At 39.7% G+C, this 72,089-nt stretch overlaps 3 protein-coding genes and 1 long non-coding RNA gene across 4 annotated transcripts in view; 2 read left to right on the forward strand and 2 right to left on the reverse strand.

Annotated features, from left to right (window-relative positions):
- LOC133558011 (N-acetylaspartate synthetase-like) overlaps positions 1–1,549 on the forward strand; it is a 16,620-nt gene extending 15,071 nt beyond the window's left edge. Inside the window, exon 4 of the mRNA XM_061909067.1 lies at positions 1–1,549. This exon is cut by the window's left edge and continues 1,200 nt beyond it. The gene's annotated coding sequence lies outside the window, so the exon portion shown is untranslated.
- A 999-nt stretch (positions 1,550–2,548) lies between these two features.
- Positions 2,549–6,594, reverse strand: LOC133558029 (uncharacterized). The gene is made up of 3 exons (XR_009807885.1): positions 4,729–6,594; positions 4,596–4,652; positions 2,549–2,987 (listed from the first exon to the last, which is right to left on the reverse strand). It is a non-coding gene; the product is annotated as an uncharacterized LOC133558029 (long non-coding RNA).
- A 4,516-nt stretch (positions 6,595–11,110) lies between these two features.
- On the forward strand, positions 11,111–47,845 carry LOC133558004 (C-type lectin domain family 4 member G-like). Its single transcript, XM_061909056.1, has 7 exons — positions 11,111–11,310; positions 11,385–11,515; positions 22,267–22,365; positions 29,345–30,136; positions 32,056–32,201; positions 42,405–42,514; positions 42,619–47,845. Exons 2-7 carry the CDS (start codon positions 11,422–11,424, stop codon positions 42,752–42,754), a joined length of 1,377 nt encoding a protein of 458 aa, XP_061765040.1. The 5' UTR covers positions 11,111–11,310; positions 11,385–11,421; the 3' UTR covers positions 42,755–47,845.
- Positions 47,846–66,881: 19,036 nt separating this feature from the next.
- Positions 66,882–72,089, reverse strand: part of LOC133557997 (uncharacterized) — a 34,563-nt gene continuing 29,355 nt past the window's right edge. The window contains exon 7 of the mRNA XM_061909044.1: positions 66,882–68,804. Coding sequence (XP_061765028.1) covers positions 68,220–68,804 — 585 coding nt within the window. The 3' untranslated portion in view covers positions 66,882–68,219. The remainder of the gene's footprint in view (positions 68,805–72,089) is intronic.

Below are 72,089 nucleotides of genomic sequence, written 5' to 3' on the forward strand. Positions count from 1 at the left end.
AAGTGTTATTTTCGCATTAAATCAGGGTGGAAGTAAACGTAATATAGTTGCAAATGCATCTGCAGGTTATCCATACATCTCTGTGCCATGTCTGCTTTAGCACCGCCGGTAAATAGCATGTTAGCATCGATTAGCGTAGCATGTTAGCATCGATTAGCTGGCAATCAACATCAATAAAACTCACCTTTGTGAATTTGTTGACTTTATAGTTGCAAATGCATCTGCAGGTTATCAATACATCTCTATGCCAGGTCTGCTTTATCACCGCCGGTAAATAGCATGTTAGTGTCGATTAGCATAGCATGTTAGCATCGATTAGCTGGCAGTCACGCCGCAACCAAATATTTCTGATTAGCACATAAGTCAAAATCAACAAAACTCACCTTTGTGATTTCGTTGAATTTATCGTTGCAAATGCATCTGCAGGTTATCCATACATCTCTGTGCCTTGTCTGCTTTAGCACCGCCGGTAAATAGCATGTTAGCGTCGATTAAAGTAGCATGTTAGCATTGATTAGCTGGCAGTCACGCCGCAACCAAATATGTCTGATTAGCACATACGTCAACATCAACAAAACTCACCTTTGTGATTTCGTTGAATTTATTGTTGCAAATGCATCTGCAGGTTATCCATACATCTCTGTGCCATGTCTGTCACCACTGGTAAAATGTGGAGACACTTTGGCACATTCAATGGGGGTCTGGCGGAAGACACTTTCGAATCTTCGGGCCAGTGGTGCAACTCTAATCCCTCCCTGTTGTTACACCCTCCGACAACACACCGACGAGGCATGATGTCTCCAAAGTTCCAAAAAATAGTCGAAAAAACGGAAAATAACAGAGCTGAGACCCGGTGTTTTTAATGTGTCGGAAAAGAAAATGGCGGCTGTATACCTCGGAGAAGTCACGTTCTGACGTCATCGCAAAAAGAGCGATAAACAGAAAGGCGTTTAAATCGCCAAAATTCACCCATTTAGAGTTCGGAAATCGGTTAAAAAATATATATGGTCTTTTTTCTGCACCATCAAGGTATATATTGACGCTTACATAGGTCTGGTGATAATGTTCCCCTTTAAAGCTTTCAGGTTCAAGGTTTAAAGAGTGTATTGTCATATACAAAAATTATTTTATTTTATCATTTTATAAATTTTCAGGTATGGTACAGAAATCAGTGTGTATCTGAATTTTTGTAAAACTACAGTGTAGATCAGGTACTGTGTATTATGTTGGTATAGTGAGAATACATGACTGTGATTGCAACTCCTGTCAGCGGTTTAGGGGTCTGAAGGTTGACGGAAAGAAAGCGTTTTTTTAGTCTGGAGGTCACCAAATGATTCCCAAACGCAGCCCCCGCTGCTGCTCACTCCTCACCTCTCAGGGGGTGAACATGTGGATTGGTCAAATGCAGAGGATAATTTCACCACTCCTAGTGTGTGTGTGTGACTATTGTTGGGACTTTATCTTAACCTTAACTTTAACTTTAACAGTATATCACTTTTTGCTGGCGGTGGTAACGTACACGGACCAATAAACTTTGTTATAATGGTTATTTTCTTTGTCACATTGTTGTTTTTTGTCGTTATTTTTCACAATCGACACAATTATTCTATACTCATAACATGTCAAATAAAAAGTATCAGCCTGGTATCAATAATCAGTTCCTCCCTCCATCCGAACAGCTTTCAAACCAGTCTGACTTGTCACGGCTTCGCAAACGTTTGTACTAAATAGAATTCGTAATGTCATCATCGAATAGTGATATCAGATGTCAGTATCACATTATATCTTCTTGCATCTAAATGTCCCATACAAGCAGTCCAGCAGCGTGTTTACTTGTGCCCTACTGGACAACCAGTTGGCTAAGGATTCATTGCCAAATGTCCTCCAATCATCACACAATGTTGGTCTTTCCTTGTACTTTAGTCAAGTCGTTTAAAAACGATAAACATGGTAGGCCAATGGCTACTATGAGCTAGCAGCTAGATAACAGATAAGCACACAATAGCAGACAAGTTAAACATATGCAATAAGTGTCCAAATGTTGCAGTTTAAAGCAGCACATTCGTCAATATACACGATTATCACATAGTTTTAGTTGTCTATTAATTATGCAAAGACTCCAAGGCAGAAGCGTATTAGAAAGTATTTAGTTACAAACATGTCCGCATCATTCAACTTCATGAGCTTAACTTATAGAGGAACGATTATGCAAAACTTACGTTTCTTACCAATTAGTACCTGTTTCCGTGTTAAGGGCTCTGTATAATGCCAGTCACCCTCTGCATAGCGTTATCAGTAGTGAAGTGAACTATATTTATACAGCGCTTTTTTCTCTAGTGACTCAAAGCGCTTTACATAGTGAAACCCAATATCTAAGCTGCATTTAAACAAGCGTGGGTGGCACTGGGGGCAGGTGGGTAAAGTGTCTTGCCCAAGGACACAACGGCAGTGACTAGGACTGCAGAAGCGGGGATCGAACCTGCAGCCCTCAAGTTGCTGGCACGGCCGCTCTCCCAACCGAGCTATACCGCCCCAGTAGCCAGAGGAGCCTGTTCAGTGCTAGAGTGCTTCATCCCAAGTGCAGGACTAATAAACTCAAAAACTCCTTTGGCCCACACGCCGTTAGACTGTACAACTCCTCTCTGGGGCAGGGGGCGGGGGGTACTAGGATGACAGAGAATGCAAAACAATAACAGTGCAATACGTTTTCATAACATGGTCACTACTGCCTACTTTGTATTGTTATATTCTTATTTTACTGTTATATTTTTATTCCCATTGTTGCTTTTTATTTTTTATTCGTATGTAATATTTTGGGCTTCACGGTGGCAGAGGGGTTAGTGCGTCTACCTCAAAATACAGGTCCTGCAGTCCTGGGTTCAAATCCAGGCTCGGGATCTTTCTGTGTGGAGTTTGCATGTTCTGCCCGTGAATGCGTGGGTTCCCTCCAGGTACTCCGGCTTCCTTCCACTTCCAAAGACATGCACCTGGGGATAGGTTGATTGGCAACACTAAATTAGCCCTAGTGTGTGAATGTGAGTGTGAATGTTGTCTGTCTATCTGTGTTGGCCCTGCGATGAGGTGTCGACTTGTCCAGGGTGTACCCCGCTTTCCGCCCGATTGTAGCTGAGATAGGCGCCAGAAAATGGATGGATGGATGGATTGTAATATTTTTCTATTTTGTTTCCATTTAAAGCCCCATTATTTACTTTTTACTTTTTTTAAATTGATCTCAACTCTGTACCAGGGGCGTCACTAGACGTAATACTGTACTTGGGCACACCTGGGGCACAAATAATTCATGTGAGCGTGCAAAGCGCGCAAACAACAACATTCTTAGCACTTATTTATCATAAAAAATACATAAATAGTGCTTTAAACTATGAAATCATATCATATTATGTTGTATGGATCTTTGATTAACCACCTGAAATTAACTAATGCATTTGACCTACTTGTGCACTTTTTTATTTCAGACTTCTAAACTGCTACTGGTAAAAGCAAAAAGGAAGAGCAATGAATCTTTTTGATATATAAATTGCCATAATCATCTGCAAATTTAACTTCTACAAAGGTAAAACAAAAAACAAAGCCCTACATCTCTGGGTTCTTTTATATTATTTAATTTCCATTTATGGCAATGTGGCTAATCCTATTTCAGATACACAAAACTATAAAATATACACAAAACAATAAAGCCACAGTAGTAGAATAAATGAACAACTGTTGTGTTTCTGTTCAGGGAATCATTTTCTGAGAAGTAAACTGTAACGTCTCGTTTTCATTTTTGCAAAGTGGTCAATCACTCTGGACAAACATGGAAATATTACAGTAACTGTTATACAGTTGACCAGTGGTTCCCAACTGCTGGGTCGTGACATAAAAGTGGATTGTGTGTCATTTTCAGTGAGTCGCAGTCAGATGTGTGCATGAAAAAAAAAAAAAAGTTTAGGGAGAAAAAAATCAAATTGTTGCAACAAAACCAGATATTTTTTAGCCATTTTTCTAGTGACTATTAGTGAGTATTTTAGCAAAAGGCAAAACCGATTAACAAGTTGCAGGAGGACTCAGGACAGACATGGAAATATATTTTTTTTTAAATCTAAATGGAGCAACAAAACCCGATATTTTCAACCATCTTTCTGAAAACAAATACAGAAATGTTACTATTTCTTCTGGAAACAAAACAAGATGCTTTAGCTGTAGCCATTTTTCTGGTGACAAAACAAGATTATTTTAGTCAAAGACAAACCGATTAACAAGACAAGTCTACTGTGCTATTTTTCTGTGAAATAAACTTGAATGATTTAAAAATTTGGCTCACGACTTGATGATATGGAAAAATGTTTTTCTTCCTGAAGATAAACCATTTGAGAAGCACTCAACTCACACATGCTTACTCCAAATCATCATTGATGCAGAGGTCCTGAGCAGAACCAGCAGACAATAACCAACATTATGTTTCACGTTCATTGGAAATTGCCCCGACAGCTCGTACAGCAAATGAATATGTTTGTCTTGATACAACGAATAACGTTAGCTAACTTAGCACAGACTTAAGACAATGATGTTGCCTAGCTAGCTAGGACACTTACACCTCTCATTCCTGCTGCTTCTTCCCTGCTGCGGGCGATTAACTTTCCGATATCCGTCTAGGAGTTACAGTTTGAGTCAAATCAAAATCAAAATAATATAATTAACAAATTGTTGTTGGCTAACGTTACCTACCTCAGCAGTGATTCGTATCGCCTCTCTCTCTCTCTCCATCTCTCTGTCTCTCTCTCTCTCTCTCTCTCAACTGAAGTCTCGATCCACATGTAAATAAATTACCATATCAATTAGCCATGTGCTCATTTTTACGTGGAGTGAATACAGTAGCAATCAATTACCATACTAAGTAGTATGTGCGCTGTTGTCTATGTTATGTAGACTTAAAACTCTGAAGCGTTTTTTTTTTTTTATAGGTGAAATTTTTACCGGGGCACTGCAGATCAACACTGGGGCACGTGCCCCAGTGAAATCTGTCTGGCGACGCCCCTGCACTGTACACTGCTGCTGGAATTTTTATTTTCCTGAAGGAACTCTCCTGAAGGAATCAATATAGTACTATCTATCTATCTATCTATCTATCTATCTATCTATCTATCTATCCATCCATCCATCCATCCATCCATCCATCCATCCATCCATCCATCCGTCCATCCATCTATCTATCTAATTCCCTAAAATGTGAAATCAAACCATGGAGGCATAGTGAAGATATTTATAAAACAATCTTGCTTTCCTTCATTCTACCTCCAAACTAAATGTTTAGCCGTCGTCGTCCGATATTGTAGTCAGTACACTGCAAATACTAAAATCTAAGTAATATGAAATATCTCAAAAAAGGGTGATATTTGCTTATTTTCTGTCTGATAAGATAATTCTTCTCATTAAGCAGATTTTATGTTGGAGTGTTTTACTTGTTTTAAGGGTTTTGGTCCTAAATTATATCAGTAAGATATTACTGCTTGTTGCTGAGATTTTATGACCTGTATTGAGTAAAACATGCTTGAAACTAGAATATCAACTGATGCAAAGCTGTGTCATCAACACTCACAAGTATGAAACTACTTTTTGTATTAATAATTTCTTATGTCAAGCATTAAAACAAATTGTGTTGCCGTGCGCATATCATTATGTCAAGATAATGGCACTAGCATTTACTTATTAAAGAATATTTTTCAACATTGAGCGAAAAGGTCTATTTTTTTTTCTACCAAGAAAAGTGCACTTGTTTTTAGTGAGAATATACTTACTTTAAGGTATATTTTTGGTTCATTGAGGTTAGCTAATTTTATTCGTTTTGGAAAGTTTTGCCAAGCCAAAATGTTTTGTTCTATTGGCGGATAATTTTGCTTAGTTCAAATAAAATACCCCTAATATTTGTATATTTTTTTCTTGATTTTGAACACTGAATTTTTGCAGTGTAAATCTTCTTCTCAGTTCTTTCAATCCACAAAAAATGAAGAGGGTATGTAAAATATAATCTCTGCACATTTTTGACCACATAACCACAATTGCATGTTACATGTTATGCAGACCTCGAGAAAGTGTTATACATGTAGAAAAATAAATCATAATATGACCCCTTTATCAAATATTCTGACCAATAGGTGTTGCAAAGACTGATGAAGTGTCAAAAGGAAATGAGTTTGCTGACAAAACAGCAAAAACCGCAGCGGAAAAGACACCTCATCCCTTATACACACTAAACACAGAGCAAATTACTAACACCATTTTACAAGATTTGCAACAACAAAGTCTAAAGAATGAAATAAAATTTTGGAAAAACAAAGGGGCAGTAATAGAAAATTGCATCTTTAAATGACCAAAAGGAAAAACCTATCCTCCCAAAAAACCTATACAAATGGGCAGCAATATTGAGTCATGGGGTTTCCCATGTCTCAAAAGGGGGGATGGTGGGACAGGTTAACCAAAATTACACAACGTATGGTTTCAATTCTTATTCGTAAAATTTTTGTCAGGCATGTTTGACATGCGCCAAACACAATCCACAGGGTCACTTACGACTGAGACGAGGGACATTTCCCCGACCACAATATCAGTTTCAAGTAATACATATGGATTATATTGAATTAAACCAAAGAGAAGGAAATAAATATTGCCTGGTCATAATAGATGCATTTTCAAAATGGATCGAATTAACTCCAACTAAAAGACCAGATGCTTTAACAGTAGCAAAAGCATTTTGCAAAGACATAATACCAAGATACAGGATCCCAGAAAGAATTTACACTAATAATGGGGCACACTTTGTAAACCAAGTAATAAAAAAGAAGTACTATGCTCCCTTTTGAATTGAAAAATCACTGTGCATATCATGCCCAAAGTGCAGGGTTAGTAGAAAAAAATTAATGGAACAATTAAAAATAGGTTAAAAAAACTGTATAGAAGAGACAGGAAGACCATGGACACAATGTTTAGACCTGGTCAAACTGTACATAAACATTACAAGTACCATGGGCTTAACACCATATGAAAACTTGTTTGGACGACAATATAGACTACCTTATTTCAAAAATGAATGGGAAACTGATGATGATTCAAATTTGGCAGACTATATGAGAAATAATATTTGGAAGACCTTATCAGCTGCCAAAATTTTGAAAAATCAATGAAAGAAAACATTGGCATTCTCCGACGGGAGAGGTTGTATACAACTAAGACAACATTTGAAAGATAGTGGAAAGACCAAGCAGTGAGTACACTTAGCACAATGTAAAAAGGTCATATAATGGTTAAAAAGTATTTGGCATTGTAGTTGTGTTATCAATGGGACACGTTAACTAGCACACTACAAATTCCACTGTCACAGTTGTAAGCATACCATATGATGGTGTGTCAAAAAATTATAATAATTGGTTCCGGTTTTGGCAAATTAATTTGTTCCTTATGACGGAGCAAGTGGGAAAGGCTACAAAAATTGATTGTGTTGTATGTAAAAGCCCGGACAGTTACCCAAGATGAGTCAAAAAAGATATAATTGAAGTAATGAGCAAAACTAAATTTACTTTGTAGTTAAAGAGACAAAACAGAAACCAATATTTGATAAATATTAAAATAAAAAAAAAAGCTAATTATACCTGCATTAACATGCAAGGCTCTGTACAACAGTTATGAAACTTATCATCAGAGAACTGCTTACATATAGCAAATGTATCAATATTTGAACAACAATTGTTAACACGCCTGAACAGTTTGATATGTGAACATTGGAAAATAACTAGATGTGATGTAAACTGGCAAAGTGTTGTGGATCCAATTTTGATCGATGCAATGGGTGTCCAAAGAAGTGTATCTGACAACTATAAATTGGTAAATTAAATAGCAGCTGAATTTTAATCATCCGTCTGCTGGTGGTGTACGATTAACAAGAATGATGACAGAATAAATTACGTCCACTACAAAGTACAGAGATTAGAAAATTACACAGGCCGACTTGAAGTGAAGAGAAGTGAATGATATTTATATAGCGCTTTTTCTCTAGTGACTCAAAGCGCTTTACATAGTGAAACCCAATATCTAAGTTACATTTAAACCAGTGTGGGTGGCACTGGGAGCATGTGGGTAAAGTGTCTTGCCCAAGGACACAACGGCAGGGACTAGGATGGCGGAAGCGGGGATTGAACCTGCAACCCTCAAGTTGCTGGCACGGCCGCTCTACCAACCGAGCTATACCATCGCTGATCAACTCGCCGCCACCTTCCTTATGGCTTTTCTAAACCGTATAGCGCTAGACATGTTGTTAGCGGAAAATGGGGGCATGTGCGCAATATTTGGTGAACAGAGTTACATGTTCATACCAAACTACACTGATGCAGAAAGTAGCCTGACCAAGGCACTGGAAGGCCTGCACACCCATAACGGTAATATTAAAAAGCACTCTGGCATGGATACATCTAGGTGGTAGGGGGTGGTTGGACGTGTTTGGCAAATACAAGTCTTGGTATCTAGTATCTATGGCCGTGTTCAGCAAGACTGAGGTTGTGTTGATGTTGTTGTATTCCCTGTCTGATTACCACAGCGATTAGCCCAGCAGACGATAAAGCTGTTCAGATTCACTTCCTGGTGGACGACAAGGAACATGAATATGAAGATGAGAATACCTACCTGGATGGTGTTCCTGATTTATTTCCTGATTCATATGACTCCGAATAATGACATTGCAACATTTATATTCTGAGTGTAAGCATATTTTTCATGAATGTGATTCTGCAACTGAAAATCGAAAGAAGTGGTTGTTTCAAGGTGATGTGAGAATTTGAATAGAAATGCGATAAACAGGAAGGAAATGATGGAATAATTGTACATAAATTCCGTTGTGTCCTGAGCAAGACACTTCACCCTTGCTCCTGATGGGTGCTGGTTGGCGCCTTGCATGGCAGCTCCCTCCATCAGTGTGCGAATGTGTGTGTGAATGGGTAAATGTGGAAGTAGTGTCAAAGCGCTTTGAGTACCTTGAAGGTAGAAAAGCGCTATACAAGTACAACCCATTTATCATTTATTTATAAATTATCTCATTTTATTCAAATATGGTTGTTTGCTCATGCATTGTGTAGACAAGCTGAAGAGAAATTAAACTTGGCGTTAGATTGAAATTAGGTTGACCTGCCAACTTCAAAGAGGAATTGGCAGATGGCCCAGAGCAACGCAGGAAGTTGCTGTATCCTCTGTACTCTGTATTTGCATGTGTTAAGTTCTCACCACAGGTGTTACGTTTCCAACACAGCTGCAAATACCCCCTCCTCCTCTAGTGCAGCTGTGTGTGTGTTTGTAATGTAGGGATTTCCCAAATGAATTGAAAGGCGAGGAGAGTGGAGAAAGTTTTCAGAGTAAATTAGGAGCCTGTAACTGACAACTAGCTCCAGTTACTCTCATCGTACGAGAAAAGCAATCACTAGTTTGTCTTCTATTCACTGTTTCTGTGTCTTTATAATGTCTCATGGTATTTGACCCTGACAGTTTTTATGCTGTGAAGTTCATATTTTTTCTCATTATTTAGCTGTAGATGTCCTAATTGTTCAACAATGTTTGCTGGTGATATCAATAGTCAGTATAGGTTGTTGAGCCTACAAGGGATTTCTTCATAGTTTATTAATACTATTGAGGCTATTTTCTTGATGCTAACGAACAGCACTAAAGACACTATAATGTGGTTATCCGTGTCAAATAAAGCACATGGCTTTTCTGCACAACAGCAACTACGCTATTAGTTTCTGTTAAGAAAATAGACAATGAAAACACAGTGGATCGGACCAACAATCACAATATTTATTAATAGGACTTGACTTTGTGGTTATATTCAGGCATAGCAACCAAACAGGACACAAACTAATTTGATCTATTGTCTTTTCTTTACATTTTGTTCTGCTATCAAACAATACTAATAAACTCGATTGCATCACAGAAAGTTTATCAAACGAATCAAATGTTCAAACAAACATTTTCAAATCAATCACTGCAGACACAAGCGGTCCAATTGTATTCCACAAGATCAATCAATCAATCAATCAATGTTTACTTATATAGCCCTAAATCACTAGTGTCTCAAAGGGCTGCACAAACCACTATGACATCCTCGGTAGGCCCACATAAGGGCAAGGAAAACTCACACCCAGTGGGACGTCGGTGACAAAGATGATGAAAGTGATTTTTTTAAGAGCCATTTCCTTTGACACACTTTCTTTTCTTCCCTCACTTTATTACATTTATGAACCATTTTTTTCGGGAATATATGAAAGCTCTTTCCTATCTCTCTATTTGAATGACTGGAACGCCCAAGTACAAAACAGCAATACTCAAACTCTACACTCACTTTCTCTTGTTATAATAATAAATTCAAGCTGCTTGACCATTATGTGAATCAAGCCGCAAAGAAAAAAAACAAACTATGTGATGTCCTATGCAACCCTCCTATTCCGGGCGGTTAATAATAAATTGGTTTGTGTTTTTCACACCTACAATTGTTTTCTGTTTTGAATGATTTCACTTGATCAAACCTTTTCTAACTTTCCACACTACTAAATGATAAAAGTTTGAATCATTTGTGCCGGTATCATATCATATCGTCATCACTGATATCGTATCGGAAATAAAAACGTTGTATCAGTGTCTTTCCGAAATAAAACTAACATTACCATCAGACTTGATAAAAACAAACGCAACATGAAAAAGTTCAGGAAAGGGAGTTGGATTCTGCTTTATTATGATAAATCATAAATCATATACAATGCCAATTAAATGAATGTGGTTGATTTTGCATCATTTATATTTATATAATTTACATAATGCAGAGGTTCATGGTGTGTAAAATATAAAAAACTAAAGTCAAAAACTGGCGTTGAGGTTTCTGTCCGAAAATGTTTATTGTACATAAATGTGTGGAATCAGCAAATTTGAGATTCTTTGTGTAACAAATAAAAATGTTGGGAAAGTTAAACAACTGACTCAGACTTCTTTTTTTTTTTTTTTTTCAAAAGTTTGACGGTATAAAAACTGATCATTCAGCATCTTTGCGGTTTGTGAAATCGCTTCTTCCTGATATTGTTTCATGTTGTGAAATAGTGAGCTTCCGAAATCTAGCTGCTTCATTTCTCACGATGTCAAGTGCAGAATAGTTTGACTCTAACTCAGACTTTTACCAAGAACTGCTCTGCACAAAATTTATTAGATACACACTGTACTTCTACTGCTTTTGCTTTGGCTGTTAAGAAAACAACTTTTATATCATCATATCTACAAGGACTGGTAAGTTTTATTTCCTTAAAACTGACATTCAAATGGATTTGTTGCAAATCAAACACTACAACTTTTATTCATAGTACCACACTGGATCAACTATTGCCTTCAAAAGGAAACATGAGTGTTTCTACAGCGACAACCATGGACATTGAGGAAGACAATGCAGGATACAAGCGTCTTTTAATGAATGGCACCAAGCTACCATTTTCAGGTAACAGAACAGCTGTTAATAACCCTTTTTTGATAGGATTTTATATGTTGCAGTAAAAACTGTTACTGTTTTATATTATAATTAATTTTACAACTTTATCTTTGCGCGTTGTTTTGGAATACACATGGTTATGGTGTTTGTTTATTTCGAACATGCATACAATTACAATATGGTACGTCACATTTTTTCAGTTTCTCATGACTACATGTCCGAAAGATTTTAGGAAAAATCAGAGCGTATTTAATCCTACCCCTTTTCCTTTCATAGTCCTTTCTAACACATTTGTTTGTACTCAATGTGCAACACAACAGTTAATTTTAATAAAATAGTACGTAAATACATAAATCAATTAGTAATTAAATACATACCAATAACATAAATTGATAATAAATAACGCTCGTATAAATTAATGGTTAAGAAGTTTAGATTCACATGATGAGATGTATACTATTTTTAAATAAGGTTCAAAATGTTCATCAGGCTTATTCTTTCTTGTATTTTCTAAACACTCCGGACGTCACTACCTGTTTTCCGAGGATGACAAAAACTAGAAGAGCTCTACCAAAAATGTACTAAAAGCTTTAATCTCCCGACTACTAATTGTGATCATAGCTACAGGAAAGTTTGTTAACATATTCGACTTCAACTCGTAACTGCAGGCTAACTAGTTAAATGCTAGCTTATAGCTGTTGCCTCGTTACCCAAAGCTAGAAAAAAAAATGAAAAAGTTGGACATATTTTGAACGATTCTGACCACACAAGTGAGCTACGGTGAAAAAACACCTTAGAGCCGTCACTTTCCCTGGAAGCAAAACAAAACCAACTTCGCTGCCGACCAACCATGAGCACGACAAGACGTCGTCAACAGGGTAATACAGCCTTACCAGAGGTGGAACCGGACGTAAAAGCGCCAGTAGGAACTTTACAAAACGATGTAAATGAGGTACGAAGCGATATCAACAATCTCCATGAACATATTATCAATGGTGTCATAAATCTTCAAAAACAGATTATCAGAGACAGAAAATAATCTCGTAATGATATGATGGAATTAAGAAGGTTTAGAGAAGAACTGAAGGGTCTCAGTGAAGACAACTCAGCATTAAAACGGGAGGTGGAGAAGCTGGAAGAGGACAATGCAACATTGTGCTAACAGTCGAATGCCAAGCAGCAAGGCAACAACCATTGGGACAACAGCAGTGTTGTGGAGAACATTAAAGTGGTGATAGAAGCATTGTGCCAACAGTTGCTACTAGATAACACTGACTTCAAGAATTTACCATGACTTGATTATCGTGGACCCCGACTTAAACAAGTTGAAAAATGTATTCAGGTGTTACCATTTAGTGGTCAATTTTACGGAATATGTACTTTACTGTGCAATCTGCTGATAAAAGTTTCAATCAATCAATAAATCAATCAATCAAGGGAGGAGATGGCTGCATTTTAGACAACAGCTCAATGCCAGACAACAAAATATCACCAATCTGGGGAATAACAGTGTTTTGGAAAATATCATAGAGGAAATGGATCAGTTTACACGACAGAATGACATCATCATTGCAGGGCTATGAATCAATCTTTGATTCTATTCAAGAGTAGTTGACAATGGAGGAAAAACAGACGACATAGACACCGCTTCAAAGGAGCAACAATTGGTCAGCTTTTTGCAATAAAAGAGAATCTATGTCATTGTTAACACCATTAATGCGTGCATCCCACTGAATACAAGAGGCAACAACACCACGCCAGTCATCATTGTGAAGCTCGCCAACAAGAAATCCGAAATGGCATTGCTGACACAGGGAAAAAAGCTGACGGGTACGAATATATACATAAATGACTTGAATACTTGAAAAATGGTGGAAAATATAGGGAATCTGGATCGGCAACTGCAAAATCTACATCAAACTGAATGGGGGTCCAGAAGGAAGAGTCCTTGTCGTCAAACACATCAAGGATCTGGACAAATTTTGTAACACAGAGAGCAACCCAAACAACAACAACAACAATAATGGAGTTCGACGGAAAACAAATATTGACATTTAACTACAAAATTACAACGCTCTAAAGGAAAACCGAAGAAGAAGATCTGTGCTGAGGTGCAAATTCTTCTCCACTAATATACATTTATTGAGAAACACAAAAGACTGCTGAACAGGAATATATGGAACTGAAAACCTTCAAAATTAGATGAGGATATGAATCTAGATACAATTGTTTTCTTTCACACAAAAAATACTTGTTTTTATTACGCAGATGAACAACATAATAGAAACATTAAAATGAAAAAAAAAAGCTGTTGATTATTCATTATAATAGTAGAAGTTTGTATGCAAACAAAAACAACATGAAGCATGTTTTGGAACAATTCAATGATGTGATCGCTATCTCAGAAAAATCGATAAATGCCAAAAAAGAAAATGATTTTGAATTGGAAGGATAGGAACAAAAATATATCAGATATTTATAATTTTTTCATATAGAACCAACAGCAACGGAGAGAGAGTAACTGTGTTCATGATGAAGAACTTAAACTACAAAGTGGTAAAAAATATGTCATTAGCTACTGATAAGATTTTTTATTGTTTAACCATTGAAATATGTCACAAAAAAAATAGGAACATATTAATCAGCTGCATATATAGATCACAAGTCAAACATGTATCCATTTGAAAACTCACATTAAGGGAACTTTAACATCTTTTTTATGTGTTCTTATGTGGAGACTTCAACATTGACCTCTTGAAGCCTAACAAACAAAAGTCCATAGATGAATGTATTAACACAATGAGTTTATATTCTAAAATCACTAGGCCATAATAATAGCATCAGTGATCATCTGCTAGTTTTCACAATCTATGACGAAAACTACAAGAAAAGGAACATCCATGATTAAAAGACATTAGGAACAATCTGCACAGAACAAAGTATGACCGCTTTCAAGAATGATCTGAGAGATCAAAGTTGGGACCATGTGAACATGATGTAGAGGGCCTCAACACACATCACTGTCGTCACGAACGGCCTTCAGCTCATCAAAGCTCTGCTCCTCCCACCATCACCTCGCCCCACCAACTCCAGCGCTACATTAAAGGACTTAAAGGACTCCAAGAACATCACAGGACTTCACCAAAGGCCCTCTCCATCCGAGAAGAGGATGTACGCCGGCAGTTCTTGAAGCTGAACACGCGGAAGGCCCCCGGGCCTGATGGTGTCTCCCCCTCCACTGAGACACTGTGCGGATCAGCTGGCTCCTGTCTTCATTGACATTTTTAACACCTCTCTGGAGCTATGCCGCGTCCCGTCCTGTTTCAAGACCTCCACCATCGTCCCTGTCCCCAAAAAAGTTTGGATCACAGCACTTAATGACTACAGGCCGGTGGCGCTGATGTGTTTGGTCATGAAGTCCTTTGAGTGCTTGGTCCTGCCCCACCTCAAGGACATCACCGCCACCCTCCTGGACCCACTGCAGTTCGCCTGCAAAGCGAACAGGTCTGTGGATGATGCAGTGAACCTGGCCCTCCACTTCATCCTGGAGCATCTGGACTCCCCAGGAACCTACGCCAGGATCCTATTTGTGGACTTCAGCTCTGCCTTCAACACCATCCTCCCTGGACTGCTACAAGACAAGCTATACCAGCTCAGTGTGCCCGACTCCCTCTGCAGTTGGATCAATGACTCCCTGACGGACAGAAGACAGCACGTGCGGCTGGGGAAGCTTGTCTCGGACAGTCGAACCACGAACACTGGTACTCCTCAGGGCTGTGTACTTTCCCCCTGGGTCTTCTCCCTGTACACAAACGACTGCACCCCCAGTCACCAGTGGGTAAAGCTGCTCAAGTTTGCGGACATTACTACTCTCATCGGGCTCATCTCAGATGGCGACGAGTCTTCCTACAGGAGAGAGGTGGACCGGCTGGCGTCCCGGTGCAGCCTCAACAACCTGGAGCTGAACGCCCAGAAAACAGTGGAGATGATCATGGACTTCAGGAAAAGCACAGCCCCACCACCCCCCCTCACCCTGATTGACTTTCCCATCCCCGTCTCCATTGTGGACTCCATCCGTTTCCAGGGCACCACCATCACCCAGGACCTGAAGTGGGAGCCTACCATTAGCTCCCACATCAAGAAGGCCCAGCAGAGGATGTACTTCCTGTGGCAGCTGAAAAAACTGAAAGTGCCAACTGAGATGCTGGTGCAGTTCTACTCAGCAATCATCGAGTCCATCCTCACCTCCTCCATCCCCGTGTGGTTCCCCGTCGCCACAAGCATCGACTGCAGCGCATCGTACGTGCTGCTGAGAAGATGATTGGCTGCAAACTCCCACCCCTCCAGGACCTGTTCTCCTCCAGGACCAGGAGGCGTGTGGGTCGGATCACAGCTGACTCTTCTCACCCTGGACATAAAATATTCTCCCCTTCTCCCCTCAAGCAGGAGACCACGGTCCATCCAGACCCACACCTTCCGCCACCTGAACAGTTTTTTCCCCTCGGCCATCAGACACATGAACAATAGCAAGATCTGATAGCTCAGTTACAGCTCATGTTATTCTATTCTGTGTTATATGTCTTTTATGTTGCACAATTGCGCCACGTAAAATTTGTAGTTTGTGAATCGTTCTCAAACAATGGCAATAAAAGCTTTTCTGATTCTGATGCATATGGTAATTGTTTTTATACTTACGTGATGCTTTATGACAAACTGTCCATTGAAACAACTTCGTAAAATGTAAAAGAGAAGCAGTCAATCATGGATGACCAAAGTACTGAAAAATTCTTGCAACCAGAAGAATACATTATCGTCAATCATATGTCTAGAATGTGTACACCACCTTTCGCCGGAATGCAGCTGAGATAGGTTCCAGCACCCCCCGCGACCCCAAAAGGGACACACGGTAGAACAATGGATGGATGGATATACTTTATTAGTCCCGGAGGAGAAATTCAGATTTCAGAACATAAAAAATGTATGAAACAAAGCTCTACAGAGGCAGAAAACAAGTACAGGACATATAATAACAAGCTTACTGCCATATTATAGGAAATAATATTTGTCAATTATTAGACTGGAACAAAAATAATGTGAGTGCAACATGTGGCATCCTAAATACTTCTCAGACGGAAATGTTGAAGATGACGATATGAACAAAGTAGTTAAAAACTTTGAGAAGTTCTTTGTTAACATTGGACGAAATCTAGAGGAAAAGATTCCGGATCCCAAGTCAGTTGAGGACTCGAATGACGCCATAGATAAAAACCCCAACTCGATGCTCTTAGAAGGTGTGACAAAAAAGGAAATAATAATAATATTGTAAAAAAAAATGTAAAGTCAAGACCTCAACTGATTGTAGCGGAATTTATATGGAATCCTTTTGAAAAGATTGCAGAACCTTTAACAAAGAAAACCTATCATTTTAAACAGACACATTCCAATATAAAATTTATAAGACTGGAAATATACACCAGTTTACAAACTCCACACCTGTTTCTCTACTTCCACAATTTTCTAAAACAAATGAAAAACTGTTTAAGATCAGATTGGACAAATTCATAAATAAAAATGAAACACTCACAGCCAATACGGATACAGAGCCAATATTTAAACATCAATGGTATTAAGCAAAATAATGGAAGAGATCATCTGTGACGTCTTTGTGGCATCGTGATGCAAGTGGTGCTTCTTCCAAGATGCAGATCGGGCTCGGACACAGCATACAGGTAAGAAATAATGATTTATTAAAACTCAAAACTGACTAGGAACAAAAAGACTGGTGCTAAAGCAGAAAAGGCAAACAAAGAGCTACTAACATGTGAGTTAGGGAAACAAAACAGAACACTTGCTCGAGGCACAACCGGCAAAACAAGGAGCTAGCATGTGAGCTAGGAAAACAGCAAGCTATACAAGAAAAATAGTGAGTCCAAAACAGTATGTTACCATAGAGGGGAGTCCATGAAGTCATCGATTGCGTGTAGCAAAACTTACGAGACGAGGACGAGTAAATGAAAAAGGCAGGCTTAAATACTGACGCAATAATCAAGACACCAGTGCGCGTAAAACAAGAGCAGGTGGGACAAATCAGAAACCATGGTAACAGAAAAAACAGGGAAGTGCACAAATTTAGAAGTCCAAATAACAAACGATCCGGGCAGCGGATCGTAACATCGTCAATTCGATAGATAGTAAAAAATGTGCTGCTGCATCCATTCATCGATCCTATTCTACCGCTTTTTCCCGTTTGGAGTTGCAGGGTGTGCTGTAGCCTATTTCAGCTGCAGTGTTTATGAATTTAACAAAAGCAGTTGACACAATCAATCAGAATATCAAACTAATTAGAACTGTAGAGCATCAGAAGGTTGGTCTTAAACTAGGTGAGAAGTTACTTAACCAACAGGAATAAATATGTGAAGACAGGAGAACAAATTTTTTCCGACCAAAATTGTACAAACCCTGTTTCCATATGAGTTGGGAAATTGCGTTAGATGTAAATATAAACGGAATACAATGATTTGCAAATCCTTTTCAACCCGTATTCGATTAAATGCACTACAAAGACAAGATATTTGATGTTCAAACTCATAAACTTTTTTTTTTGCAAATAATAATTTATTTTGAAATTCATGGCTACAACACGTGCCAAAGTAGTTGGGAAAGGGCATGTTCACCACTGTGTTATATCACATTTTCTTTTAACAGCACTCAATAAACGTTTGGGAGCTGAGGAAACTAATTTTTGAAACTTTAAAAGTGGAATTCTTTCCCATTGTTGTTTTATATAGAGCTTCAATCGTTTAACAGTCCATGGTCTTCGCTGTCGTATTTTACGCTTCCACACATGTCTGGACTGCAGGCAGGCCAGGAAAGTACCCGCACTCTTTTCTTACAAAGCCACGCTGTTGTAACACGTGGTGAATGTGGATTGGCATTGTCTTGCTGAAATAAGCAGGGGCGTCCATGAAAAAGACAGTTGTTCCAAAACCTGTATGTACCTCTCATTATTAATGGTGCCTTCACCGATGTGTAAGTTACGCATACCTTGGGTACTAATGCACCCCCATACCATCACAGATGCTGGCTTTTGAACTTTGCGTCGATAACAGTCTGGATGGTTCGCTTCCCCTTTGGTCCAGATGACACGATGTCGAATATTTACAAAAACTAACTCGTCAGACCACAGAACAATTTTCCACTTTGCATCAGTCCATCTTAGATGATCTCGGGCCCAGAAAAGCCGGCGTTTTTTCTGGGTGTTGTTGATAAATGGCTTTCGCTTTGCATAGTAGAGCTTTAACTTGCACTTACAGATGTAGCACAAACTGTATTTAGTGACAGTGGTTTTCTGAAGTGTTCCTGAGCCCATGTGGTGATATCCTTTAGAGATTGATGTCAGTTTTTGATACAGTGCTGTCTGAGGAATTGAAGGTCACGGTCATTCAATGTTGGTTTCCGACCATGTGGAGTGATTTTTCCAGATTTTCTGAACCTTTTGATGGTATTAAGGACCGTAGATGTTGATATCCCTAAATTTCTTGCAATTGCACTTTGAGAAACGTTGTTCTTAAACTGTTTGACTATTTGCTCACGCAGTTGTGGAGAAAGGGGTGTACCTCTCCCCATCCTTCTTGTAAAAAACTGAGCATTTTTTGGGAAGTTGTTTTTATACCCAATCATGGCACCCACCTGTTCCCAATTAGCCCGTACACATGTGGGATGTTCCAAATAAGTGTTTGATGAGCATTCCTCATCTCTATCAGTATTTATTGCCACCTTTCCCAACTTCTTTGTCAAGTGTTGCTGGCATCAAATTCTATAGTTAATGATTATTTGCAAAAAAAATTTTTTTTATCAGTTTGAACATCAAAGATGTTGTCTTTGTAGCATATTCAACTGAATATGGGTTGAAAATTATTTGCAAATCATTGTATTCCGTTTATATTTACATCTAACACAATTTCCCAACTCATATGGAAACGGGTTTTGTACAATATTAATATGAACGACATTTGTAAAGTTACAAAGGACTAAAAAATCAGATTATTTGCGGATGACATGACTGTGTTTTGTTTAGGAGGGAACAAACAAAAGCTTATACAAATAATAACTGAAGAAATGAACACATTAAAAAGATGGTTTGACAAAAACAGACTAGCCTTGAAATTCAGCAAAAATAAAATAATGCTATTTTGTAACAGTAAAATGGAAAGTGAAAGAGAAATACAACTAGATGGGTAAAAGGGTAAAAGAAAACATAGTTTTGGGTGTAATAATAGATGATAAAATGGACTAGAAACCTCATGTATAAAATATGCAACATATAAAGCTGCAAGAAACACACCAATATATGTTCTGGACCACAAATCATTTCATATTCTTTACTGCTCACTAGTGTTACTGTATCTGAGTTATTGTGTAGAAATAGAGGCAATAACTACAAATCTGCGCTTCATTCACGAACTGTGGTACAAAAAAGATAAATTACAATAATATATAATGTTGGATGTAGAAAACATACAGACCCTTTATCGATTAAATCACAATTATTGAAATTCAACGATTTGGTGTATTTGCAAACAGCTAAAATGATGTACAAAGCAAACTATGCACAACACTTTAAACCTTTAGCATATCAGTATGTGGAATTAAAATATAGAACAGATTTAGCATTACAATCAAACAAAACACCAATATGATTCACTTTAAGAAACTCCTAAAACACTTTACATTATTAATAAAGTACAAAGAATAACAATAATGCTAAACATCTTCCACCTTTTTAAATAAAAAAAAAAACCCGCGACCCCTTAAGGGACAAGCGGTAGAAAATGGATGGATGGATAATAGTATATGTGAATGTGAAGTGAATAATATTTATATAGCGCTTTTCTCTAGTGACTCAAAGCGCTTTACAAAGTGAAAACCAATATCTAAGTTTCATTTAAACCAGTGTGGGTGGCACTGGGAGCTGGTGGGTGAAGTTTCTTGCCCAAGGACACAACGGCAGTGACTAGGATGGCGGAAGCGGGAATCGGACCTGGAACCCTCAAGTTGCAGGCACGGCTACTCTACCAAAACCTATGCCGCCCCTATATCTATATATTTAGTTGTTTTTTTTTACTTACCTTTTGCATATATATTTATTTATTTATTTACTGTTCTGTTACAGAGAACAAAAAAATGGATAAACTTCTATGATATGAAAACGGGTAGGATTAAATAAGTTCTGCTTCTTCCTATTCCTTTTTGGATGTGTTGTAATGAAACATTGGAAATATGTGATGCAACAATTTCTGAAACTGGATCATATTAGGACATTGTTTGACTTATTTGCTTAATCCAATCCATACTTGTATTCCACATAGTGATATGCTAAAAATTTTAGGTGTTGCACGTTCATACAAATGTTTTAAGTTCTATTTCTCTAAGGTTTTATTACATATATTAATTGTTGTACCTTTTTGGACAGCAGTTTTGGATAGTTTGCATTGTACACAGTTTTAGCTGTTTGCAAATGCACCAAATCACTTAATTTTAATATTTTTGATTAAAGAAATAAAGAGTTTCCGAGTCAAAATGTAAACAATGATGTAAACAATGTTTGGGATGAAATCAAATTTTCTGACGCACATTTCGCTGGCGAGAGCGTGCATGAACAATAGCAGTGGAATGCATCAAAAACAGCCACAAAATTGCCCCTAAATTATTATCATATATACTACTTTGAAGAAATAAAAGCATGTTTTTTTGTAAGGTTATGAGCTGGACTATATTTAGAACTATATTTAGAGGCATTAATTTTCGGTTTATTGTGTCAGGAAAACTAACATCAGTACGACTCAACTGCATGCTTTGGGGCACAGCCGTACACGCCTTAGGTAACAAACATGGCGCCTGTTGTTCAGTTGTTCATACTTTGTGCACACGACTTTGGTATCGCTTATGTGTGACTGCCATCTACCAGTCACACTTACCATTACACCATGTACCAAAAATAATTGATTCAAGGTCTTAAAGCACAACCAGAATTAATTTGTACACAGGGCGCACCAGGTTTTAAGGCGCAATTGTCTTTTTTTGAGAAAATAAAATGATTTTATTTTCAAAAAAATATTGTAATTCATGGAATGGATTAGTAAAGAAGTCAAATAGTGTAGCCAATGTGATCCAGTTTAAGAAACAGTACAATCAGATGGTGTTTACAAAATATACAAAAGAACTGTTGAGTTAAGTAAAGTGTTTCATATTACTAACTAGTTATACAAACTGTAGAACTGGGGTAGAATTAGAATAATTTCTGCTTTATACTTTTGTACTCCTTTTAAAATGTTTTTTTTTTTAACTCTTGCTGCTCTCTGTGGCTTTTAAGTCTTTCTCTCTTTCTACACAACTGCTCAAGACGGACAGCCACCCCACAGAGCCTGGGTTCTGTCCAAAGTTTCTTCCCACTGGGGAGATTTGCCTTACCTCTGTTGCTGCGTGCTTGCTCATGTCGTGTTCAGCTGGTTCTTTCTATCTTTCTTTCTTTATGTTTTTTTCCCTGCTGATTATGGCACAGGGCTGTTGTACCAGACAAGCTTAGCTTTTTTCCACTCATTTTGGACAGTTGAGCAAAATTTGTGCTTGTAAAGTTTTAACATATTCAAAATGAATTGAAATTAAAATTAAATTGAAATTAATATTTATCTGTGGCCATTCGATCGGCGTATAACTATAAAATTTGCAATATTAATTGTAGTTTGATATTTTTCTTTCAGTCTATGCATTGAAAAACAGTCCTTTCAAGACTGCAACACTCTGCTTTGGTGTGCTGTGTGCTGCCCTGGTGATTGGGCTCATAGGTCAAGCAGCCTATTGTAAGTATCATTTTATTATACTTGCTACACTGTAAAAAAATATCAGTGCATATTATAGTAAAAAAAAATATCAGGTAGAATTATATCATTAACAAAGCTGTGGTACTTTTTTTCTAATTACAGTAATTATCTATAAAAAAAATTGACCGCGCATTTTTATAGTAAAAAAAACAAACAGACTGGCAGCTCAGTTGCAAGAATTTTACTGTAAAACTAACAGTCATACAGTTTTTCCATTTACGGTACACAACAACTGAGGTTTTTATGGTGAAGAAAAGTAGCAGCTCACTCACTATAGTTTTAACATGAATATAACATTAGAACTGTTTTTCTTTTGGTATTGCCACAAAACACATTTTAAGATATTCAACACTCTACTGCCATCTAGTGGCTAAAGTAAAGTGTAACCTCCCAATTTGTCATGTTTCAAGTGTCAGGTAAACCGCAACCAATGGGGCTTAATGAATGCACTTCCTACTGTACAGTGATGCACTGTAAAAATGACCATTGATCTTTTGCAAGAAAATGAAATCGCTTGAATATAAATGTAAAAAAAAAACAGTGGTATCATTTTTCCATTTACAGTAATACACTGTTAACATGACTCTCGCCAGATCCTTGTAGTTTGCTGAACTCAACACAAGGGTCTGAATGCGAAGGCATTGCAAACTCCTTCCAGATAGCAACAAATAATGAACCAATCAAAATCGCAGGGCGTGATTTCATAGATGTGACGTAGCGCCAAAGGGACTGTTTGATTCAAACAACAATGGCGGCACAGAGTGAGGAGTTTTGTGCTGAAATTGATTCTGTTATTGCAAATGCTTTACGACATTGATCGAATATTAATTATTTTAAAAAATAAAAACAGAGAACGGTTTCGAAGGCATTTATCGGTAGCAAGGATGTTTTGGCTCTTCTTCCGACCGGATTTGGATTTCCCAGCGCCGCTCTCATCAGCGTCACGGGTTGATTTCAATGTGAGTGGTTGAAGTAGCATGTCATTCAAGATAACGGACAAGTGGTTTATCCAATCACATACAGTGATTTTTTTACAAGGCCCCCGCCTTCTGAAATACATCTCCTATTGAAACGTCCCAGATTCTTGAGTGGAGCTCAGCGCACAACAAGGATCTGGCAAGAGTCAAGTTAATACATTGTAAAACAACAACTAGATATTACACTAAAAGAAAAACAGCAGCTCAATTGCCAGAATTCTACTGTATTATAACAGTGGTGCTGTTTTTCAATTTATCTAGAATGGGGATCCTCTTGTATGTAGACAAGTCGACAGTGTAGCGACGTCACCAACTGATGCTCAGGGGAGTGGTCCATACTTGGACAGTGGAGATTGATCGAGGGCGAGTTCTTGGTTTGTTTATGTGGGTTTATTGTAGGAAGTTTTCATTAACGTCCTATCTGCGCGGTAACAACACACAACAACAACAGTCACGTTTTTGTCTACCGTAAAGCAGTTTGTCTGCCGTAAACAGCAATGTTGTGACACTCTTAAACAGAGCAATACTACCATCTACTGTGCAGGCATATGTGACATCTCCATCCTTTTCAAGTAATATCAAATAACAGCAAAGTGTTGCGATCTGCTGCTCAGATCTTCACGTGTTTGTTTTTTCATTCTCTGTCTCGCCCCGCACACCTGCTAATAATTATCACCCTCCTATTTAAGCTCACCTTTTCTGTTCACTCATTCTCGGATCCTAATTTGCCCACGCGCATCAGTGACGACTCTCATCATTCGTATGTATTTTCTCGCTAGCTCTCACGCCAAGCCACTTTATTGTCTAGCTTTCATGCTAAATGTTTTGTTTACTCTTTTGTGTCCTCGTACCAAGTTCTAGTTTTCCTTGTTTTATCCTAGCTTTCACGCTAGCGTCTTTTGTTTACTTTTTCTCTTTACACCAGTGTTTTTGTTCATAGACTTTTGTTATTAAATACCCTTTATCTTACCTATGCTGTGTTCTGCTTCGACGCATCCACGGGAAAACCACACCGGCATTACAATGCCGAAGAAGAGTCTTCACAGTAGGATCCGAGCATTAAAAAGTTTTTCCGCGTCTGGCAACCACGAGGAGACCTTCGACGAAGGCACATGGAGGGTATTCCGAGCGATGGAGGCTGAAACTCTCCGATGCAATCCAGACGAAAGCATGATGTGGGACCTGGAGGGAAGACTGGTTCCGATCGATGCTTCCAGGAGCGGTGAGTTTCCCTCCCGCAGCGCTCGCGCTCGTCCGCGTAGGCGGAAGCCGCGAAGTATGGCTTCGTCGGGCGACAGAGCCTTTCCCACTCCATGTCTCCCTCCTCACGAACACAGCAGCCTACAGTCGGCACACAGGACCCCTACACCATTGTTTGGGGACCCAATAACACACTTTGCTAACAGTTTTACCGACTGGGCAAATTCCCAACTTGTGTCCCGCGCAGATGACGTCATTTCGTCGACGCCCCCCGGTGGCGCGGGCCCGTCCTCCGATGATGACGTCATCAACAAGGAATTTTTAGGGGAAGATTCGTTTTCTCAGCCATTTTCAAATGACAATAACATTAATAATAAGATACAAAAGTATCAGGATATTTTTTCTTATTATTCTAGTCAACCTCAGTCACCTAGTTTTTCTTCTAACCCACCGTTTAAACCTCATTCTCTGCCCAAGTCCAAAGTTTTTTCTCCCTTTTCAAAGGGACACTCTGGACAATATAGAGGGGAGGGGTCTGCCTGCCTCCAAACCTCCCACCACCCTCCCTTATGGTCAGTCCCTGACCACAGGGAACGGGTCTGGGATTCCCGTCTGGAGGGGGGGGCTACGGCCTATAGCTGTGTTGCGGAGGTAGGGCAGACGCTACCTCTTCTTAAAACTACTAAGCCTCCTAGCCCTCCACCTGTTTTTCCCCTGGCCAAGTCTCAACGGCCTTGTAGACCTCCTCCACCTGTTTTTCCCCCGGCCAAGTCTCAACGGCCTTGTAGACCTCCTCCACCTGTTTTTTCCCCGGCCAAGTCTCAACGGCCTTGTAGACCTCCTCCACCTGTGTTCCGTCCGAACCCTAGTCCTTACCCAAGTTCTTGTCCGAGCCCCAGTGTTACTGTAAGTCCTAGTCTTTGTCCTAGTCCTTGCCCGAGCACCAGTTTGATTGTTAGTCCCAGTCCTTGCCCAAGCCCTAGTTTGACCGTTCGTCCTAGTTCTTGCCCAAGCCCTGGTATGACTGTAAGTCCTGGTCGTTGCCCAAGCCCTTCTCAAAGCACTAGTGTGATTGTAAGTCCTGGTCCTCTCTCAAGTCCTTGCCCGAGTCCTAGTGTTTGTCTTATCACTCATCATAGTCCTAGTCCTGCTCACAGCCAGTCCCCTAGTTCTCCTCGGCAGACCCCTGTGCCTGCTCCTCGGCTGAAGCCGACACCTGCTCCTCGGCTGAAGCCGACACCTGCTCCTCGGCTGAAGCCGACACCTGCTCCTCGGCTGAAGCCGACACCTGCTCCCAGTCTGGTTCTCACACCAGCACATGACACTAACCTGGTTTTCACGCCAGAATTCGACTCTCGCCTGGTTCACACACCAGCAGCTTTTTCGGGCCTGGTTCTCACACCAGTTTTGAACTCTAGTCTGGTTCTCACACCAGTTTTGAACTCTAGCCTGGTTCTCAAACCAGCACTAGACTCCCACCTGGTTCTCACACCAGCCTCCGACCCAGAACTGGTTCTCATACCAGTTACAGACTTTAGCCTGGATCTCACTCCAGCAACAGCTCCAAAGCTGGAGCCCACTCCAGTACCAGCTCCAGAGCTGGAGCCTACTCCAGCACCAGTGTCGACGACGGGGCTGGAGCCCACACCAACGTCGACAACAGGGCTGGAGCCTACAACTGTGTCGACAGGGCTGGAGCCTACTCCAGTACCAGCTCCACGCCGCCAAGCGCCGGTACCAGCTCCACGCCGCCAAGCGCCGGTACCAGCTCCACGCCGCCAAGCACTGCCGACGACTAATACGCCTGCCTCTACGACGTCGCCGTTTGCTTCTACGCTGATGACTCCTGCGGCTCCCAGGCCGCCTCCGACGACTCCTGCGGCTCCCAGGCCGCCTCCGACGACTCCTGCGGCTCCCAGGCCGCCTCCGACGACTCCTGCGGCTCCCAGGCCGCCTCCGACGACTCCTGCGGCTCCCAGGCCGCCTCCGACGACTCCTGCGGCTCCCAGGCCGCCTCCGACGACTCCTGCGGCTCCCAGGCCGCCTCCGACGACTCCTGCGGCTCCCAGGCCGCCTCCGACGACTCCTGCGGCTCCCAGGCCGCCTCCGACGACTCCTGCGGCTCCCAGGCCGCCTCCGACGACTCCTGCGGCTGCAGCACCCGCATCATCCTCGCCAGCTGCACTCGGGCCTGCTTTGGCTGCAGTCCCCGCACCTTCGTCTGCTGCTTCCAAGCCTGCTGGGATTTCGGTGCTGAGGCGTCGTCCACCACGTCGATCACGGGCGTGGCCTCTGCGAGGTCATCCTCCTCGCCAGACACTCCCTCCTCCATGTCGGCCACGGATGTGGCCGTGCCCGGGTCGTCCGCCTCGCCGGGCACCTCATCCTGCGATGCGGCCACTAATGTGGCCTTTTCGAGGTCGCCCGCCAAAACTTTTTCGGCAGCAGCGTTCCACCCGCCGCCACATGATGTGTCCTCGGTGGATTCGGGGACATGCGATCTGGCGACCCTCCACCGTGGCCTCCCTCCGCCCTCCCTTCGTTTGTGAACTTTTCTGGTTTTGGGGAGGGGGTTCAAGTTTTTGTTTGTTTTTTAAGACATCTGGTATCTGTCTTTTGTTGGGGGGGAATACTGTTGCGATCTGCTGCTCAGATCTTCACGTGTTTGTTTTTTCATTCTCTGTCTCGCCCCGCACACCTGCTAATAATTATCACCCTCCTATTTAAGCTCACCTTTTCTGTTCACTCATTCTCGGATCCTAATTTGCCCACGCGCATCAGTGACGACTCTCATCATTCGTATGTATTTTCTCGCTAGCTCTCACGCCAAGCCACTTTATTGTCTAGCTTTCATGCTAAATGTTTTGTTTACTCTTTTGTGTCCTCGTACCAAGTTCTAGTTTTCCTTGTTTTATCCTAGCTTTCACGCTAGCGTCTTTTGTTTACTTTTTCTCTTTACACCAGTGTTTTTGTTCATAGACTTTTGTTATTAAATACCCTTTATCTTACCTATGCTGTGTTCTGCTTCGACGCATCCACGGGAAAACCACACCGGCATTACAATGCCGAAGAAGAGTCTTCACACAAAGTGTATCATAACAGGTAATAATAGCTCAATTGAAATTAACAATATTACAATCGTGATGCCACATCATCTATGTAACATTAAATTCAAATCTGTAAAGGTTGCAATAGTTGCAAATAACTCAAAGTGTACTTCCTTTGTCACCATAACGCAGGAAGAAATTATTATCAAAATTTACTAAAGCTGCATTACTGTTACACAAATGTTCCGTAAATATAACTCAATATGCAATCTCAAAGTGAACAGATGATTGTGTCAGCTTTCTTCTTCTTCATTTACACACACCTCCAGATGACTACAATCAGTCGTGTCAGCTCTAAGGGCATGTAAAGTTGGGTGTCATCAACATAAAAGTGAAAGCTAACACCATATTTGCGTATGATGTCACCTAGCGGCACCATTTTGATATGGAGGAGTGCATAGCCAAGAACCCAACCCTGTAGAACTTCTCACGTTACCTTAACATACTCCAAGGTCAGCTTGTTATGGAAGACGAACTAAAACCTGTCAGTAAGTAAGAGATAAGCCAAGAAAAGGCTAAGTCTGACATACCAATACGTGTTTTGATACGTTCTAATAAAATATTATGATCGACGGTATTGAAAGTAGCGCTGAGAAGTAGCAGCAACATGTATAACATGTCAGCATCCATAGTTAGCAACAGATCAATTATTTATTGCAAAGCCCGTCTCAGTAGAGTGATTTATCCTGAAACCAGATTGAAAGGGTTCCCAGAGATGTTTCTGTTTCTAGAAAGAGTGGTGGCACCTTCTCGGTTAGGGTGAAGGCCGTCCTTCCTCACAAGCCTGGTTTGCCCCAGAAAAAGGGACATATATCAATAAACGTTAGTCTCATCATTGCCTCTTGCAGGCAGGGGGCCCAAGACAAGTACTCGATGCCGAGCTATGTCCCTCTTTATAATATCTTACTGTCTCATCCTAGTGTCATTGAAGCAGATGTGTACATCTATGTTCGTGTAGCTTGTGACACTTAATTATGGCTGGTTTACTAAGCGGTTTGTACCGGGTGATGGAGTCCCTTATCACTTAGGTGTTGTGTCCGATAGACTGGGGTGTGGAACTAGCCCTATGGCTAAATCTATCATGCATTTCAAACGTTTCACCCTTGCTTTTAAGCCGCTGTAAAATAATTAAAAGCACACATATAGAAAGACAGCACTTAACTTTGAACGGCGAACTGCAGCACCAGGCGAAAGTAGCAGCAACGGGGCAACCAGACTTTGTTGTCACTTTCACTGAGTCGAGTGCTTGCTGTCTTCGAAGCAGGTAGCTCGCTGAAAGTGTGGCTGTGAAAAAGAGAGTTGGTGCTTTGTAAGTTCGATTAGACTACTAAATGTGTTGGAGAAGTAATAAAGAAACCTGTAAAACAATTAGAAGCACACAGATAGAAAAATAGCACTTAGCTTTTTGAGCGGCAACAATCGGCGGTGAACAGACTAATGTAGCTACTAGTGATACACTATAAACAAAACTGTAAATTTTGAGCTGCCAAGTCTTTACTTTAAAATGAACAGATTTTAGTAACAGTGTACAAACAAGAATCTGATTCATTGGCCAAGTATGTTTAACACAAAGAAATTGACTAGGTGGACTTGTTTTGTACAAGAAACAAAGAAAAACGCAATTTCAAAAGTAGTGCAATTGACGATCCGTGTGCATTCTTTCATGTGTGTCAGACAAGGGAATCGGTAGAAACACTCAGGAGAAAATAGAAGCCACGAAAGTGGAAAAAGACAACTTACAAGAGAAACTGAAGAGTGTACAGAACGAGAAGAGGAACATGGTCGCCAATCATGAGCAGGTGCAAAAAAACTTGGAATACGTGTCCAAAATGAAAACCAAAATGGAAACCAACAACAACCTACTGACTGCTGAAGCCAACCAGCTGAAAGAGAGTAAAAGCCAGTTGCAGGCCAGCAACATTGCTCTAAACAATGAGCTAGAGCAGCTGAAGGCCAGCAAGGAGCAGTTGCAGACTAATAACAACGCCTTGTCTAAGGGCAATGACTTGCTGCAACAAAAGTATGATTCATTGGTCAAGAGCAAAAAGAGCCTGCAGGCCAACTGTGACACAGTGACCAAAGAGAGGGACCTTTTGCAAAACAAATTCAATAACGCCACAGGGTCTAAAGAGAAGCTGCAAATGAGTTACAACAGCCTGATTGTTGATATTGAACACCTGCAGCAGCGTTACAACTCCTCCTCCAGTGAGAAAGACGACATTGCCAACAGTCACCGAAATGTGACATTGGAAAAAGACATCTTGGAGGCCGCATACGTGACACTCAGCAAAGCCGCAGATGAGCTGCTCGCCTCCTATAATTCCACCATTGAAGAGAAACGAGGACTTGAAAACTCGTTGAAAAATGTGTCGAAGGAGAGAGACCAGCAGAGGACCGTCATCACCAATCTGACTGCTGAGGTAGAACAGCTGAGGGCTACCATCACGGAGCTGAACGCAACTAAAGGTAAAAATATATTTAAGTTTGTATTTACGTGGGAAACACAAACATTGAAAACTACAACAAGAGCAGGCGCCTGCAGAGCAGTACAGGTTTTGAATGGGAGGAAAAGAAAGGACTTATTTAAATTTGGCACAGATGCGCTCCTGACTAGTTTTACGATCGCTAGTGGACCTTAAGTAGGCTTTGATAAGCCTTAGCTTTGACAACTTTTGTCCTTGAATAATGTGTGAGCTCATCCTTAGGCACAGGAGAAACCACAACTCTGTTTATGCAACTACGAGACGTATTAGCTCTTCTGCATGCACAGATTATGTTTTTATTTGTATATGTACATATGTGTATGCATGTTAGGTCAGAAAAAAAGACAGAGGCTATTTCATCACTACAAGTCTGTTTCTCAGGTTCCCCTGCTCTTCAGGGGATTTTATTTACGTGTCTTCGGTTGTTACATATATACATATAGAGGGTACATTACATGGGGGTATGGCCATTGTTACTCAGAAGTGCCACAATGGCCACACCACCATGTAATGAACCCTATATATATATGTAACAACCCCAGACACTTCAACACTATCCCCTGAAGAGCAGGGAAAACTGCGAAACAGGCTTGTGGGAATGAAATAGCCTCTGTGTTTTGTCCTGAACTAACGTATATTCCGCTCTATATCTGTATTGAGCACAGTATAAAGGATAAACCACAGAAATATATATATATATTTTTTCAACTTTTAACATATTCAACTGGCGGCCCAGGGTCTAATTACGGCCCCAGAAATTAGACCATACTAGCCCCGAAGTTCAGAGTCCTCCTGTTTTATAGAGGAACTTGGACCACTGTTAACACATTGGCAGATTGTTGTATTGACATTTTAACTTTCCTAGCAAACAAAGAACACTGGGGTCCAAACTCGTGATTTACATAACTGAGGCGCTCCCTTTTTTGGCGGGTAAACATTTTTTTTAGTAATGTGACTTATGTACTTAAGGCCTCCAAAACATTTACACCCTCCACCTTGTGTTTCACTCGCACACAACCTCTGCAGTCACAAATTGACACTTTCTCTAAATAGAAATATGTTATTAGCAGAGCAAACATGCCTTCAGGGCAAACAGTACAAATAGTCAAGCAGAGGGAATTCTACAAAACTGTTCTAGGACCCATATTTCTAGAAAGCTAAAGACCATGGGCCTGGATTTCTCCTTTCACTGTTTTTCTTAATTTGAGAACCAGCATCCCCTGAGATGGAAATGTGTTTTAGTTTTCTAACCTGCTTTCTTAACAGTACAAATTGCATAGGAAAATATGCTACTTGAGCAATAAACAAGTGACCACACAGTAGTAAATGCTAGCCTTTGGTTGGGCAAAATATCAATGCAAGGATCTGTCAATGTGTTTATGCTTGTCCAAGTTTGTCTACACAACAGGGACTAAAATTTGGCAACAAAATTCCGAGTCTCTCCAAAGTTTTGAACTGAACTGGAAAGCCGGTCTGGTGTCATTCTTAGTTCTGGTCAGACACTTTGTTTTTCTTGCCTTCCATCAATAAAGATATATTTATGTATTTCCTGAAATGTGTAAGTCCGAACTAAAAATAATAAAGGAAAAGCAAATGTTCACTGTGGAGGATGTTGTTTCTCAGTAGGATAGTTTTTTTTTTCTTGTCTGAATTTGCTTTACATGAACACAATGTTGAGGAGAATATCAACTTTCCTGACTACGCCCAGAGAAATAATTAGGGTCACACTGTCAAGAAAATAATAATTAACAGAATTGACACAAATGCAAATAATGTACAGGATTTATTTATTTGTTAAAATGGTATTTGATAAGATCATCCTTCAATGATATATTTCCATGTAAAAATTTGTTATCATGTAAAAATGCTCAAATCAATTAACTGTTTTTTGTTTTTTTCCAGTTAAAACCTGTCCAATTGGCTGGAAGAAGTTTGAGACAAACTGCTATTATAGTTCTATTTCGACCAAGAAGACATGGTACCTAAGCAGAAGCTACTGTCAAGGAAAAGGAGCTGACCTGGTAATCATAAACAGCAAAGACGAAATGGTGGGTTTGATCCTCTGATGTGTAACAGACTGTCTTTGCGTTTTAATCAAGAAGCGCCACTAATCAAATAGTTTGTTCAGTATTTTGCGATATCAAATCCGAATCCGAAATATTTTATTAATCCCCGAGGGGAAATTAATCGCATTGGGTTAAAAAAATTGCCGGGCTGTATATATATATATATATATTCCGAGCTTGTTCATGTCACATTTTCGATGGGAAAATGCATTTTTTGACAATATGATTTGGCTAGGTGACACCGAGAGTAACAAGCGGTAGAAAACAGATTAGAAAGGACAGATTTTAAAAAATACAAATAAAAAAAAAATTAACAAATTTTTTATTTTTTTTTTTTTAACTTGGGACTTCCCGCTGGTCGGTTTTGGATGCTGGTGGGCTGGATCCGGCCCACGGACCGTAGCTTGGGGACTCCTGGTCTAATCTAAATTTATGTTCGTTTCTTGTATAGACGAAGCAGAAACAATGTGTAACAGTATATAAAAGGCCTAATTTGCTAAGATCCAAATACCACTCACAAAACAGTGTGTGCAAAAAAATATAAACAGCGTGTACTATGAGTTAATAAGTGGTGCAGACCGCCTTATTCCAATAAGGATTTTGCGTGCATACATGAATTTTACCACGGAGACACTCTCATTTTCTGCACATTCATGTTATGCTGCTACCTGTATGTGTTTTAATCCGCCCCTATATCAGCACCTATACAATTAGAAAATAAAATTGCTGAATAGACAATATGTCTAATATTTTTGGTTTCTACCGTTAAAAAGGTTGACACACACATGTCCGTCCATTTTCTGTTTGCAACGCAAGCAATGATCCTGCATCTATGAGTAGAACTGTCAGTTTGCACCTCCTTCTGGCACTTGATAAATACAATTCTGATTACTAATTGCCAAACGCTGATGAGTGTTGATAAATCACACTGCGCATGCTGAATAATTATGTTTGCATTTTCTCCTCCCAGTATTGTGGGCGTTTTGACAATCAGCATAAATTTTGCATATTAATGAAGACAGAGATGCAAAATGGATTGCAAGCATTGTTCTGCTCACTATAAAGGAAAATGAACTTTTTGGGGAATTTTTTCTATTGTTCACAATTATTATGTGAGACAATAAGACAAAAGTTTTTTGTTTTTTTTTCGCAGTGTAACATATATACATTTTCTCGTTCTTGGCAGCGGGCTATGCAGCAAATAGGAGCAATCAATTCAAACGCTAAATCTAAATCATTAAAAAAAAATCTGTCAACAATACATTGTTTATGTTCCGTAACCCATATATTAACCCAAGCTGTAACTACATTGTTATTGTAAGAGCAAATGCTGAGGTACTGTTTTTCTATCGCAGTAACACATCGGTGTGCTTCGGTATTAGCCGTAAGAGCTAACCACGGCAAGTGATAGGCTAGCTTCTACAACATCGCAAAACACGTTTCAGTTTATATTGCACAATACTGCGATATAACACCAATCTGTACTGATTGAAAAACATTAACGATCAATTTACAGAATAAGTAAAGTGTTAGCCCACATTTCATGTTTTGTTTGTACAAAGCCCGCTATACAGCGTATGTACTGTAGTTGTAATGAAAGGGCATGATATGCTACGTGTATCATGATCGATATAAAGTATGAGTTATTCGATGGACGTTTGTCTGGTCCAGCTGGCCATGGACGTTTCTTTTTGATTTGGGGTAAGCACGGCCAGGGGCGCTGCTAGGGATTTTGGGCCCCATGAAAAGAATCTTTATAGGGCCCCTGTATCTTTACAGGACCCCTATGTATTATAATTTCATCATCATTAGGGGCCTCTCTGGGCCCCCCTCCATCATGGGCCCCTAGAATCCATCTCCTTTACCCCCCCCCCCACCCTTTTCGGCGCCCCTGAGAACGGCATTCATGTCAAAATAGCTATTCTCCAAAGTTGACATTTTGCAGCTTCAGGTCGCTTTCACTTCACTCTATCGGCTTCTGTCTGCTCCAGCGTTTCACCCTCTTCTTCGGGCTATCTTGTAAAGGCGGTAGTTCACCCTTGATATATCTAGCTTCAAAAAGATAACGTCATGAATCCTCATTTGTCCAAAAATAGTCGTATTCCTTGTGTGTTACAAAGTCTGCCATGATTAGAACACACTCACACAGATTCTGGAAGTTGGAACACACATGTTGCCAGAAGTCAGACATGCCCTGCTATGGAAACAAAAATTAATGCGCGGAATAAATAAATCCCGGAAATTATTAAAATGATCAAAATACCGTAAGTATTGAACATATTACATAATTTTATTAACGTGTCTGTTACTACATTATACATATATATATATATATATATATATATATATATATATATATATATATATATATATATATATATATATATATATATTAGGGATGTGGGAAAAAATCGATTGGAATACGAATCGCGATTCTCACGTTGTGCGATTCAGAATCGATTCTCTTTTTTTTAAATCAATTTATATATATATATTTATTTTTTTATATTTTTTATTATATTATTATTTTTTTATCAATCCAACAAACCAATACACAGCAATACCATAACAATGCAATCCAATTCCAAAACCAGACCTGACCCAGCAACACTCAAAACTGCAAACAGAGCAATTGAGGAGACACAGCATAACAGTGATTAAAAATCCCAAATTTACATTATCTTAGACATTTATAAAAAATAAAAAAAAAAATAGTGTCACAGTGGCTTGCACTTGCATCGCATCTCATAAGATTGACAATACACTGTGTCCAATGTTTTAACAAAGATAAAATAAGTCATACTTTTTGGTTCGTTTAATAGTTAAAACAAATTTACATTATTGCAATCAGTTGATAAAACATTGTCCTTTACAGTTATAAAAGCTTTTTTTTTTAAATCTACTACTCTGCTAGCATGTCAGCAGACTGGGGTGGATCCGGCTGAAATCCTACGTATTGAATGAATACAGAATCGTAGTGAATCGGAAAAATATCGTTTTTGAATCGAGAATCGCGTTGAATCGAAAAAAATCTATATATAATTTGAATCGCGACCCCAATAATCGATATTGGATCGAATCATGGGACACCCAAAGATTCGCAGCCCTAATATATATATATATATATATATATATATATATATATATATATATATATATATATATATATATACTTGCAGTGTGTATATAATACTTTAATGGAGGGTTTTGAAGTTGTCTTAGAGGGCTTTGAAGGCTACAACGGTGACTCCCACTAGCCGCATCTTTCAAGCGTTTTTTTTATCATCTTTAAAATCCTGAAAATAAAAAAAAATGTGTGGTGTTGTCTCTCATAATGATTTTGAACTCCAGGCAAACTTCCAAAAAAAGTGCAGTTACCCTCTAACAGACGCAATCCACTTTGCAGACGTTTAGTACAGGGGCCCGGGGGATGAGTTTGCTAAGTATACAAATTAACCTGACATTTTTTAATGAAAGAAACAGCTCTTCTACATGTGTCTACCGGATGTTTCAATAGCAAGTCTTTGTATCTCTGTAGATCAGGGGTCGGCAACCCCGCATACGGCTCTTGGATCACTGTGATGTGGCTCAGCTGCATACTTGCTGACCCCCCCATTTTACCGGGAGGTTTTACAAATTTCACTGCCTATCCCAGAAATCTCCCCAGGATAAAATTCTCAGATTTTCACCCAGACAACAATATTGAGGCCGTGCCGTGATAGCAATGCCTTAAACATCCTCTCAACCATGTCATAGCGTCTGCTTTAATACTATGCTATCTGAGTGCCGGCCGGCCACATCTAGTGTGCGGCTGCTGACTCAACCCACGAGTGACTGCAAGGCATAGTTGTTCAACAGCCATACAGGTTACACTGAGGGTTGTGATATAAACAATTTCAGTACTCTTACTAATATGCGCCACACTGTGAACCCACACCAAACAAGAATGAGAAACACATTTCGGGAGAATATCCGCACTGTAACACATTATAAACGCAACATAACAAATACCCAGAATCCCATGCATGCCTAACTATTCCGGGCTCCATTATACACCCCCACTACAAGCCCCCCACCTCTCCCCCTCCCTGCATCAGTTGAGGTGGGTGGGGTTGTGGGGGGCGGTGTTTGGTGCTAGCGGGGGTGTATAAGGGAGACCGGAAGAGTCAGGGATGCATGGGATTCTGGGTATTTGTTATGTTGCGTTTATAATGTGTTACAGTGCGGATGTTCTCCCGAAATGTGTTTGTCAATCTTGTTTGGTGTGGGTTCAAAGTGTGGCGCATATTAGTAAGAGTGTTAAAGTTGTTTATATCACAACCCTCAGTGTAACCTGTATGGCTGTTGAGTAAGTATGCCTTGCAGTCGCTTATGTGTGTCTGCAGAAGCCACATACAACATGCGAATGGGCTGGTAAGCTGATTGTTACGGTTGTGGAGGGTGCTAAACGCATTGTCATCATAGCAACCCCTTATTATTGTTGTTTGGGTGAAAACCAGCAGACAGTCGAGAGAAATGTTGCTCTGAAACTCGGTAGTCTCCCGGAAAAATTGAGATGGTTGGCAAATGTGATGTTGTTAAGCGGTATTCAAATAAAACTCGCACTAATAATACATTTTCATATTAAGGTGCGGCCCGTGTGTCTGAGACCCCTGGTTAATACATAGCACAAAGCAAAACAAAACTTTGTACGCTGTGTTATTTCCTTTTTTAATTTCAAAAGAGTCTTGTGGCTCCCATAGTTTTCTTTATTTTGTGAAACGGGTCAAAATGGCTCTTTGAATGGTAAAGGTTGGCGACCCCTGTTGTAGATGATGGTACATATGTACAAAATAAACCACATGACGTTAGTACATCAATCGAGGAAAATGATCAAACTACATACACAGCATACTGTAATTTGATTTTGATGTTTTTTTTTATCTTGATAGATTGAAAATGAACACCATTGAGTTGACTGATGAACATTATCAAATCATTAATTCAGAAAATATAAATAACGGCAAATAAAGATAGAATACTTTTTAAGTAACTTGACAAAGTTCAAATTAGGAAAGCAAGAAACAAAGCCTGAAAATGCATCTTGGACCGGTTGTAATGTGCACATTCTGTCAATACACATTTTATGCACAAAAAAGAAGTGCCATCTTTTGGCAAGCTTCTTTCAAGTGTGGGCTGAAGTCTCATAAGATTTGTTGAACCCCCCTGACTAACGTCATTAATGATTTGGAGGAAGTTCAAGGCATATTTTTATAAATAATATTTGGTTGAAATCCAAATTGCACCACTTTAACTTTGCAGTTTTAGGCTTTAACTTTAACACTGTAGGAGCAGTGATGTCTGCATCTGGTCCAGCTATCCCATCATATGGCTTATTTCCGTGTGCGTCTTCCTTTTAGAACACTAGTCTTAATAATACATAACAATAGTACATTTAATTTACAGCGGTGATGTGTCTCAGGCCTGAATGTGCTCATGAAAAACTTTTTTTTACACTTACTTTTGCGAGGGCTGTCTCAGTAGAGTGATTTGCCCTAAAAATTAACTTAAGGGGTTCACAGATTGTTCGACTCTAAGACCCTGATTTACTAAAGGTTTGCGTGTGTTAAAAAAACGTGCAAACCTGATAGCACATGCAAAGCCTATCTACTAAACGCGTGCAAAGAGGATTCTGTCAGTTAAGTGAGCACAGGAGTCATTGACCCATAGCTCTGAAACTCTTTAGCGCAGCTCTAGTGGCTCCCTGGAACTTTTTATAAAATATTTGAAAATGGAAAACGATGGGGAAATGGTATATGAATAAAAGTAGTGTATTTCACATGTTGCTGCTTTTTGGGAAATCTCTTTAAACGCTAAAAAAAAAAAGTCACCAGGAAAACACATGGCGTTATCCTCCAAATAGCCTACAATAAAAGTTCCCTCCAATCATGTTTCATTTAGACAATGTCTTATTTATTAAGTTACTTTACACTGTGTTGCTGATGGTGATATACATTATCTCAAATAACTAAAGTATCAAAAGTGCATATATTTTGATTTGAGAATCAATATTATAGCATAAAGATGGGGTATCGGAGGATCGCTTTTAGGAAGTGCTTGAAGGCCCACCTGAAAAATTAAGTCATGCACCCACCTCAGAACTTTTGGGTGTGAAACCTGCATCCTAGTTCTCGCCACAATTAAAGTTAAAGTACCACTGATAGTCACACACACACTAGATGTGGTGAAATTACCCTCTGCATTTGACCCATCTCCTTGTTCCGCTCCCTGGGAGGTGAGGGGAGCAGTGAGCAGCAGCAGTGGCCGCGTTTGGGAAGTTCCAACCCTTGATGCTGAGTACCAAGCAGGGAGGTAATGGGACCCATGTTTTATAGTCTTTGGTATGACTCTAACCACAATCCCACTGAGCTGGCTAATAAATAATAAATCAATAATGTATATATTAATATATAATAATATTATAAAATAAATAACTTTTCCACACATGTTGCCTTTATTATAAGGCTTATATAAGGCTCTTTTTTTTTTTTTTTTTTCTGCTCAGGCATATTTGTTTTTTCGGTCCAATTTCAACATTTTGTATTGACGACCCCTGAGTGAGCAGAATAAAGGGTGCAATCTATGTTTCATTAATAAGCAAAATATATGCTTATTATCAAAACGCCCACAATACTGGGAGGAGAAGACCCAAATATTAATATTTAGCATGCGCAATGTGATTTATCAACACTCATCACTGTTTTATGAGCACTTTTTGGCGTTTTATTTAGCAATTGTCAGAAGGACGTGCAAACTGACAGTTACAGGATCAGTGCTTGCTTTGGAAAGAAGACATGTGTGTGAACATTTTGATGGATGGTCAAAAATACAATTATTGAAGATAACGTCTATTCAGCAAATTCCTTTCATCATTTTTTAGCCTTTGCATGACTTATCGGACTTAAGATAATCTTTTCAATTGATGCGTTTTGGTGTCTGCAGGCGTTGTTTTTATGTACCTTGTTTTTTTTAATTTTTTAAACAAATATATTAGTTAGTATACCGGTCCTCTCACATGAAAAGACGTCTTTCTTTATGCATTTTCTTGCATATGAGTAATCCCAGACACAAATGCGCTGGTGATACGATCTACAGCCTGCCGTACAGAATTAAGTGTGCATATGTTTTCTGTCGTCTAGATTGTTGTTCAAAAAAGGTGTTACAGATTATAGATGTGTGCTTCTGGTTCAACCCACCGCATGATAACATGAATGTGCAGAACATGGTGGTCTCTCTGTGGTAAAAATCCATGTATGCATGCAAAATCCTCATTTGAATTATGCGGTCTGCACCACTTTTCAATTGCACGTGCATTGTTAGTAGATCACACGAAACACGCCCACTCGCGGTACATGGTATTTAATTTTTTGTACACGCTGTTTAGCGCGTTGTATTTGAAATCTAGTAAATCATACCCTTAGTGGTCAAAATAACGAATCGAGTTACGGGCATAACGAAGTAAGTTGAAGGATGCTGACACATTTGTTTCTGGATACTTTTAATATGCGACTATAATTATTTGCGGGGCGGTATAGCTCGGTTGGTAGAGTGGCCGTGCCAGCAACTTGACACTTTACGCACCTGCTCCTAATGCCACCCACACTGGTTTAAATGTAACTTAGATATTGGGTTTCACTATGTAAAAGTGCTTTGAGTCACTAGAGAAAAGTGCTATATAAATATAATTCACTTCACATTTGTTACTAGTTTATTTTGACCCATGTGGTGTTTTAGACTCCAATATTGTTTGATTAAGGTCATTTATTACGTGTGACTAGCTTATGTGCTATTGTGTGCTTAGCTGTTGTGTGGTTGCGAGCTATACCCTACCATATTTTTATTTTGTAAATGACTTGGTTAAAATACAATTATTGGGAAACATTTACATGTTGGCTTAAGAAACTTGCTGCAGGACTGTTTGTATTGGACTTAAAACGGATATTTTAGATGCAAACTGATATCAGCCAATACTTGTTTTTTTTTGCTGATGTCAGACTGATATCTAATATAAATATCTGATCGGGACAGCCCCAATATGTACCATATATGAATACATGAGATGAGGTGGCGACTTGTCCAGGGTGTACCCCGCCTTCCGCCCGATTGTAGCTGAGATAGGCGCCAGCACCCCCCGCGACCCCGAAAGGGAATAAGCGGTAGGAAATGGATGGATGGATGGAGTATGAGTGACAATCAACCCCAAAGACAATGTGACGATCAAACTTAACTGGAATTTCTTGCTAGCTTTAAGGCTAACAACGGTGCACCAACTTGAAAGATAGCTAGCAACTGTATAAACTAGGGTTGTATGGTATACCGGTATTAGTATAGTACCGCAATACTAATAAATAATTGTCGGTACTATATTGTTTCTGAAACGTACCTGTCCCGCACCCCCCTGCGGCCGCGTCGAAGTCACGTCGTGACATTGCTGGTTTACGAGCACAGGAGCATGTTCGGTAGCACACATGCACAGAGTACTTACAAGCAGACAGCGTGTAGACAGAAAAGGGAGAACGGACGCACTTTGCCTTAAAAAACTAAGGATGAAGGTGAAGTTATAACACTGAAACGCTCTCAGGTACAGGTGCTTTGAGACATAGCTCGCTAGCTAGCGGCTAACCTCCTCCCACCGCCGGCAGTGTTTTAGCGACTTCTAAATCACTAACCCCGGTCTCCATGGCGACAAAAAAAGTTAGATTTTTACTAGTATCATCCCTGCAGGACGAGGAATAGCTAAACATGCTACACTACACACCATAGCTCACCGGCATCAAAATGTAAACAAACGCCATTGGTGTCTCTACACCTAACATCCACTGTGATGAAACCAAGTACAGGAGCATATCTAGTCGATACTATTATGATTACATCGATATTTTTTGGCATCACAACATCTCCGTTCCTTTTTTTAAAATGTATATTGTGTTTATAAACTCAGGAAATATGTCCCTGGACCCATTAGGACTTTGAATATGACCAATGTAATGACTTGGTATCGGATTGATACCCAAATTTGTGGTATACTAATGATACTAATGTAAAGTATCAAACAACAGAAGAATAAGTGATTATTTAATTTTCATCGAACTGTAGACACAACATGTTAAAAGAGAAAGTAAGCAGATATTAAAAGTAAATGAACAAGTAGATTAATAATTCATGTTGTATCACTTGTCCTTACAATTTTGAAAAAAATAATAAAACAATAAATGACACAATATGTTACTGCATATGTCAGCAGACTAATTTTTGAGCCTTTGTTTACTTACTACTAAAAGACAAGTTGTCTAGTATGTTCACTATTTTATTTAAGGACTTAACTGCAATAAGAAACATATGTCTAATGTACCCTAATTTTTTTTTTTTTTAAATAAAGCCATTTATGCAATTTTATTGTGGTCCCCTTTAGTTAGAAAAGTACAGAAAAGTACTGAAAAGTATCTAAATAATTTTAGTACCGGTACCAAAATATTGGTATCGTCAAAACACTTATATAAACTATAGTTTTCCCTTCAGACTTTTTAAGGGTAACAATTATTTTGTAAAAAAAAAACTAAAAAAACTGTGTAAAAGCCTCGAAGACAAATTCTGAGAAGGTAAATATGGCAATACAGAGGGATTAGTTGGTTCTGTGACACATTTTGTACCTTGAAATTAATTTAAAAAAAAAATAATAACTTGGTGCTCAGCCTCTTGAAAACAACAGAATTTTAACATGTACTGAATATAACATGCCTCCACCCGGACTCTTAACCTGGGAGAGGTGGAGCTGGGAAGATGTCAGTGGTGGTGGACAAACTGTCGACTTTGAATGCTGATAATTTTGTGTCATTGTCGTTTTGTTATTGTTTAGTTTTAGGAAGTTAAAGTGAAACAGATTTTTTATTTCAGATTCTCAGAAGTTAAGGTAGCAAGGAGTTAGGTTTGTCGGAGAAATCAAGCTGGGTGGAAACAGATGTTGACTCTGCAGAAGATAATGTGAGTGATGAAAAGAAGGGGCCCCAGGACAGAGCCTTGCATGGGACGGGGCCCACCTGTAGCGACAGTGAAGCGGTCAGGCTTAAATGATTTGCGCTATAATCGCAATTAGGTTTTTTGTAGTACTCGAACTATTACTGACAGAACTGATTTATTTTCTTACAGGAGTTTGTTAATGGTATGTTTTCAAACAACAAGGAGGTCTGGATTGGACTAAATGATCAGGGTGTGGAGGGCCAGTGGAAGTGGGTGGATGGGACCACCCTGACCACAGCGTAAGTGACAGAACAAACATTTTGTATGTCCTTATTTTGCTGTGTAACCATGAATCACCGGGGATACAACATACGCCTCATGTAGTGTTTGCTTTGCCTTGCAGGTATTGGGCTGATAACCAGCCTAACAGTTACAATGGAGACCAAGACTGTGTGGAGTTTTGGCACCGCTCATCAGGAAATGCCGAATGGAACGATGAAAAATGTAGCTCACAGAGAAATTGGGTGTGTGAGAAGTAGTCGATATATTTACAATTTGAGTGACACATTTGTAAAGCTTATATCTGAAGAGTACAGGTGGTCCTCGGTCTACAAAGAGTTCTGTTCCTACGGTACGTGACATTAGTTGAATTTTGGAATATGCCAGTACGCGCAATTTAAATAAGAAAGAACGCAGACTCCAGGCCCTATTTCCCAATATAACGTTTTGAAAAACATTTCTAATCATGAATCCAGTTGGTGATTCGGATCAACCCAAAAACTCAATAACTTGTTCCTTATTTCACTTATATGACATCACATCAAGAGGCGGTGATATATTGCGTTATCTGGACACCAGGTGTCTTTTAATGCGGCCCATTGGCAACGCTAACATCAGTAACAAGTCAGCATGTAAATACTTCGCCTTCTCGCAAATGATAGCCACGAAAATGCTAACTACAGATTCCATCAAGCAAATTACAAAACCAGTGAAGTCTGCAGATTGTGTAAATCATAAAAACAGAATACAATGATTAGCAAATCCTTTTCAATTTATATTCATTTGAATGGACTGCAAACACAAGATATTTAATGTTCAAATTGAGAAACAATTTTTTTTTGCAAATAATCATTAACAAAGAATTTAATGGCAGCAACACGTTGCAAAAAAGTTGGCACAGGGGCATTTTTACCACTGTGTTACATGGCCATTCCTTTTAACAGCACTCAGTAAACGTTTGGGAACTGAGGAGTCCGGTTTTTGAAGCTTTTCAGGTTGGAATTCGTTCCCATTCTTGCTTGATGTAAAGCTTAAGTTGTTCAACGGTCCGGGGTCTCCGTTGTGGCATTTTACGCCTAATAATGCGCCACACATTTTCAATGGAAGTCAGGTCTGGACTACAGGCAGGCCAGTTTAGTACCCGCACTCATTTACTATGAAGCCACGCTGTAACAGGTGGCTTGTCATTGTCTTGCAGGGGCGTCCATGATAACGTTGCTTGGATGACAACATATGTTGCTCCAAAACCTGTATGTACCTTTCAGCATTAATGGTGCCTTCACAGATGTGAAAGTCACCCATGCCTTTGGCACTCATACACCTCCATACCATCACAGATGCCAACTTTTGAACTTTGCGCTTATAACAATCTGGATGGTTATTTTCCTCTTTGGTCCAGAGGACACAAAGTCCACAGTTTCCAAAAACAATTTCAAATCTGGACTAGTCAGACGAGCAGCATGGTGGAAGAGGGGCTAGTGCGTCTGCCTCACAATATGAAGGTCCTTAGTAGTCCTGGGTTCAATCCCAAGCTCGGGATCTTTCTGGGTGGAGTTTGCATGTCCTCCCTGTGACTGTGTGGGTTCCTTCCGAGTACTCCGGCTTCCTCCCACTTCCAAAGACATGCACCTGGGGATAGGTTGATTGGCAACACTAAACTGGCCCTAGTGTGTAAATGTGAGTGTGAATGTTGTCTATCTGTGTTGGCCCTGCGATGAGGTGGTGACTTGTCCAGGTTGTACCCCGCCTTCTGCTCTATTGTAGCTGAGATAGGCGCCAGCGCCCCCCGCGACCCCAAAGGCAATAAGCGGTAGAAAAATGGATGGACTTGTCAGACCACAAAACACTTTTCCACTTTGCATCAGTCCATCTTAGATGAGCTCAGGCCCAGCGAAGCCGGCGGCGTTTCTGGGTGTTGTTGATAAATGGCTCTGCATAGTAGAGTTGTAACTTGCACTTACAGATGTAGCGATGAACTTTGGTTACTGACAGTGGTTTTCTGAAGTGTTCCTTTTTGATGCAGTACCGCCTGAGGAATTGAAGGTCTGAAATATCATCGCTTACGTGCAGCAATTTCTCCAGATTCTCTAAACCTTTTGATGATATTACGATCAATTATGATTATGGTCAATTCCCTAAATTATTTGCAATAGCTCATTGAGAAATGTTGTTCTTAAACTGTTCGTCAATGGGCTCACAGATTTGTAAACAAAATGGTGACCCTCGCCCCATCCTTGTTTGTGAATGAAAGCTTTAATGCCCAATCATGGCACCCACTTGTTCCCAATTAGCCTATTCACCTGTAGGATGTTTCAAATAAGTGTTTGATGAGCATTCCTCAACTTCAACAGTCCTTTTTGCCACTTGTGCCAGCTTTTTTGAAACGTGTTGCCGGCATCTAATTCCAAATGAGCTAATATTTGCAAAAAATAACAATGTTTTTTTGTTTGAACGTTAAGTATCTGATCTTTGCAATGTATTCAATTGAATATAGGTTGAAAAAGATTTTAAAATAATTGTATTTTGTTTTTATTTTTGATTTACACAATGTGCCAACTTAACTGGTTTTGGGGTTTGTATTTTGAACTTGGTCCAGAACTTTTTCATGCCACAGTTGTCCGAGAGACACAATGAAACACTGAATAAAGTTAGCGACAGTCTGCCGTCCCCCACAATAACATAGCTGACACAGTCCGAATCAGCCCCCAAAGCTATTCACTTGTTCCTCGTCCTATTTCTGACATTTTCCGAAGGTTTCATCAAAATCCCCCCACAGCATTTTGAGCTATGTTGCTAACTATCTTAGGCAGTTCCAGGGAGTGGTAATGAACATTTAAGTTATTCACACTATACAGGACAGAAAGTGCCAATAACGAAACAACTTTGCTGCTTATTTATCAGCTGTTTAAAGATGCCATTGTTGTCCTTCATGATACAGTAGCTGCTGTGTTTGACCGGCTTGGACCGAGCAACACAAGTAAAAGGCCTTTTTCCACCAAAAGTTGAACTTTTGGTTCTTTGAACTAAAGTTTCTGTCGAAGTGTGTGGTTTGGATTTCCACCATATTTACCAGTTCAGGTAGTTTATAAAAAATCTGTCTGACGACGTATGGATGAGTATATTTCTACATTGATGCCATGTAAATAAACAGACAATACTAGTTGTGTGAATGCTTCAATAGTTTTCTACACCAAAATTCATATATTTATTCTTCTACTTCTTCTTCTTTTTGTCTTCCACATTTTTCATTCGATTCGAACTGTTCCAACTTCAAACTGTTCAACCTATTCGGGAATCGCGGGCTTTCCCTTGACAAATTCCAAAAATTTACATATTTCCCAGATTTCTAGGTTTTTCGGGACATTTTCCCCATTCAAAATTAATTGGCCATTTTTCAAACTTCCCCCATTTCGAAATTTTTAATTGAGTCAAACCATTCCACCTTCAACACATTCCACTTATCCTGGAAATTCAAACTATTATTTTTCCAAGTTAAAAAAATTCCAGGAATTCCACAATTCCCACATTTTTCATCCGATTCAAACTCCAGAATAGCGTATTTCCTTGAATTGCCACCGGGGCGCTAACTAATTTAAAACCTCTTCTCACCCCTGCGCTTACCAAAGGCATGCGGTAAAAGTAAGCATGCGCTAATTAATTTAAAACCTCTTCTGACTCCAAAGGCATGCAGTAAAAAATGGATTGAGATGAAAAGCACATTTAATAAAAAAAACGTTATTGATGTCTTACCTTTATGTAACACGTGTCAAATACATACATACATTGGTGGAGACTATTAGGCTCTTGCCTTTCTATTTACTCTTTGCGCGCTTCCTAGTCACGTGACCGCCGCAGTCCAATCAGCTGTAGTCGTATGCCGGTAGCAAGAAGTGACTGGTATGCTCTTGCTCTATTTACTCTTTGGAAACTCGGTGCTCTCTCCCTGTCACATGACGAGGGAGAGAGCACCCTCTCCCTCGTCACGTGACGAGGGAGTTCCCAGGCCAACTCCAGCATGCCCTGCCTGTCTGTCGGACCCTGGGCTCCACAGGTATATTAATAAAACATAGCTGCTTACTGTTCTTTTTAACTTTCAATAGCTTGGACCTTAAATCCTACTGAATAGCTCTTAATTGTCTTCCCTTTATGCAATTTCAAATTACCGGTATTGAAATCAGCCTCCTCCATTTTGAAAATGATGACAGGGGAAATGTCACTCGTGACGTCCAAAATTCACACATTTTTCAACCTATTCAAACCATTCCAACAAAAACACGTTCCACTCATCCAACTAACACTTTTCCAAGTTGTAAACCAAATTCCGTTTTTTTCCTGGAATTCTTACATTCCTTCTACATTCTATCAGCATTTCAGTTCAACTTCAGGAATGGAGCATTCACAAGCAATTCCTTCAGGAATTGCCTCATATAGTTAATAGATAATTTACTAAAATGTAAGTGAATAAAAACCAAAACAATAACAAACACAAAATGCACTGGGTTTTTACATAAAAAGTCAGCTTTTTATCTACAATGTTTAACAGTCAGAAACTCGTCCCCTTAGTAAATGATGAGTTCATGAAGGCCAGGAGAGTCCTTATGGTCCATTTCAGCTGTAAATAACAATGTATAAATAATGAATGTCAGTTTTTCCAACACGGCAAGAACATAAACACATCTGATTTAGCATTAGCTATTGGTTCATTTAGGTTGAGACAAATAACTACACAAATAGTGTATCACTGACTACTGTTCACTGCATGCACTGTAACACAGTAAAAATGTATATTTGATGGGATTTACCTCTGTTCCACTTGTCCTTCATTTCACATTTCTCTTCAAACTACAAGGTCATAGTTCCAGACAGCAGCTCGCCCAGCAATTTTTGAGTCTGGCTGAATACTTCATATTTCTCTGTAAATAGTTTTAAAAGAGTATGTCTGCATCTTGTAGCTTTGCATATTGAAATTAAGTTTGTAAAAATTCATAAACAACCTTAAACTGCGACCTAATTCAAAGACTATGGCTGACAAAAAACACCGCAAGATAGTTCCACAAACATGGAATTTTGTAAAAGGAGGACCACCTGCAGTTGTTTTGGCTCGCTCAAAAAGAAACCGTTGCATTTTTTATTTGATATTTTTTTAGATGTACCAACTAGAAAAAAACTGAAACAACGGGGATAACAGTAATCGTCTACAATCTTATTTACAAATATTATTGAATTTTGTATCACTGCAGTACATTTTGAGTTTAGTTCTCTTGCTTCAGCTTCTTACCTCAATCTTTGTTAATCATGGATGTATAACAATGACTTAATTTGTAAATTAAAACAAAGATTGAATTAAATAATATGTTTGTATGTCCTTTATTGTCATTGCACACGTTTTATTTTCACCACAAACCCATTCAAAATTAGACAAACATTGTACCCATCACACAACAGGTACAGTGATGGGTTGCCACTTAAGGCGACCCGTAAAATGTAGGAAAAAGGTAGACACTGGGGGAGGATGAGTAAATGAAAGTTTTTCACAGACTGGGCTCCTAGGGAGAGGGATAACCAAAACCTGATCGCAGAGATTTCCATGGCGGAGAGGCTTAATTTAGCGTTAAAATTAATGGCTGAATTAAAGAAGAGTTCGGCCGCGTATCAAGCTCTCTCCCACCCACCCCTGTCGTCTGTGGGCCTATCTGGGGACATCTTGGATCCATCCCTTAAGGGGGGGGGGTGGTTATAAGTAGCTGTGCAGATGGGGAGGCGCAGCTACTTCGCGTCCCAGTTGGTCTGCAACAGATGGCGCCATCATCTCCGGTGGGCCGGCAGACGCCACCATCATCTCCGGTGGGCCGGCAGACGCCACCATCACCTCCGGTGGGCCGGCAGACGCCACCATCACCTCCGGTGGGCCGGCAGACGCCACCATCACCTCCGGTGGGTCTGCAACCTACAGCGCCATCACCTGCGGTGGGTCTGCAACCTACGGCGCCATCATCTCCGGTAGGTCTGCAACCTACGGCGCCACCACGCACTCCGGTGGGCCAGCATACACCACCACGCACTCCGGTGGGCCAACAGACTTCAACACACACTCCGGTGAGCCAGCAGACTCCACCACGCACTCCGGAGAGCCATCAAACTCCACCACGCACTCCGGTGAGCCAGCAGACGCCACCACGCACTCCGGTGGGCCAGCGGACTCCACCACGCACTCCGGTGGGCCAGCAGACTCCACCACGCACTCCGGTTGGCCAGCAGCAGGGGGCGCCACCATCCTCCCCGTTAGGCAAGCAGCAGGGGGCACCACCATCCTCTCCGGTGGGCCAGCAGCAGGGGGCGCCACCACCATCCTGCCCGGTGGGCCAGCCGCCGGGGGCGCCACCACCATCCTGTCTGGTGGGCCAGCAGGAGGGGGCGCCACCACCATCCTGTCCAGTGGGCCAGCAGCAGAGGGCGCCACCGTACTCTTGTCGGCCACAGAGGTGGTCGTTTCATGGGCAACCGCCTCGCAAATTGCAGCGGCGTTCTATTCGCCGTCGCCACTTGACTCTTCCCCGCTGGATGTGGGGACACTTGGCCTGGTGGCCCACCGCCTTGTCCTCCCTCGACTGCTTTTTTTTTTGTAGGGGGGGAGGGTTCGTAAAACATCTGGTATCTGTAATGAAAGGGGGGCTAGTGTCAGGCTTTCCCCTGACAGTTTGTTTGTGTTTTAGTTTTTTCCTCTGCATTTGTCTTGGTTTCCTCTGTATGTGTAGTATTTCCTGTCAGCGCTCTTATTTTGTCTGTTTCCTGTGTTTCTCCTTGAGCGTTTTTTCGCCTCAGCTTTGGCTGATTGGGACCTGGCCACACCTGGCGTCAATCAGCCTGCTCCTATTTGTACCTGCTTTTGTCCTCCAGTCAGTGCTGGATTATTGTCGCTCTTGTCGTTGCTACTTGTCGTGTCGTGTCAATGGAACGTTGCGGTAAGCTATATTCGGTAGTGGTTTGTAGCTTATTGTCTTTTGTTCCCTGCTTCCGAGTTTGTTTTCATATTACATGAACGACTTCTGTTTCCGGCTCAATACCTGCTAGCTTCCACGCTAGGCCGTTTTGTTTTTGCTAGCTTCCATGCTAAGCTCCGTTTATTTTTTAGTTCCCATGCTAGCTCTCTTTGTTTATTATCCGCCTCGTGCGCGCTTTTTGGTGTACCCTTTTGGTTTGTTCTTGTTTTAGTGTTTTAAATTAAATCATGTTTTCCTGCAAAATGCCTCCCTCCTTCTCTGCATCTTGGAGTTCATCTACAACAAACTTTGACAAGCGTTAAAGTTTAGATCCATGAAGGAAATAATTCCTTCATGGATCTTCCTTCATGTTTACAACTGAATGAATTTACATATAACTAAAAAAAATGTTTTGTTTTGTATTAATTTTTTTTTTGTAATTAACGTTTTTGATAACCTTTTTCCAAAACACAATATAGAATTTCTTTGCCCCATTGTAATTTTCAGAATCTGTAAAGCACTATGAATTGCTTTGCCTGAAACAATTGTTTTACATTTGCCTCTTAATTGTCTGATATGTTGGAACTTGTGCATCACAGTTAGGCTAAAAGTACTGCTCAAGTCAGTTGTGACCAAAATAAGGGCCATTTGCTGCCAGCAACTTGTTTTTACATTTATTGTTTTAAATTGACCCGCCCCACATTTTAAAAATCCAATTGAACAAAACAATAAAGAGGGGCTAACGGGCAAAAACGAGTAAAGTTACATAAAAAGGTGAAATGTTGATACTAATACTACTAATAAGTCACTTTGTTATGTATAATATGCAGTTGACATCTTTGAATATATTGTTGTATAATTTTACATATCTACATGGGTTTAGTTATAGCATGTATACTATCGTTGAGATATTTTAGTATGACGCCATGAATGGAAAAAAGTTTAGCCACTCCAAGCTTCTGTCGGACTACATTGGGATTTAATTAAATATTTAATCATGATACTGATACATGTCATTACATGGTAATTGTTGTGTTTGCAGAAGGTTGAGGCTGGTAATCCTTGCCATAAATTTTATTTTTGCATACACGTTAGTATAAAGAACTCTCCTTCACATTATCTCTGTCATTAGTAGGTAGCACACTCTGGTGTTGAACATGTGAACTAGCAACTGATCATTACAGTAATTTGCTGTAATGTAGTATATTTGGAAATATTTACAGTGCTTCACTCATTCCATATTTTGTTGTGTCACAGCCTAATTCCAAAATGAATAAATACATTTTTATCTCCAAAACTATACACACAATATGGAATATCCCATAATGACAATGTGAATTTTTTAAAATTTTGCTACATTTAAAAAAATGTTGGCATTTTTTTTTTTGATACATCGGGCCTGTTTTACCATGGCTGTATAACTAAAGACGGATGTCATCACTTCCAGCGGCTCTCCCTGCACTGTGGCCTTCTAATGCTAGTGAACTGAATTCATTAACCCAGGGGTCGGGAACCTTTTTGGCTGAGAGAGCCAAAAAGCCAAATATTTTAAAATGTATTTCCGTAAGAGCCATATAATATTTTTTTTTAACACTGAACACAACTAAACGCGTGCATTATTAAGTAAGACCAACATTTCTAGAGTATAATAGGTCTTTTATTCTTTGTATTTAACATTGTTATTCTGAAGCTAACTGTGGAGGGGGCGTGGCCTGTGGGCCTGCAGTGAACTGGGGTGTGCCAGGACCGGCCTCTAAATCAGCGACAGGTGCGTAGACAGCCCACCTGGGCCTTGTTATCTAATCACCTGTCACTCTGTTAAAAGCTCCCTCCATCAGTGTGCGAATGTGTGTGTGAATGGGTAAATGTGGAAGTAGTGTCAAAGCGCTTTGAGTACCTTGAAGGTAGAAAAGCGCTATACAAGTACAACCCATTTATTTGTTTATTTATGAGCAGCAGCCAGGAGGAGGGACGGGGTTGGGGCTGGAGCCAGAGCGCGAGCGAAAACAAAAGATAATAATACAATTGCTGGAAAACAACTGAGGGACTTATTGAAAAATAAAACAATATTGTAACCCTGAAACAGACTCTCATGTTGGTGCTTGGTGGTCTGAAGAACCCCCAGGAGGGCAAGCCCCACACTAACCAATAATAAATAAATAACTTCTTACCATTAACGCAACTTCTTAAAAAGGTGCGGTAGAAACGGATGGATGGATTAAAAATGCATGAGAATGTTTTATATTTTGAACATTATTTTTAACACTGTGATTACAAGTGGAATTATTCATTATTTATCGTGTTAAGCAATGCCAGCTCAGATTTATCCGAGAGCCAGATGCAGTCATCAAAAGAGCCACATCTGGCTCCCGAGCCATAGGTTCCCTAACCCTGCATTAACCCATGTTATTTTCTACATATGGTGAATGTTTATATTCAACTTGGAGAAAGCGAACCACCAGGTTTAAGTAAATAATGGTTGAGCCCATAATACGTTAAGGAGTCTTAGTTGGACATTCACATGTGGACTGGGTTAACTCTCTCACGAGAAGAGGCAATCAATTCAGACTTCAAAATGCAAACGTTATTGCTTTATCTTAACGTCAACCTACAAGTTATGGTATACATCTGTTGTCTTCCCAGTCCCTTACACACAAACATCTCCTTACATGGTCAGGTTGTAACACACACTCAGGCAGAAAAAGAAAGAATATAAGACTGTGGTTCGGCTCCTCCAAGTTAGGAGTGCCTCAGTTTTTGACTTGACCTCCTTCAGGTACTGCAGTCCTGTATAGTGACGCTCGCCTGTAATAAAGCAACTTTTGGTTCGGTAAAGAATCTCCGACGTCTCTTTTGATCCAGCCACACTGCCAAATACACACCATTAGTCCTAATTAATTAGAAACTAGAAATGAAAATTGTAACAATAATTTTGACAAAATACATTTTTCAAGTTTTAATTTCAACAAGGAGGAAGAGAAAGCAGACCACTCTGTTGTCTCTTCCTTTTACTTAAATACTATTTTACAGCGGTTCTTAAAGTTGATTCCAGGGACTCTGTGGTTACAGTCTCTTTTTCAAGTCTGAACTGGCACATGAATGTTACACAGCTCTGCCACAAATACAGGACAATGATACACTTATATATTCTGAAAAAATGTTTACTGAATTTTTATGACCAAAATAAATTATTTCATTCCTACTGGAACACTGAAAACCAATTATCCATCCATCCATTTTCTACCGCTTATTCCCTTTCGGGGTTGCGGGGGGCGCTGGCGCCCATCTCAGCTACAATCGGGCGGAAGGCAGGGTACACCCCGGACAAGTCGCCACCTCATTGCAGGGCCAACACAGATAGACAGACAACATTCACACTCACATTCACACACTAGGGCCAATTTAGTGTTGCCAATCAACCTATCCCCAGTTGTAACACTAATACTACATTAGTATGTACATATGGGTGGTACTCATTAGGCTACATCTGAGAACTTGGTACTAAATTTAGTGCAATCACATGTGTGATGCTATGACATTAAAGTCCCTTGATCCATCCATCCATCCATTTTCTACCGCGTATTCCCTTTCGGGGTCGCGGGGGGCGCTGGCGCCTATCTCTCCCTAAGTAAAATTAGGTTTTCATCTAATATGGATGGTGTCATTTTTAATCAGAGAGAAAACCAACAAACAAAACAGACAGGCACATTTAGATATTGCGCATCTTCCTCATTCAATATTTCAATTGCAACCTATTTAGTCTTTATTTCTGCACCATCCCACAAATACATTCATTTAGTGGACACATTTTGGTTTAGGCTTTAGTCAAACAGCACTACACATGTGTGTTGTCATACTAATGAGTGTGAGAGTCTTTTAAAATACATAACAGGTCTAAAAGCACAGACATTGGCACACTTGTTCTCACCACAGTTACTCTTTGCTGCCATCTGGCGGTCTGATAACATTTCGGCAAAAAGGCAGCTTGCTGGGGTCCGGGGTGGCAACTGTTTCACCTGTGACCAACCTGGTCACTGGGTTCAGGACTGTCTCAACATTTCCGAATGGGAAAGGTCCCGTCATGCTGCCGGACAAACACGGACGCCCAGAAGGGGATACAAACAGACCCCCTGCTGGAGATAAGTGTCAACAGACAATGTAATCAGTTTGTGATTGACACTGGTGCCACCCACTCATCTACCTGCACACACCGTGCCTGCTTGGTAATGACCTGCTTTACAAACTGTACCCTGGCATTCAATATCGTACAGAAGGGACCTTCCTGGTGTGACCTGATGGTACAACCACCAAGCTGAGACACCACTACCAAGGCTCCTCCATGAGCATGAGCTCATACACCGAAATGGTTGACACCTGCTGAACACACAAACTCCTACTGCAAATGTTCTATCAGTGGAAACCCTGGCTGGCTGAGTTGTTTCCGTGTGTACCAACACTCGACCCGCCATATGTTATGATAATCAATTAGACGCCTCATACCAGGAGGCCTTTGACTCCTTTTTATATATATATAACACACTTCCTTGTGGTTTAGATAAGCACAATGAGCAGCCAAACTCAGGGTGTGGCTGCTCATGTTTACATATCTTTGCAATAACTAACAAGGTATAGGATGGACACAAATGCTGTCCCACATTGTTCCCTTGTTCTCTGTCCCGCCTACGAAACCAAAGACTTAGGTCCAATGATAAAACAGGGCGTAGCTGCCGCTGATTGAACCGATGCCCAAATACCACATTTTTCAATTGTTTCGGTTGTCTGTTAAACACATAGCTATGGACTGCAACAGTTGAGCTAAAATGAGCTCAAACAACACATTTAAGCATATCAAATAATTATAGTTGCTTATTATATACACAAAGTCAATTTGAGAAAGAAGTCTGATAGAAAGTATTCAATAACAAACGTGTCCGCATCATTGAACTTTCTACGACAGTAACCATACTGAACAAATCCAGCAGCTACTGTCAGACTCTAATCTGGGGTACCTTTGTCTATCGGAGACATGGGTAAAACCTTCAACATCTTTTGTTCTAATTAAATATCAAGTGACAAAGGGGGGAGGATTATCATATATGTAAGGGAAAATATTAAAAGTGAACAAATAACCCTCCCAGTATATCATCTTGAGAGTGTTGAAATTAAAATCACATTTTCCTCAGAAATATATTTCAAGAAAATTGTAGCATACCGACCACCCACGGCTAAAGACATTTTTCTCAACTCATTTCAGACATCCTCAAACAGCACAATATGAAAGAATTGAACATTATGGGGGACGTTAATCTATCCATCCATCCGTCCGTCCATTTTCTACTGCTTATTCCCTTTTTGGGGTCGTGGGGGGCGCTGGCGCCTAACTCAACTACAATCGGGCGGAAGGCGGCGTATATCTAGACTGATTAAATAAGTCACGTAGAAAGAATCTTAGGGATATTATAAACGGCTTCTACATGACACAAATGATAAGCAACCCTACTACAGCCTTACATTGGATACAAAAATCAAAGAGATCATCTTTAATTACACTAAAACAAAACCCAGAAAGAAAAGTGCTAAAATAAAAATACCGTGGATTAGAGAAACAATTTGGATTCTAATGAAAAATCGGGACTCAGCTCTCAAAAGAGAAATTAAAACAGGTCTAAATACGGGTCGCATGATTTTAAAAGTTGAAGAACAAAGTTACAATGCTTATAGGAAAGTCTAGGGCTGACTTTCACTTAAAATCAATCAAAGCTGCAAAAGGTAACATTAAAGAGTTATGGAAAACCATTGACAAACTCACTGGAAGAGAGCAAACAAGAAACAACACTACAACATTAAATATCAATGGCGGTACTATCACAGACAGTCTGGACATAAGTAATCATTTTAAGGAACATTCCATCCAGTCTGTATAAACTCAGAATAAAAAGTCCCTCAAAATCAGTGCAAAGAATTGCTATTTCTTGAGGATGGACTCAGTTCAGAATTAACAAAGGTAAACAAAATCCTCCCAGCATTATCAAACTCACAATCTCGAGATATGTACGGTCTGGACACTTCCTTCCTAAAAACGTATAAAGATAGTCTTACTGCTCCTATAACAACATTGATAAATAAATCAATAACAGAAAACACTTTCCCTACCACGTTGAAAACTGTTACTATCATCCCAATCCATAAAGCAGGAAATAAAGAAGAAATCAACAAGTACAGACCAATTAGCCTTCTCCCTGTTAGATCAAAAGGAATAGAAAAATTTAAGGTATAAAAAGTTGGTTTGGAGCAATCAAAACTGCTCACACGGTCACTAAGGTGGGCATTATGTTTGACATATCAACTTAATGTGTATTATATTGATCGATTAGAGGATTTTTGTTGTAAATTGTGAGGTGTGTATGTTAAAATCATGATAGTGTTTACAAATGATGACAGATGTGAACAAAAGCATGTATTGTCTTTGTGTGATCATGTAAATAAGTTGTGGTTGTATTGAATATTTAGTATGTATTAGTGAAAGGGCATTTTATGACTTTTCTTAATTTGATTACATACTATATTATGATTGATTATTATATATATTATTGATTAATTATGAATTATTATTTATACACAGACATTATTACTAATGATTATTTGTTATTATTTATGATTAATTAGTGTCATAACTGGCCCTGCGATGAGGTCGCGACTTGTCCAGGGTGTACCCCGCCTTACGCCCGATTGTAGCTGAGATAGGCGACAGCGCCCATCCCGCCCCCAAAAGGCTTTAAGCGGTATAAAAGGAATGAATGGATGAATAGTGTCATAACTTTATTGCATGATTTTTGTATCCCTTTAATTTAGGTAACCAGGGACTGCAGATGCAAAGTAGCTATTTCAATCAATCAATCAATCAATGTTTACTTATATAGCCCTAAATCACTAGTGTCTCAAAGGGCTGCACAAACCACTACGACATCCTCGGTAGGCCCACATAAGGTGACAATAATGACCCAGTGGGACGTCGGTGACAATGATGACTATGAGAACCTTGGAGAGGAGGAAAGCAATGAATGTCGAGCGGGTCTAACATGATACTGTGAAAGTTCAATCCATAATGGATCCAACACAGTCGCGAGAGTCGAGCCCAAAGCGGATCCAACACAGCAGCGAGAGTCCCGTTCACAGCGGAGCCAGCAGGAAACCATCCCAAGCGGAGGTGGATCAGCAGCGCAGAGATGTCCCCAGCCGATACACAGGCAAGCAGTACATGGCCACCGGATCGGACCGGACCCCCTCCACAAGGGAGAGTGGGACATAGAAGAAAAAGAAAAGAAACGGCATATCAACTGGTCTAAAAAGGGAGTATATTTAAAGGCTAGAGTATACAAATGAGTTTTAAGGTGAGACTTAAATGCTTCTACTGAGGTGGCATCTCGAACTGTTACCGGGAGGGCATTCCAGAGTACTGGAGCCCGAACGGAAAACGCTCTATAGCCCGCAGACTTTTTTTGGGCTTTGGGAATCACTAATAAGCCGGAGTCCTTTGAACACAGATTTCTTGCCGGGACATATGGTACAATACAATCGGCAAGATAGGATGGAGCTAGACCGTGTATTATTTTATATGTAAGTAGTAAAACCTTAAAGTCACATCTTAAGTGCACAGGAAGCCAGTGCAGGTAAGCCAGTACAGGCGTAATGTGATCAAACTATCTTGTTCTTGTCAAAAGTCTAGCAGCCGCATTTTGTACCAACTGTAATCTTTTAATGCTAGACATGGGGAGACCCGAAAATAATACGTTACAATAGTCGAGGCGAGACGTAACAAACGCATGGATAATGATCTCAGTGTCTTTAGTGGACAGAATGGAGCGAATTTTAGCGATATTACGGAGATGAAAGAAGGCCGTTTTAGTAACGCTTTTAATGTGTGCCTCAAAGGAGAGAGTTGGGTCGAAGATAATACCCAGATTCTTTACCGTGTCGCCTTGTTTAATTGTTTGGTTGTCAAATGTTAGAGTTGTATTATTAAATAGAGTTCGGTGTCTAGCAGGACCGATAATCAGCATTTCCGTTTTTTTGTCGTTGAGTTGCAAAATGTTAGCGGACATCCATTGTTTAATTTCATTAAGACACGCCTCCAGCTGACTACAATCCGGCGTGTTGGTCAGCTTTAGGGGCATGTAGAGTTGGGTGTCATCAGCATAACAGTGAAAACTAATACCGTATTTGCGTATGATGTCACCTAGCGGCAGCATGTAGATGCTGAAGAGTGCAGGGCCAAGGACCGAACCCTGGGGAACTCCACACGTTACCTTAACGTAGTCCGAGGTTACATTGTTATGGGAGACACACTGCATCCTATCAGTAAGATAAGAGTTAAACGAAGACAGGGCTAAGTCTGACATACCAATTCGTGTTTTGATACGTTCTAATAAAATATTATGATCGACGTTATCGAAAGCAGCGCTAAGATCGAGGAGCAGCAACATAGATGACGCATCAGAATCCATCGTTAGCAATAGATCATTAGTCATTTTTGCGAGGGCTGTCTCCGTGGAGTGATTTGCCCTGAAACCGGATTGAAAGGTTTCACATAGATTGTTAGACGCTAAGTGTTCATTTAACTGCTCCGCAACAATTTTTTCAAGGATTTTTGAAATAAAGGGAAGGTGAGACACCGGTCGGTAGTTTACCATGAGGTCAGGATCGAGGTTAGGTCTTTTAAGAAGAGGATGAATAACCGCTTTTTTGAATGCTAGGGGAACAGTGCCCGAGGAGAGTGATAAGTTTATAATATTTAGCTGTGATGGACCTAATAATACAAAGAGCTCCTTGATCAGTTTCCCAGGAAGAGAGTCAAGTAAACATGTTGTTTGTTTTATTGCATTTACACGTATTTAGATGTAATCTGGTACAGAACATATCTGTTTTTGAACAATGTTTCTGTGCATTGTCCTATCATATAAAGACTAAATTATATAAACTACTTAGTGAATTATTGAGGCCACAATATTTCACTATGTGTTATAAAATATCAAATCACTATTGCAAAAGCAAACATTGACCTCAAACATGACCTGTCCTTAGCCTCTGCTTTTGCTGCGCTTTACTATCAGCTGCCTTTTCTTTTTCTTGGATGTTTCTGAAGGTGCTTCTACTACTACGTCTACTACTACGTCTACTACTACTACCACTACTACTATTGCTACTACAACTAACACTGTCCCTTTTTCAGGGACAAAGGGGGGAGGAAGTGAAATAGGACTGTGTCAAGTTTGAGTGCGTCAAAGTTTTTATTTATTTAAATAACCCAAACCTCAAAGGAGGATGCCAATTCAGTAATTAAATATTCTGTAAATGATCTAATACACCGACATAGTTTCCCCAAAAAGATGAGGTTAAACAACGGCAACCATTTTAAAAATAAGAATTTATTAAGCCTTGGTCGAAAAGGCACTTGGACTAGAAAATAGGTTCATCCTCAGTCCCAAGGTAATGTTGAAAAGGATGAACCAGAACATCAAAACCAATTGGCAAAAATCTGTGCACAGACCAAATTGAATTTGATTTACAAGTTGCCATTAGCGTTAATGATCATTTGAATGTCCCTAAACACAACTGTTTTTGGGCTTTTGAATTTTTCACCCTGTAAGCTACATACAGATTGGCCCTTACCAGGACATAAGCGCCAATCAGCGCGAGACCAAAAGGGTAATTATAACATAAAAAAATGCAGAATTTGTATGTCAGTTAATAGGCCGACACGAAAACAAACATAGAATGATAGTACAAATATAATAAGAAAACAATGTCAACTTCCCAGATTTATCCACATACACAAGGAACCAAATAACGATATTGTTTGAACATTTTGGATGTCATGCACACCTATACCCTGATCACAAATTCAGTTTACGCACATCTTATTTTAACCACCTCCTGTAACTTTAAGTCATGTTTCTCCTTAATACCTATCTAATATTTTGTATTGTGTAAGCTCGATAACGGCACTAATTATAAGCAGAGACCACATCAGGGTCGCCCGAGGTAGAAATACGGAGATTTCACTGTCGTGTTTATGATATTAAAGTAAGCTGGATAGTCGTCACTATGATCAAATAGATGCATGAGGAACAATTAAGTACGTCAAGTGCATGCGTATCGCTCGGACTTAGTAGATATATGCTAATTAGATAGTTTAGTTCAAGGGGTCGCCAAACTACGGCCAGCATCCAAAATCCGGCCTGCTAGATGTCCCAAGATAAAAGAAATACAATTAAAAAATTGTTTAATTATTATTATTTTTAAATCTGCCCTTTCTAATCCATTTTCTACTGCTTCTTATTCTTTTGGATGTCTTGCAGACCTATACCCTGATCACAAATTCGGTTTACGCACCACTTATTTTGACCACCTCCTGTAACTTTGAGTCATGTTTCTTTTTCAAATGTAATCTCCTTAATACCTATCTCATATTTTGTATTGTGTAAGCATACTTGGCTTTGGATGCTACATACCATAAACAAACATATTTGTCTTGTATTCTTGTTTGATTAAAGGTGCTGTAAGAAAAAATGGGGTGACAATTAGGTCAGCCACAGATTCTGACATAACCAAACACGCGATCAGGTGGTTCAACCTGGCGGCGGATCGGGCAACGAAGAGACGAGTCCTGCCTCCACCTCCACAGACAGATCAGGAGGAATATAAATATTTATAAATAAAAAACCTTTTATTGAACTTCTTGTCATTCACCAGTTATTCATTTTCTGATATGTTAGCTGTGCATGGAGCAGCATTTCTTTGAAATTGTAGCCTAATAGATTTAATATTTATATGTACTATATTTACTATTTATATAGATATTTGTATATTTACTTTATAGAGTGAATTGACCATTTTCTGTTTCTGCCTATTGACACTATTGTTAGTTTAAAAATACAAGGCAATGCATATTTATAAATATGCATTGCCTAAGCTTATAAGCTTAGGCCTATATTGCTGTAGTAGGGCAGAGGCGTCACTAGACCTAATACTGTATTGTGGCACACCTGGGGCACAAATATTTCATGTGAGCGTGCAAAGCGCGCAAGCAAAAACATTTTTAGCACTTATCATAAAAAATACATAAATAGTGCTTTAAACTATGAAATCATATCAGATTATGTTGTATGGATCTTTGATTAACCACCTGCAATTAACTAATGCATTTGACCTACTTGTGCACTTTTTTACTTCAGACTTCTAAACTGCTACTGGTAGAAGCAAGAAGGAAGAGCAATGAATCTTTTTGAAATATAAATTGCATTAATCATCTGCAAATTTAACATCTACAAAAGTAAAACAAAAAAGAAAGCACCCCTACATCTCTGGGTTATTTTATATTATTTAATTTCCATTTAAGGCAATGTGGCTAATCCTATTTCAGATACACAAAACTATAACATATACACAAAACAATAAAGCCACAGTAGTAGAATAAATGAACAACTGCTGTGTCTCTGTTCAGGGAATCATTTTCTGAGAAGTAAACTGCAACGTCACGTTTTCATTTTTGCAAAGTGGTCAATCACTCTGGACAGACATGGAAATATTACAGTAACTGTTATACAGTTGACCAGTGGTTCCCAACTGCTGGGTCGTGACATAAAAGTGGATTGTGTGTCATTTTCAGTGAGTCGCAGTAAGATGTTTGCATGAAAAAAAAAAAGTTTAAGGAAGAAAAAATCAAATTGTGGCAACAAAACCAGATTATTTTAGCCTTTTTTCTAGTGATTATTAGTGAGTATTTTAGCAAAAGGCAAACCGACTAACAAGTTGGAGGAGGACTCAGGACAGACATGGAAATATATTTTTAAAAAATCTAAATGGGGCAACAAAACCCAATATTTTCAGCCATCTTTCTGAAAACAAATACATAAATGTTACTATTTTTTTTGGAAAAAAAAAACAGATGCTTTAGCTGTAGCCATTTTTCTGGTGACAAAACAAGATTATTTTAGTCAAAGTCGCACCGATTAACAAGACAAGTCTACTGTGCTATTTTTCTGTGAAATAAACTTGAATGATTTAAACATTTGGCTCACGACTTGATATGGAAAAATGTTTTTCTTCCTGAAGATAAACCATTTGAGAAGCACTCAACTCACACATGCCTACTCCAAATCATCATTGATGCAGAACCAGCAGACAATAACCAACATTATGTTTCATGTTGATTGGAAATTCCCCCGACAGGTCGTACAGCAAATGAATATGTTTGTTTTGATACAAGGAATAACGTTAGCTAACTTAGCATCAACTTAAGACAATGATGTTGCCTAGCTAGCTAGGACTTCACTTACATCTCTCATCCCTCGCTTCTTCTCTGCTGCGGGCGAATAACTTTCTGATATCCATCTAGGAGTTACAGTTTGAGTCAAATCAAAATAATGTAATTAACAAATTGTTGTTGGCTAACGTTACCTACCTCACGCAGTGATTCACAGCCCCTCTCTCTCTCTCAACCGAAGTCTCGATCCACACGTGAACAAATTACCATATTAATTAGCCATGTGCTCATTGTTAGTGGAGTGAATACAGTAGCAATCAATTACCATACTAAGTAGTATGTGCGCTGTTGTCTATGTTATGTAGACTTAAAACTCTGAAGCGTTTTTTTTTTTATGGGTGAAATTTTTACAGGGGCACTGCAGATCAACAGTGGGGCACGTGCCCCAGTGAAATATGTCTGGCGACGCCCCTGTAGTGGGGCCTAGTGATATATCACTGGGATAAAATAGGAAACTAAAATTAGTGTTAGTTTCCTATTTTATCCTACAGCAAGAACAGAAAGGATTTTGAAAATAAGATAAACGGGTCCATAACGGACCCGGGCCAGATGAGCCAGAGTTGTTATGAGTCCGTTGCTGGTCCGCGGCGGATGTACGTGCGGCATGTGCGGGTCCCAAGCGCACCCGCCGCGGAAGTAAGGTTTCGATCCTGAATGCGGAGCGGATCCAGCTCGGAGCCGCGGCTTGTCTGCGACCCGCTTCCGCGGCGGATCAGTTCCTGAGTACAAGTGGACCCGCATACGGGTCCGTTTCGCGGGTCTGTTCCGTAATGCGTGTGTTTTTGCTGTGTGGGTTGCTGTGTGAGCAGTGTGTGTGTCTGCTTGTGTGAATTAAACAAATTTATAAACTTATTGGTGTGTTGTACGAAATATGTATTGAACTGCGCAATCTACTTATAAGTTTTGTGTGTGTGCGTGTGTGTGTGCGTGTGTTGTTCAAAGGGTATATTCATATTCAACAATGTTCATGTCTCTTCTTTCTTTTAGCTGGAATAAGCAGATATCTCCCATTTCGTATCCAAATACGTATCCAAAAGATCCGTCCATCCCGTGAGCTTCCAAGCACCATTTCTCACTCAAAGGCATCTAAATACAGCTCAAAAACACTCTTCTTTTCTGTGGAGCGTCAAATAAAGTTTTATTATTTTTATAGATGGAAACAGGCGTTTCGCTAATCATGGCCGAATGGAACAAAGTCTTTAAGGTATAAAGCTCCAAATAACGACTAACCCTTACACCTCCCTTTGTAGCCCACGTGTGCGTGTGCGTGTGTGTGTGTGTGTGTGTGTGTGCATGTGTGTGTGCGTGGGTTGACTCAAAGGACCGATGGCGCTCAAATGTCATATTCATTTTCCAAATCCCGACTCACTTTGTAACTCACACCCTTCATCATAGCCCCCTCCGCAGTTTTCCCACATTTTACAACACGTATCATTCCCATCCATCAATACACCATCGAACCCAGGTCAAACAGATGGCTGACCTCATCCGTTCAATCCACAGTTTTCCCACATTTTATCACACGTATCATTCCCATCCATCAATACACCATTCCACAAAATTGACCCCAGGTCAAACAGATGGCTATCACATTAAACCCTCCTTTGTTCCCTCTTAACCACTCCTTCTTCCGGTCTTAGGTCATTCCTGGTTAAACTCCACCCACTTCCTGGTTGAAGCTCCACCCTCTTGCGGTTTAACGCTCAACCCACTTCCTGATTAAACTCCACCTATTTGGTGGTTAAACTCAACTTACTTCCGGTCTTAACCACACCCCTTATGGGTTAAACTCCGCCCATGTCCGGGTTAATCCACACCCATTCCGAGTTAAGCCCCGCCCATTGACCTTTGACCCCCATCAATAATTTTTGACGAAGGGTGTCCCCTTGTATTCTCTACAGTTCCTCGCTACATCTGTAAGTGCAAGTTAAAGCTCTACTATGCAAAACAAAAGCCATTTATCAACATCCATTTCTCTGGGCCCGAGATAATCTAAGATGGACTGATGCAAAGTAAGAAAGTGTTCTGTGTTGTGAGAAGTCCACATTTCAAATTGTTTTTGGAAATATTCGACATCGTGTCATCCGCACCAAAAGGGAATCAAACCATCCAGACTGTTATCGACACAAAGTTCAAAAGCCAGCATCTGTGATGCATTAGTGCCCAAGGCATACTAACACATCTGTGAAGGCACCATTAATGCTGAAAGGTACATAAAGGTTTTGGAACAACATATGCTGCCATCTAAGTGCCGTCTTTTTCATGGACGCCCTTGCTTTATTCAGCAAGACAATGCCGAGCCACATTCAGCATTTGTTACAACAGCGTGGCTTTGTAAAAAAAAGAGTGCGGATACTTTCCTGGCCTGCCTGCCGCCCAGACCTGTCTCCCATCGAAAATGTGTGGCGCATTATGAAGCGTAAAATAGAACAGCGGAGACCCTGGACTGTTGGAACGACTGAAGCTCTACATAAAACAAGAATGGGAAAGAAATCCACTTTCAAAGTTTTAACAATAGTTTCCTCAGTTCCCAAACGTTTATTGAGTGTTGTTAAAAGAAAAGGCAATGTAACACAGTGGTGAACATGCCCTTTCCCAAATACTGTGGCACGTATTGAAGCCATGAAATTCTAAGTTAATTATTATTTGCAAAAAAAAAAATAAGTTTATGAGTTTGAACATCAAATAGTTTGTCTTTGTAGTGCATTCAATTGAATATGGGTTGAAAAGGATTTGCAAATCATTGTGTTCCGTTTATATTTACATCTAACACAATTCCCGAACTCATGGAAACGGGGTTTGTACAATAAGAATAAAAACTGTTGCTTTTTATACAGTTGTGATCAAAATTATTCAACCCCCTCACAAATGTGGTGTTTTAACAAGTTGGACATTTATTCCGTATTTTGTTTATAGTCATATCAAATAAAGATGTGTCAAATAGACAAATGCAACTTAAATTGTAACACTGTATTTTACAAAATACCAAAAAAGGACATTTTTCTTAATATTTCATTGACAAAATTATTCAACCCCCTACTTACGTGCATCTTTAGTACTTAGTAGAACACCCTTTGGCAATAATTACATCCTTCAAACGTGATACATAACCGGACACAAGCTTCTTGCAACCGTCTACAGGTATTTTAGCCCATTCCTCTTGGGCAAAGGCCTCCAGTTCATTCATATTCTTGGGCTTGTGTGGTGCAACTGCCTTCTTCAAGTCCCACACAGGTTTTCTATAGGATTTAGGTCTGGCGATTGTGAAGGCCACTCCAGAGTCTTCCAGCCCTTCTTCTGCAACCACTCTGATGTTGATTTGGAGGTATGCTTGGGATCGTTGTCCTGTTGAAAGGTCCAACGTCTCCCAAGCCTCAGGTTCGTCACTGACTTCATGACATTTGCAGCTAATATATACTGGTAGGAAATAGAATTCATAATGCCTTGAACACGCTGGAGATTTCCGGCACCTGAGGCAGAGAAACAGCCCCAGAGCATGCTTGACCCCCCACCATGCTTAACAGTAGGCAAGGTGTTCGTCTCTTTGTAAGCTTCATTTTTTCTCCTCCAGACATAACGTTGATTCATATGCCCAAAGAGTTCCAGTTTTGTCTCATCACTCCATAGAACAGTTTCCCAAAACCTTTGGGGTTTGTCCAGATGATTTTTGGCATACTGGAGTTTATTTTTCTTGTGCCTGGTAGTCTGAAGTGGGGTGCGCCTGGGAGTTCTGGCATGGAGGCCTTCATCTCGCCTTATTGTCTGGGACAAAACCTGCGTTCCCCCCTCTGCAATGTCCTGTTGTAGTTCCTCAGCTGTTACCCGGAGGTTTTTCACCACTGTACGCTTTAAATACCGGACATCAGTTGCACACGGCATCCTCTTTGTACCACGCACAGGTAGTGTTTCCACTGTGCCTTTAGTTTTAAACTTGCAAATTATGCTCCCAACTGTGTCTCTTGGAATGTGTAATGTCTTTGCTATTTTCTTATATCCATATCCTTTCTTATGAAGAGAAATTACCTCCTCTCTTGACTTCTTTGACCACTCCCTGGACTTCACCATGTTACAAATACACCATTGACCATCTACAAGAAGCTGAGCATCACAGTCTTTTCAATCAGTTTAATTGTTGCTCGTTATGGTTATAATCACATCTACAGGTGTTTTCAACACCTGATTGAAAAGACCTTATTCAAATTAGGTTCTTAAGAGTTATGATCTTCAAGGGGTTGAATATTTTTTTCAATGAGATATTAAGAGAAAAGACACTGCTTGGTATGTTACAAAATATAATGTTGTAATTCAAGTTGCATTTGTCTATTTAATGCATCTTTATTTGATATGACTATAAACATTTTTTTGTATTTTGTTTACATTAATACCCCCATTATTTCCTTTTTAAATTCGACCTCAAATCTGTACACGCTGCTGAAATTTTCATTTTCCTGAGGGAATTCTCCTGAAGGAATCAAAGTACTATCTATCGATCTATAGACCGTCCACAACACCATACAAACACTTCCTATGCTCTTATCTAAAACCAACATGAAACTTCAATGGGTACAGACACCAGCAGATTTGTATACATACACATTCTCCAGATCAGATAACAGAAGTGTTGTGATGTGTTGCAGGCGTACTTGATTCAGATTCTGCTCACTCTGCTGAGTTTTATCCATCCATATTATGTCTTCATGCAGTGCAGGAAATTAGCCCACTTCAGGCGAACCAGGAAGCCTTCGAGATTTCAACGCCTAACTGTCTGACAAAAAGTCATTATTTTCACATTGTATTATAGTCACATTGTATTGCTGTTAACTGGCTGAATTAAACTATATTTTGTCACAATTTTGTATTTGATATGATCCACCTTGTATTTATAATTTAAAAAAATAAGTCATGTGCCTCTGCTGCAATTGTAATGTAAACAAATTGTAACCGTTGTATACAATCTTTGCAGAAACCTGCGAGTATGCAATGACTAAAGTATTGTCTGATAAAGTGCAGGAAAGTGTGTGTCACAGTTGACATGTACCTGTACTGCTTTGGTTTGTGGTGTCCAGAGTACGACCCGAGGTCTTTGCGGCCAGCAGCTTGTTTCTTTATTGACCTCCAGTATGACACATTAAAAGTACAATTAAAAAAAGAACAGCAAAAATCGACAGTGCAATGTGGCGTAATGTAATGGAAAAAAATAAATGTTGATATTATTACTACTATAATACACTTGTCACATAGCACTAACCTGACTTACAAGTGTCTTCAAATATACAGTACGATAGTATTATATAACATTGCGTATATCTACATGGGGTGGTTTCAGCCTCGTTAAACAATCAAAATGGCCCCTTAATACCGATTTTCAGTATGCTACATTTGACAGAAAAAACACGGACACCCCCGATTTAGATTAAGGTGCATTCATTATTCATATTATGATACATATTGTAGGGCTGGGATGGTATAAGAAAACAGGACCTGCCCCCTTAGATTCAAAGTGATACCGATGCAGCCTTTGTGCGCCCCCCACTTTTTCTCCTTGAAATGACAAACATTTGTAAAACAGAATAATGTTCAGTTCTTTACACTAATTTAAAATTGCAGGACACTTGGCTTCAATGTGTACATGAATATTAGAATTGTAATCTGAGTAGACTTCCACTATGACAATAACTATGGGGTAAATGAACAAAATTCAATACAATGATAAAACATGTAATCCTACAAAATCCTGTTTGTGGACACCAAAACTCATTCAATCTCTTTAAAAATAGCACTAACAACATGCATTCAACAAGAGCTGCCGCTTAAAAACATGTTGGTAGTTCCAATCACTCCCGTGAACTGCAGCTAATGTTTCTCTCAGGGACATCACATCACATGGCCAGAGGAGCTGCTTTTCAAAAGGCACGCACTCTGAGCTCATGAAATCTCAATGATATACACTGCTGTTAAATGTAAAAAACCCTTACATGCTCATGTTTACAACTGGTGCTCATAAAGGCTGTGCTTCATTTTACGCTGATTGCATACAATGTGGTTATAAATAATAGTAGTAATTACACTAATTCAACTATCTGAGCTTTAGGACCCCAAGTTTTATCTTATGATATTTTTGTAAGAATTGCACCTAGTAATGGTAATGATATTCTGGTCTGGTAAAAAGAACAATGTACACCAAACTGAACTAAAAACCACAACATTTTTAATACAATCCTAACAGTGGATTTTGGAAACTGTTCCCACCCCGAATAATTTGCTCTGAAATAATGTCTTAAATCCAAAGAACATAACAATTGACTTTTAGCGCTCATATCTGAGGGTATATATTTTTAAAAATTCAAGTCTGAATGAACCTCGAGTTAAAAATGGAGACAAACTTTTCAGCAAATAAGGAATTCACGTACATAAGGCATTCTAACATTTGTTTTTATGGCTAATCGAGTGGTTGTGGTGCAGAAACAGGATTGCGTCCAAACTTTCTGGTGGAATGTTGTCTCTATTCCTGTTGGTTGCTCCTGCTCTGTCCTGAACAAAGTATTGTGCCATGTTGCCTGCCACTGCTGGGGCAGCCAAGTACACTTGTGCCACCTTTGCCAACATTGGGAATTGCACCGCCTTTGTCCTCCACCAATGTAGGGGCTCCACTCCTAGGGAAGCCCCTTTATCAGCTCTGAAGACTGATATCTCTAAGTCCACAGACTCCTCTACAGAGTCCTGCCTGCTCTGTGGTGTGGAGAACAAGTCTCCTAGCAAAAACTCCATTCCAGAGACTTTACGGAGTGGCCCGAGATCCGGCAGAGCCATCTCTTCTTCATCCTCCATGTCCTTAAAGTCGACCTCACCCAATTTCCGTCTTTTCAAGAAATTACTCTCTGATTCCATTTCCTCAGGGGAGGTGAACCTCTTACTTGAGCGTATCGTCACGTTGTTGTGTGTCTTTCTGTCCTCAACTATCCTGATGGTGTCTTTCTTCAGCCAATCAAAAGTCTCAGTTTGCTCCTACAAAAAAAACAACAACATTAAAACATGTTTTCTTGGCCCAACATTCTTAACATTTTCCCCCACAAGCCAGACTGATATAAATGATAAATGGGTTGTACTTGTACAGCGCTTTTCTACCTTCAAGGTATCAAAGCGCCTTGACACTACTTCAACATTTACCCATTCACACACACATTCACACACTGATGGAGGGAGTGATTGGAGCACATACTTGTTTGTCACAAAAAACCTTCATGAAGTTTGGTTCTTTAATGAATTTATTATGGGTCTACTGAAAATGTGACCAGATCTGCTGGGTCAAAAGTATACACACAGCAACAAACATGATACATTTTTGAAAGACGTTTGCTTCAAGCCATCGGCGCCTTACCGCAGTTCAAAGCGGTTGCCTAGGAACCAAAAGCTACAGCGAGTTTACAGCTGTTTTAAAGTGCTTCCAATGTCGTAGAGTGTTATAAGTGGATAGACTAACACCTCAAATTGATCTGTGAACAACGCAAGGTACGCATTGTTGGAACAAACAAGTTAAACGTGCTGCAAGTTGCTAAAGTAACTGCCGTTTAAGACACAAGAGGCACTGACGTCATCGATCTGCCACGATGCCAAAAGCTAAAGGGAAGATTGAAAGCCCGGAACCTTCGGTGTCAGCCGACACAGGACACAACTGGGACCAAGATTTGAGTCTGGACACAGGACATGATGAGAATCAAGAAGGGGTACTACTAAAAATATTCCATGTATTGAAAGAAGAAATGAAAGAAATAAAAAAAGATCTGTTAAAAGCAATAACAGAACACAATCAAGATGTGAAAAGTCTGCAGCAAAATATAGAAAGCCTGCAAACTCAAATCATCACCAGAAAAAATGAAGTCTCTGATATGTGCCAACGAAGATCTTTCAAGAAGAAATGCGCCAACAAATGAAGACCCTTCAAGAAGACAACTACATGCAGTGGAATATCATATACAGTTGTGATCAAAATTATTCAACCCCCACACAATTTTGGTGTTTTAGCAAGTTGGACATTTATTCCGTATTTTGTCAATAGTCATATCAAATAAAGATGTGTCAAATAGACAAATGCATAATACTACCACCACCATGCAACCCTAATCTACAGTTGCACTGCAGATGATAAAACTCTTATTGTGCAGTTTTGCAGCACTCTGTAGAAAAAAAGCCAATTGTATATTCCGAGCACCTAGGTGAAGTACTAGAATATTAGAAATGGATGGAGAATACCCAGAGATATTACCTAGGGAGGTTTCAACTAGGATTTTATGCTCCTGATTCTGATCATGAATGAAATAAGCCAAAATTGATCACATTGACTAATTTGTTTAATGTATTTATGGTGAGTGCTATTGACATCGCACCTATAGCATCTCAATAATGCTTAAATGGGTGAAACGAGTATGCTGTATCTCTGTGCATCCAAAATGCCATTACAAATGCACCTGTGTTCACCTAATGATAATACAACCCTACATATGGATCACTCCATCTGTAACGTTGACATGAGCAAACGGCTCACCCACACAACGCCAGTGAATGCTGTGGTTCCTCCGTGAAGAGTTACCACACCTTAGTGTCAGACGCCATCGAGTGTGAGCATTATTTCGCTCAGTTACGACTAGAAACTGCAGGCAGGACGAGCTTTCCAGGGATGCTTTCTGACAATTTGTGCAGGAATTATTTTGGGATGCAAAATGATTGTTGCAGCAGCTGTCTGGTTGGCTGGTCTAATACTGTTTTGGAGATCCAGATGCTGAATATGGAGGTCCTGTGCTGGTCTAGTTAAACGTAGTCTGCAGTTATTAAGCCGGTTGGATGTACAGCTAAATTATCTAAAAAGCTTTTGAAGACGGCTTATGGTAGAGAAATTAACATTTAATCGATGGGAAATCGCTCTGGTAGACATTCCTGCAGTCAACATGCCTATTGCTCGCTGCTTCAACACTGGACACATCTGTGGCATTGACATTTTTGGGGTGACCTTTTAGAGTGGTAAGCCTAAAATACACCTGTGCAATGATCATGCTGTTTAATACACATCTGGATAGGCCACACCAACTGTCTGACTGTAACATATGTATCATCTTAATAGTAGTTTGTTTAAATCAATCAATCAATCAATGTATTTTATTTCGGCAATCTTCACATAAAACAAACAACATAAAACAAAGAACAACAAAAAAAGAAAAAAAAAACCCAAAACACTCATTTGAGCAATTATTGAGCCGAAAGAGTGTAGGTTGAAGCAACGCTTATATAAACCTACCCCATCACAACAAGAACAAGGTTCAAAATATATAAAATCTAAAACATGCTTCACTTATATTACTTTTTTTTTTTTAAACAATATATAAGCAACATATATGTAGCACACGTCTCATATACACAGTTTAACATTTAAATCAAACATATACATTTGTACACTTATATATATACATATATATATATATATATATATATATATATATATATATACAATTTATTTAAATTCCATATAAAGTGGTAATATATACATTTTACTATAACCTATATGTATAATTATGAAATCATAAATTGTATTTATATACATCCATCCATCCATTTTCTACCGCTTATTCCCTTTTAGGGGTTGCGGGGGGCGCTGGCGCCTATCTCAGCTACAATCGGGCGGAAGGCGGGGTACACCTTGGACAAGTCGCCACCTCATCGCAAGGCCAACACAGATAGACAGACAACATTCACACTCACATTCACACACTAGGGCCAATTTAGTGTTGCCAATCAACCTATTATATGTTATTGTCTTTCTTATATTTACTAATGATAAATGATTTAAAAAGCTTTTTAAACTGGTTTATGTTGGTGCTGTGTTTTATTTCATCCTTTAAACAGTTCCATATTTTAACCCCTGCTATTGTTATACTCATTCGTTTCTGTGTTGTTCTACAATATTGGATCTTAAAAAGTAGTTCTCCTCTTAAATTATAATTCCCTTCTCTCTGTAAAAATCTTCTCTGTAACCCTGTTGGAAGTGAATCTTTACTTGCTTTATAAATCATTTGGGCAGTCTTGAGTTGGATGAGATCTGGTAGTTTTAAATCAAATGTTTTTATAAATAATCCATTAGTGTGTTCTCGGGGTCCTGTGTTATGTATCAGTCTGATGGCCCTTTTTTGCATTATGAATAGTGGTTGGATGTTCGTCCATATGTATTTCCCCAAACTTCTAGACAGTAACTCAAATATGGTAAAACAAGTGTACAATAAAGAGTGTGTAATGTTTTTTGAT

Source organism: Nerophis ophidion, linkage group LG01 (assembly GCF_033978795.1).
Source record: "Nerophis ophidion isolate RoL-2023_Sa linkage group LG01, RoL_Noph_v1.0, whole genome shotgun sequence".
NCBI lineage: Eukaryota > Metazoa > Chordata > Actinopteri > Syngnathiformes > Syngnathidae > Nerophis > Nerophis ophidion.

Excerpts from the sequence above, each read along its gene's own strand:
- LOC133558004 (XM_061909056.1), top strand. The coding sequence starts at position 11,422 with ATGAGTGTTTCTACAGCGACAACCATGGACATTGAGGAAGACAATGCA. Across the intron at positions 11,516-22,266 it reads CACCAAGCTACCATTTTCAG|TCTATGCATTGAAAAACAGT; the intron begins GTAACAGAACAG and ends TTTTTCTTTCAG. Across the intron at positions 42,515-42,618 it reads GGGACCACCCTGACCACAGC|GTATTGGGCTGATAACCAGC; the intron begins GTAAGTGACAGA and ends TTTGCCTTGCAG.